The sequence below is a fragment of the Myxocyprinus asiaticus genome, chromosome 14, assembly GCF_019703515.2.
Source record: "Myxocyprinus asiaticus isolate MX2 ecotype Aquarium Trade chromosome 14, UBuf_Myxa_2, whole genome shotgun sequence".
NCBI classification, from domain to species: Eukaryota; Metazoa; Chordata; class Actinopteri; order Cypriniformes; family Catostomidae; genus Myxocyprinus; species Myxocyprinus asiaticus.
The window spans coordinates 27,195,211-27,248,098 of record NC_059357.1 but is presented as its reverse complement, the minus strand read 5'-3'; the positions used below and the strand labels follow the sequence as shown (position 1 = coordinate 27,248,098).

The window sequence follows — 52,888 nt, the reverse complement described above, 5'->3', positions numbered from 1 at the left end:
TAAGGGACATTTTGCAAAAAACTGCTAGGGGTGTTAATAACATCACAGAGGGGCAGATAGAGAGCAATGATGAGGGAGATTTTGCTTTCCTTGGAGAAGTGTACCCACAGGGAACTGATGGGTGGAATGAACTCATTGGGCTGAATGGGGAAAAGACTGTTTTCAAATTGGACACAGGGGCTGCTGTTACAGCAATTCCAAGCAGCAGCTTCTCCACAAAGAAACATGGGGTTCTGCAGCCATCAAGCAAAGTGCTGTTTGGACCAGGAAATCACAGACTGGACATTAAAGGACGATTTAAAGGTCAGTTAAGCATTAAGAACAAAACTACGGAACAGGACATATATGTAGTTGTTGGACTGTCTAAGCTCCTATTAGGTCTCCCCGCAATTGAAGCGCTCACATTAATACAGCATCTCCACACAGTACAAATACAACAGGAGGAGGTTATAGCCAAGTACCCTTCAGTTTTTTCTGGCTTGGGGAAATTAAAGGAGCCGTACAAAATTGAGTTAGCCAGGCGCTGTCCCGTATGCCCTGTTATCCCCACACTGGGTGCCCCTGCCAATGAGAGACAAGGTGCGGGCAGAGCTGAAACGCATGGAGGAAATGGGGGTGATTTCAAAGGTGACTCAACCCACCCCATGGTGTGCTGGCATGGTCGTTGTACACAAGGCCCAAGGGAAGATACGGCTGTGCATTGATTTGACTCACCTAAATAAGTGGGTGCGGAGAGAAAGACATATCCTCCCAGTGGTAGACCAGACACTCGCGATGCTTGCAGGAGCTAAAGTATTCACAAAGCTGGACGCTACGTCTGGCTTCTGGCAAATTCCATTGTATGAGGAAAGCTCACTCCTCACAATGTTTATCACCCCATTCGGGAGATATGCATTCAACCATCAACCATTCAGGATTTCGTCGGCCCCAGAACATTTTCAACATCGCATGTCGCAGATGTTGGAAGACTTGTGACGGAGTTGTGTGTCACGCTGACGACATATTAGTTTACGGAGAGGATATGCAGCAACAAAATTAGAGATTGCATCGGGTCCTTAAGAGACTGGAAAATGAAGGCGTGACACTGAACGAAAAATGTGTGTTTGCGTCAGATAACATAATGTTTGTGGGACACCGCATCACAGCAGACGGGGTCACACCAGATCCTGACAAAGTCAGAGCGATCATAGAGATGCCCGATCCAACTGGAGTGGAAGGAGTGAGGACAGTAATGGGAATGGCCAATTATCTAGGCATATTTTTTCCCCATCTTGCATCTTACACCCGCCCACTCAAAGATCTACTCAGTGAGAAAAACGAATGGCACTGGGGAACACCACAAAAGAGGCATTCCAGAAATTGAAAACAGAACTGAGCTCACCACGCATACTGGCCTCATACTCACCATCAGCTGAGACGTGTGTTTCAGCCGACGTCTCTTCCTTTAGCTTGGGGGGAGTCCTGAGTCAAAAGCAGCCAGATGGAACAAGTTGTATTCATCTCTAGGGGACTTACTGAGGCTGAAAAACATTATGCTCAAATTGAGAAGGAAACCCTAGCAGTCACATGGGCATGTGAACGTCTGTCATCCTACCTCCTCGGTCTGAAGTTTAAACTAGAGACGGATCACAAGCCGCTTTTGCCACTGCCGAGCATCAAAGCGCTAGATGAGCTCCCTCCACGAATACTGCGATTTCGACTGAGGCTGTTGAAGTTCCCTTTTGACATTGTGCATATGCCTGGTAAGCAATTGATAACCGCTGACACATTATCTAGAGCTCCAGTTAAACACATATTCACACAAGCTGAGAAAGAAAATGAGAGTGATGTCAAAGTGTTTGTGCATGTTGTAATTCAAAGCTTTCCAGCAACAGAAGCAAGGTTGAAAGAGATAGGTAAGAAACAGAAGGCGGACCCTATCTGTGCTAAAATAATCCAATACTGTGAGACTGAGTGGCCTGAGAAACATGTCCTATCACCAGAGCTGGGGCCATACTGGCCTGAAAGAGAAAACCTCACTGTGGCTGGAGAGCTGCTTCTCAGGGGGCAAATAATTGTGATACCCCACGGTATGAGACAAGAAATCCTCCACACTATACATCAAGGACATCAAGGGATTGTCAAATGCAGAGCGAGAGCTCGCTAGTCCGTTTGGTGGCCGGGACTGTCTGTGCATATCAGTCAGCTGGTGGAAGGCTGCAGTATATGTTCACAGTATAGAGCGGAACACAGAGAGCCTTTGATGACCACTCCTATGCCAGAGCGACCATGACAACGGGTGGGCACAGATTTATTTTTCTGGGAGACAAATACATATCTTCTTGTTGTGGATTACTTCTCACACTACATAGAAGTAGCACCTCTAAATGTCACCACAGCCAACACGGTCATTGCGGCTCTGAAGGAGGCGTTCAGCCGCCATGGAATCCCTGAGTACGTTATGTCTGACAATGGCACACAGCACAGCTGTGTATTCTTTAAGAACTTTGCCACGGAGTACGGGTTTACGCATATTACCAGCAGTCCAAGATACCCGCAGGCAAATGGCGAGGCAGAGCATGCTGTAGCCACAGAAAAAGGACTCTGGAAAGGGGCGAGAGAGAAAGGAAAAGCTTTTCTGACGTATCGGGCCACACCTCTGGAAAGTGTTTACTCCCCAGCACAACTCCTCACGGGAAGACAATTGCGCACTACAATACCACAGCTTCCAACATCATTATTCCCTTGATGGCCGAACATCAAAAGTCTCAGGAAGTCACAAAAGCGAGCAAAAGAAAATCAACAATGCCTGTATGATTTGTGTCACAGAGCACGTCCCTTATCAACACTGCAGCCCGGTCAAAAGGTGTGGCTACCAGGAGAGAAATCACAAGGAACAGTCATCGGTCAAGCAAAAACACCCAGGTCCTACATCATACACACTGATGAAGGACTGATCTGGAGAAATCACACACACATGCGTGCAGTTGACCTGCCACTTCATCCAAAAATGGCAGTTACAATTGACACAAACCCTGAGCCGAGTAACACTGACACACATACTCATAATTCTAGAGACACGGACATGAACAGAGCACCCTATATGACAAATTCAAGTCGAGTGTCATGACCTCCTGAATGGCTGGATTTGTAGTAGAGAGAAAAAAAAAAGGAGAGAAAAAAAGGAGAGAGAGAAAATAGGTTATGGGAAAAATAAATATGGTATTCAAGGTATGTGGTGTACATATATAGCATATTCTTGTAAATGTATAGATTTACACATAGTTGTCAAACTTCGCTGAGGGCTTACACATACCAACAAATCCTTCTGTAATAAATAAGGATCTCAAGAGCAAAGAAAATTGAAATGTGAATGAGAAAGTTTAATGGAGACTTTTTAGTGAAATGCAAAATGTCTTTATGTTTGTTGACAAGTAGAAATGGTGTAGTTTGGATTTATCGACATAAAGCTGTCTACACAGCCAAGTTAAGCCTGCTCTGTCTGTGTAAAGACGCAATGCTGCATAAAAGACAAACTAAATTAAGCCTGCTCTGACCCAACTCAGCCCCCAGTATCAAAGGCAGTTCTGATGATGCTTTGGATCTGTGTATAGGCACTTGACCTGCTTTAATATTATTATTATTATTATTATTTTCAGTAAAAAAATCTATATTAAATCTTTCGATCTAAAACTTAATTTCTTCACATTCCATCTCTACGCAATAATGTATTTCTTTTCCACAGCATTCTCATAAAAGTCTGAAATAGTTAATTACAAACAGTACACATTCTCTCATGGGAAGTGGTGGTTACCTTGATATTTTTTTTTTTTGTTTGTTTTTTTTTTTTTGTGATTAACATTTTATTGATTCCACAGAAGACACAAAAAACAAAAACATATATACATGGAATCAACATTTAACATTTAATCCCAACCACTACCCCTCCCAATCTCCAACCCCGACCCCCAACAAACACTCCCGTGGTCACAGGAACATATTCACACAGAAATAAATAAATAATAATAAAAAAATATATATATAAAGAAATGTAAAAAATATGATAATCACACACATCCACAGCTAATCCTCTCTCTCCACTACCTCTCCCCGAGAACCCTCCAAGAACGCCAACCACTAGCCCCACTTCCCAACAAACAAATCCAAATTGCCCAGTCTACTAAATAATATCTCCTCATACGCTGCCACCATCCACATCTCCGCGCATCACTCCTGAAATGGGGCGCTCCAGCTGACTTCCATCAAAACAGTCTGTCTGGCAACCATCACACTTGTCAGGATGCAGTTCTTTATGTTTTTGTTCCCCATATCGATGACCTCCCCACCGCCCAAAACACAGAGTCTGGGGCAAAACGAAATCTGAGTGCCCAACACGTCACACACAACACTCTGAACCTTCGTCCAAACCCTTGGATCTCAGCACACCACCAAAAAACATGGGCTGTATCTCCAGCCTCCGATTGGCATCGCCAGCAGGTGGGTGTGTCTTTAAGACCGAGCCTATACAATCTTGAGGGGGTCCAATAGAATCAATGTATAATCTTGAATTGCATAAGGCGTACCCTTGCATCTCTAGATGCAAACTTGATGTTTTTTAAAATCCTAGCCCACTCTCCTTCCTCCAATACCAAGTTTAAATCTTTCTCCCATAATCTCTTGATAGAAGTTAAAGCTCCGTCCCCCAGACTCTGAATTAGCAAGGAGTAATACACTGATGTCTCATGACCTTTTCCAAAAGCAGTAATCACCACTCCCAGAGCATCTGCCGCTTTGGGGGGGTGTATGCTATTCCCAAAAATAGTACAGAGCAGGTGGCGCAGCTGTAAATACCTAAAAAACTGAGATCTGGGAATCCCAAAATGTTGAACCAAATCTTCAAAAGATCTCAACACTCCGCTCTAATATAGGTCACCGAGTGTAGTAACCCCCCTCACAATCCACTCTGACCAGCAGAAAGGGGACTTATCAATATATCATTTAGGGTCCAGGCATATGCTTGATGCAATATTTAAATAAATGTCCGAATTAAACATTCTGGACACTTTTGATCATACTGAGTGCAAATGCGAAACAATGGGGTGTAACTTAACTTCTCCGGTTAGTTTGATAGAAAGGCTTTACAATGGTGAAATAGGGGCAAGAACTTCCTGTTCAATACAAAACCAGGGAGGAGCTCTCTCAGGTGGAAGCGACCAATGAACCAAATGTCTAAGACTGAATGCATAATAATAAAATAAAATCTTGGATAGGCCTAACCCACCTTTGTCAATCGGCCTATGTAACTTACTGAAATTTAACCTGGGACGTTTACCATTCCAAATGAAGGACTTCGCTATGCTATCAAATTGCTTGAAATAAGAGAGGGGGACATCTACAGGGAGAGATTGTAGCAGGTAGTTACATTTTGGAATACAATTCATTTTAATAACATTAACCTTCCCAATCATCGATAAGTGTAATGAAGCCCACCTGTCCACATCATTCGAAAACCTTTTTATTAAGGGATCAAAATTAACTCTGACTAAATCAGACAAATTTGCTGGAAATAAAATTCCCAAATACTTAATTCCCTGTTTGGGCCACTGGAAGGCACCCGGCTGGAAGGCCGTTACTGGACAGTACGCTGTCAAAGCCAAAGCTTCGGATTTAGACCAATTGACGTTGTATCCTGAGCATTTGGACAAGGAGTTAATAATTCTGTGGAGGCAAGGCATAGATCTAGTAGGGTCGGAGACGAATAATAAAATATCATCTGTGTAAAGCAGAAGCTTATGCGCCACACCTCCCGCCGTAACCTCCTTTCTTATCGCAGCTGCTAATGGTTCCAGGGCAAACAGAACAATAATGGGGAAAGAGGGCAACCCTGCCGGGTGCCCCTATCCAGAGTAAAACAATCTGAAATTAACCCATTTGTTTGCACCGCTGCTACAGGGTGTCTATAAAGTAACAATCCAACCAATAAATGTACTCCCGAACCCATACCTTTCCAAAATCTTAAAAAGATAATCCCATTCTACCATATCAAACGCCTTTTCAGCGTCAAGAGAGATGGCAGCAACCGGCGATTGATCATTCGCTACTGACCACATGATATTGATGAGATGCCTAATATTATCAGAAGAGCTACGGCCTCGAATAACCCCCACCTGATTTATATGTATAAGTGATGTCATAACTTTACTTAATCGATTAGCCAGAATTTTGGACAATATTTTTACATCTAACTGGATCAGGGAAATTGGGCGGTAACTTTTACACTCGCTTGGATCTTTGTCCTTTTTAAGAATCAGACTGATCTGGGCTTGTGTCATGGTTGGTGGAAGCTTTCCATTCTTTAAAGAATCAGTATAAACTTCTAACAAAAGTGGAGCCAGTTCTGTAGCATAAGATTTGAAGAACTCAGAGGAAAAGCCATCAGGCCCCGGAGCCTTGCCTGTAGGCAAGGCTTTAATTACCTCATCAAGCTCAAGGTTATCTCAGAATCAAGATTATGTTTTTGCACAGTCATCAGTTTAGGGAGATCTAATGGTTCCACAAAGTTCCTAATATCTTCATCAGTGGATGAAGACGTGGAACCATAGAGATCAAGATAGAACTCTTTAAAGGCATTATTAATATCAATAGCCGAGGTAAATATTTCACCACAAGCAGATTTCACTGAGGGAATGATAGAAAAAGACTCTCTCTGCTTTATATATCTAGCCAAAAGTTTTCCTGCTTTGTCACCCGACTCAAAGTATGACTATCTTGCCCTGAATAACCAAAACTCCCCTTTCCGCGACAAAATAGTATTATATCTATATTTCAATCGGGTCAATTCTCTGAGGCCATCAGATGACATACGGCGCTTCAGCTCTGCCTCGGCACTTTTAATATTTCCTTCCAACTCCACAAGTTCTTGTGCTTTGGATTTTTGAATGAATGAGGCACACTGTATGATCCGACCCCTAAGAACCGCCTTAAGTGCCTCCCAAGCCACGCCCACAGAGGATACTGAGTATAAACACTGATTTCAGTCTTTAACATTTGTTGGAAATCAGGATTTTGCTAAAGGGATACATTAAAGCGCCAACTATATGATTTTTTTTTCTCTGTATGTGGCAACATCTCTAAATTCACCAGGGCGTGATCTGAGACTAAGATGTTTCCAACTGAGCAACCAACAACAGATGAAATGAGGGACTTAGATATATATATATATATATATATATATATATATATATATATATATATATATATTCTAGAATAAATGGACTGATGAAGAAAATGTATAGTCCCTACCAGATGGGTTCAGAAGTCTCCAAATATCTGCAAGACCAAGATCTTTACACATCCTGTGAAGCGTCAGTGCTGCTAGGAGTCTTGCACACTTTTGCTTCACTATGATCAAGGACTGAATCCATCAATAGATTAAAGTCTCCTCCCAATATTATATCATGAGGGGTGCCAGCGGCTTGCAACATCCCTTCAGGATCTATAAAAAAGCCCTGATCATCAGCGTTAGGAACGTAAATATTAGTCAAAATCAACCTTTGCCCCTGAATTTCTGCTAAAACAATAATGACTCTTCCTAATTTATCTTTAATCTGTTTGAGACATTTGAATTGTAGGATTACTTATCAATGTAAAGACTCCTCTGCCCTTACTGGAGCCCGCACAAAAGAAAACATGTCTACCACATATCTTCCCAAATTTTTCAGCTTCCTGCATTTTCTTTACGTTTAAGAAAATAAATAATATTCCTTCTTTTTATGGGGTGCCCCAACCCATTCACATTACACGTGGAGAGAGATAATCCACTCATATTATTATCTGACATTTTGACATATAAGAAAAAATAGATTGTGTGGCAAAAATATAATTATAAAGACCACATTCTACATTGGTGCAAAAATCAACCCTCGAACTTTCCCCAGAACAAAAAAAAAAAAAAAAACAGAAAAAAGAAAAATGTGTGCATTAACCCCGTGTACGACAGTGCCAACCTGCGTCCATCCCTCTAAACTCAAACAGTCCATGCATGCCTACGAGAGCCCCCGTGACAACTTTGCCGTCAGATTGCTCAAGTCTGGTGTTTCTATACAAAAATTTGTAAGACAGAATTACACAGCCAGTAAGCGAAATAAACACAAAAACAAACAAACATGTAGATTCATCCACTTAACTGTCTCAAACGTGTGTGCCTCTACAAAACAAGCTCCAGCCGCTAGTGGAATCAGCACAAATGTTTTTTTTTTTTTTAAATGGGCCGTTCAGTTCTTTGGCTAGTCAAACTCATTCAAATGTCCTGCAAGAAATATTCCACAAAACCAACTCCAGCCAACAGGAGGCATAAGCACCCAAAACGAGCAGATGTATCCACAAGCTGTCCCGAAGAAATGATTCTACACAAAACAAACTCCAGCTGCTAGTTGGAACCCGTACATAAAGAAACGAAAAAGGCACCCAGCTTCCTTGGGCAGTCGAGAGTATGTTTAATGAGACAGGTCCACTAGGCGGCAACAGGAAAATCACCAAATGGCTTACTCACTCCAATGTTTTTATGAAGGACAATGCTTGCTGTGGGCATGTAAATATTTTGAGGCCATCCTTAGTATCTATTCTCAGTGCATCAATGCAAAAGCGATCTTCCGTTGATGTAAGAAATTCTTGCATTCCATGAATCAATCACGTTTCTCTCTTGTCGAATTCGCAAAGTCTGGGAACAAGAAAATGCTGTGTTTCTTCCAAGAAAGCTTTCCTTTGCTCCTCACCTGGCATAACACGAGATCTTTATCGGATGATCTCAGAAATTTGGCCAGAATTGATCGGGGCTTGTCTCCCTCCGCGGATCTGCAAGCCGGGTCTCTGTGAGCTCAATCAATTTCCAGCTTATGGCCTGTTATGCCGAACTGAATCGGGAAGAACTCATCTAGGAATTTCACCATATCTCGGCCTTCCTCATGCTCAGGATTTCCAAAAATTCGGACGTTGTTTCATTGATTACGATTCTCCAAATCCTCCAGTTTTTCCCAAACGCATTCCAGATCTATCTTGGTTGCTAGCGGATTAGCAGATAATTCCCTCTCCGATGACTCCAGATAATCGATCCGTCTCTCGACATCCGACAATCTTGTAACCAACTCAGAGAATTTCGTCTCCATGGAAGTAATCAATCAATGTATTACAGCAAGATCCTCCATGTCTGCAACGACTTTCGTCAGCATTGCCGACTCATTCATCAATTCACACCGGATTTCTTTCAGTTCACCGTCCGAACTGAGTCCGCAGCTTTCGGCCTGTTGCTCCAGGGAATCAGCCCGAGCACGTAAGGTTCTTTTAATATCTCCAGAGCCCGAGGATTTTGAATTTTTTGACATATTGTCTTCCTAGGACAGTTAAGAATCAGGGTGTATCGAATCTCACCGGTTTATGACACAAATAGTAATAAAATTAGCAAATTGTGCAGAGCTCACCGCTCACACGTCTGCTCCTCGCATGGCATCTCGTGACTCCGGTTCCCTTCATATTTTCTATTCTTATATTTGGCATACAATGAAACTGAAACCATAGATGTGGGAGCCAGGCAAAATTGGATTCATATCACTTATTGTTCAGGACAAACTGATATGTCACATATAACTAACTATTTTCTTTCTAGTACATTTATTCAGACATTTACTTTTAATAAAAAGAAAAACACAAATAGTTTTTCTACTGTCGGAATGACAAAATTGTCAGAAGTTATAGAATCGATAACCATGCAATCAGAAGGTGTCGTCAAGCTGGTGACATATTTTCGTCCAATCATTTGACGTCTAAATATATCAATCGCGGCAGAATCCGGAATACGGGTGGTGGGGTGGGGGATAACGCGGGGTTGGCATCATATGGCAGGCTCTTTTATCATTTAATATTCAGATCTGACTATATATAATTATGTTTTGATTAGTCAAAATTCCAATTTCAGATATCTGTTGTGCATTTTTGACTAGCAGTAATTCACATTTAAGATATCTGCAATGCATTTTTGACTAGTCATAATTTACATTTAAGATATCTGCAGTGCAACTTTGACCAGTCATTTGCTTCCAAATTGTTGGATTGCATTGAAAACTATTTTCAGATATCTACAATAGTAGATACCCTTCCCTAGTAGAAATTGTAATTACAGATATCTAAAATTGATTTATTACCAGTAAAAATTAGTCATAAGTCATAATTCAGTTACAGATATCGTCTCGGTTACATCCGTAACCTCAGTTCCCAGACGAAGGGAATGAGACATTGCGTAGCTACGCATATTGTGTAAGAAGGCACTTCCTCATATGCATAGCTACGCAATGTCAAGTGTACTGAGTCGTAAGGGAACTAAAATTCTGCATCTTTTAAGATATCCTAATTCAATTTATTGATATCTGAAACTATGATATGACTAGGCAAAATATAGTTGTAGATATCTTGAACTGGATTTATGACTAGTCAATGTTTAATAGGAGATATCTTTAAATTGAATTATTACTTGTCAATTTTCATTTAAATGTATCTATAATGTATTTATGGATATCTCAAATTGATTACAGACCAGGACGATCTTTATTTGGAGATATCTGCAATTATTAATTTGACTGGGAAGAATTTTAAAAGAGATATGTTAAATCAACATTCTTACTAGTGAAATATCCTTTACAGATATCTAGAATGCTAATGCAAATTGCCACTTTTTATATAAAAATAATTAGAATGTGTATTCATAGTAAGATTTTTCGGTTTATGGTTTGATAGCAGATTAACGTGGAGAGTACATATAGATAAGATGGTTGGGAAATGCAAGAGAATATTGAATGTAATGAGGTGTGTGTCAGGTCAAATATGGGGAGCAGACAGAATGGCATTAAAGACTATATACATCAATGATACAGTCTGTACTGGACTATGGTTGTATTGTATATGGATCAAGTAAAACTCAGTTAATTAAACTGGACAGAATTCAGTCCCAAGCTTTAAGAATCTGCTGTGGAGCATATTTAACATCTCCAGTTTCAAGTTGAAATGGATGAAATGCCTCTACAATTAAGAAGACAGCAGTTAATGGGGTTGTATTAGGCAAACTTAGGAGGCCAGAGTGAAAATCACCCTACAAAAAAGGTAGTGAGCCCTAGTTGGGAACATGGGAAAAGTAAATGCACCAGTATTGGTTGGGTTGTTGAAGATTTAGTTAAAGATATGGGATTAGAGGAGTATAGATATGCATCAGTATTAACTTTGCCGCCAGTACCGTTATGGGTCATGCCACAGCTGATCTAACTCTATTATAAATAAAACAAAATGAAGGACATAGTGAATCAGAAGTGTATAAGATTAGGGAGTATGTGGTGTTGAGATATGGGGATTTCACACACATTTTCACAGATGCTTCAAAAGATCCAAAAAATGGTCGCATAGGGGTTGCATCCACAATTCCAAAGTTGAAAGTGTCTAGGATAAGTAGGATATCAGATTATTTATCGTGTTTACTGGAGAAATTATTGCTATAATGATGGCAGTATAGTGGTTAAGTGAAGTTAGAGGTCATCGTGTAAACATATGCTCAGACTCTAGCTCAGCCCTCTTAAGTCTGAGTGTTCAGCAATCAGATACAAGACAGGATTTTGTTATAGAGATTCTTCAGGATTTATATTCATTATTGCAGAATAATATACATGTTTAGTTTTTGTTGGTTCTGGCGCATGTGGGGTTGAAAGGAAATGAAGAGGCGGATACATTGGCTAAGAAGGCATTAGAGAGGGAAACAGTGGATATACAAGTGTCTTTTAGTAGATCAGAGATAAAATCAATAACCAAAAAGAATATTAATAACATATGGCAACAGCAATGGGATAATGAAATAAAAGGCAGACATTTGAATGCAATTTAACCAGCAGTAGGAAAGAGTAGGTTATCAGGAGGGAGAAGGAGAGAAGAGAATATAATAACAAGACTAAGGCTGGGTCATACAGGGCTGAACAGTACATTATACTTAATAGGCAAACATCCACCATTATTTTGTGAAGTGTGTGGAGTCAGTGAGTCGGTGGAGCATGTAATTAATTGTTCAGTGTAGGAAATATAGAGTGGAAAGATAGAGTGTAATAGAAGAGTTAAGCAGAAAGGGAGAACAGCTTACATTAAATAATTTGTTAAATCCACAAAAAGGAAGTAATAAAAGATTTATAGTGATGAAATATCTGGAATGTTCTGGGCTAGGTAATCGAGTATAAAGTGATATATATATATATATATATATATATATATATATATATATATATATATATATATATATATATATATATATATATATATTTATTTTATTTTTTTTATTTTTTAAGGGCTGCATGTGGAAGCTGGAGGAGCTGGACCTGAAGCTGCAGTCCCGACGGGGTTAGGAAATTAGGTGTGAATGCACATAGGGTGGTGTAGGTATTTTATTTGTAAATAGAGTGTCGATGGTCACAATGGGAGATAGGTGGCGGTAATGCGAATAGGTTTGCGAACCGCCGTAAAACAGCACAAAGAAGAAGAAGAAGACGTCACAGTAGACGGAAGCATTCTCGCTTATTTTCATGCTAATATGGCAGCGCTGTCGGGTGAAGGCGATACGGGTGAGTACCGCTTTTTTCCCTTCTTTTTTTCAAATAAATATTTTTTCTTGTTTTTTTTTTTTTTCTTGTTTTTTTTTTCTTTAATATATATAGAGAGGATTTTTTTTATTCGTAACACAAATACCTAACAGAGTATGAAGTCGGGCGGTTTGGTGGATAGTCATTTATTGAAAAGTAATTTATCGAATAGTAATTTATCATGTAAACAAGGAGTTAGCTCACTGCCGACGACTGTCACAACACCGCTGTCTGAAACATGTCCGTACACATACCAATCACCGGACGAACAGCCGCACAGGACTGCTTATTTCTAACGATCATGACGGCCGTGGAGTAATGACGCAAAAACAAATAAACAAACACATCTCAATAGACTCTAGTGCGACTCAAATTCAAGTGAGTTGCCTACCTAGACAACATAGTGCGGCATCGAACGTTCGGAACGCGCCTATGATGCCCAAATAATTCTGTCTAGATAGACAGCTCACTTGTTTTTGTGTGTTACAGCCTGTGTGTGCGTGATGGCTGCCCTCACATGCCGATACCATCGTTTCAGTGATGATCAGTTAGGAGGGGGTAGTAAACACATCATAGCGATAGTTGTCTTCCGTGTTGCTTTAAATACTCATAAGAAATTAAATACATTTTGTGCTTTTGTTCTCTAGAATGGGAATTCACCATACCTCAGATCTAAACTGTACTTGTTTGGCGTGTGTGGCCGTCTATTCACGATCAGACCGAGATAGGAGCTGCCATAGACATCACCGTTTTTCTAATAATTTCATCTGTACAGTTTTTTTTCTTTTGTACAGACTTTTATTGAAATTTTTACATGATTTATTTGTACACTCTCTAATGACACTAAAAGGTCAGTGGCAGAACACAGTTCCACTATGGCTGGGGCTCAAAGCCTAGTGAATTTCAACTGCCTACCTACACAGCATATTAGGGCACTATAAAGTTTTGGACAACATAAATAGGTAGACAGTAGGGATGGCAGATGTGACCAAAATCTGTAATTTTGTATGATGATGATATATATCACTATATAGTTACATTTGTCTAAAAAGATCAATAAAAATGGGTTTATATCAGGGCCGTAAACACAATATACTTAATCAGATATGGCTTTGTGTTGTATGGACTACTTTTATGGTATTTTTATAATTATTTTTTTTTTACTCTTTGGACCTTGACAACAGTGGTCAATATTAACTGTTTTTTAATGGAAAAGAGCAGCGTTAGAATTCTTGAAGAAAAGATTGTGTTAAAATTCTACTGGGAGTTAAAAACAATGAGGGACAACTTGAGGGCAGTAAATAATTTTGTGTATTTTCTTTTTGCTAGCCAGCTGACACAGTCATGTAATTTTACAGATACATTTGTGATGAAAAGAAATTCAAATTATATTCATCTTTTCTTTGAGGCAGCACAAAAAAGAAATGATGACTGAAACAGGCAAATTGTTAGCAATGCAGACACAGTGTTTGTCTGGTACTGTGTGATAAATACATTTCTTTTAAAACCAAAAGTTATACAGTTTTGGGCCTCTATCGCATTTCAAGCCTTTATTCAGAAAATTATTGCATTCACGCATTTACTATATTAAAGGACCAAAGAGGACCATTATATTTGTGACCTCAACACCCAGGACCCCCCACCCCCAAAGTGGTTTGGTCCCCCTCAATGTTCAAGACATGGTTTTGGCCTTGGTTTATATATTTAAAAAAACATTTTTGAATAATACAGTCAGTGAATAACATTTTTTATAAATGAAAGCTACTTCCTCTTATAATTTTCTCTTTATTTGGAACTTGACAAACACAGACCAAGTTAAAAAAAAAAAAAAAAAAATCCATTTGGTTTTAAATAATGCTAAATTTCATATTATGCCAAATTTCAGTCTGATTTTGGTGACTTATTATAAACTTTCCTCAAGAAACTCAACATCTTCTCAAAGCAATACAACAAAAAATATAATACATAAGTAAAAAAATAAATAAACACTTCACAAGGCGCTTAGTAGCCGCGTTTCCACTATCGGGCCAAATGAGGGCGTGCTAGTGCGTGCCAGGGCCAGTTGCGTTCCCACTGTCACTTCCGGGGTTTCATCGTGCCGCCTTTGGGCTTTCTCGGGGCCAGTGGCCCTTGGCCCGTCGATTACCGTTGGGCCAAACAAGGCCAACTGGAAATAGAGACAGGGTCAATGTCAAAGGCGAAGTTTCGCCATACTTGCCAGTTTGTGTATCCAGCGCACAATGGTAGCAGTTTGGGAAAAATTGTGGATACAATGCAAATCTGTTAAAACTGACAATGGACATAGCGGTGCTTAAAGAAACAACTTTTCATGGTTCGAGATCATAGATGGTGTGCTGGGACATCGTCCTGCTGTTAGTGGAGAGACCACTCAGGACACCATGGCAGTTACAGTCGGTGAATTGTCAATGCTAACTTATCTTGTGTTTACAAACGATATAACTATTTTTTAGATAACATGATACTTCAGCTTGAGCTTCTATCTTGCTAGTGAAATGGCCGGGGTTTGTGACTCTGGCACCAGGGGGCAGTGTTAAGGATGAGTTTTAGGGCAGCTCTGCAGGGGCTATTGGCCCGATGGTGGTAACGCAGATACATTTTGGTCTTGTGGCTCGAGGTCCGAAGCTATTGGCCCTGGCTGGCCAGTTGATAACCCTGGCTCGCACTGGCCCGGTAGTGGAAAAGCGGCTAGTGATTTAAGTCATCTCTATAGAGAATATTTGAAGGCAAACATGGCCAGTTTGTTTATTAATATCTAATATTATTAAAACAACATTTTATTAAGGGTGGTGACGTAGTTTAAAAAAAACAAAACGAATGACACATAATTGTTGCCGCATGACACAGTGTTGTAGCCATTTTCCTCATCAGTGTTGGTTAGAATGTCAGGCTGTCTAGTCATTTGAGATGTTTGACTTCCTCCATAGTGTTTTTTGGTAAAAAACTTGCATGCTCCGTATCGCTTTTTCTAAAGCCAAACCAATTCCAAACAATGGAGGACGCACCTTTCTTCACAATATCCTCCTCATCTTCTTGTTCACAGTGATTGAGGAACTAGCAGCAGCTCCGCCTTGCTCCTCTATTTCTCCGACAGAATGTGTACCACGTAGGCTATGTGTAATGTGAATAAAATTCTGTGCACATTTCTTGCCACGCAGTGGTGACTTTGCGTAACCGCGATAGGGACGATAATCCAAAATGTATACCGGTTGTCAAATGAATACCGGTTTTTCATCATTTAGCTTGAGCATTTTCAGAACACGTGCATGTTCCACACACACACATACGCCACCTGTCAATCAAAAAGGGTGCAGCTGTTACTGGATTGCTAGCGAATAATAAAATTACATGCTCTGGATTATTTTCAACAGCAGAATAAGAATATGACAAGTTCTAATAAGTGACCACAGGCCTAGGCTATCACAAATATAGCCGGTTATTTTTTTCGTTATTGATGTTTTAATCAGTCTGCCGGTCGGGCAAGTAAAATTATTTTTCACTTGTCCCTTGAAAAATCCACTTGTCCCGGACAAGCGTTAATGTTGAGCCCTGATTAAATATTGTATTCAGCATTCTCCGATAAAAATTTTTTCTTCTGCAGTATTGCTCCTAAAGTAAATATACATTGTTTTAAAGGAGTTTTAGTTATTATTTTGGAAAACAAGCCAAAAAAGACTAATCAAAAACATATTTTGTTCCAGTGTATAATGGGCTAAGACTACACTCACCTTTGTTTACTTCGATCCATCTTTAATTCACAAAAAACAAACTTTTTCTTAATAGAGCTGCGTATTTTCTTCATGATAAGATACACACAGTGAACATGACGCATATATTATGATTCACTATGTCACGAGCCATCACGTTATAATCTACAGGTGCATCTCAATAAATTAGAATGTCGTGGTAAAGTTCATTTATTTCAGTAATTCAACTCAAATTGTGAAACTCGTGTATTAAATAAATTCATTGCACACAGACTGAAGTAGTTTAAGTCTTTGGTTCTTTTAATTGTGATGATTTTGGCTCACATTTAACAAAAACCCACCAATTCACTATCTCAAAAAATTAGAATACATCATAAGACCAATAAAAAAAACATTTTTAGTGAATTGTTGGCCTTCTGGAAAGTATGTTCATTTACTGTATATGTACTCAATACTTGGTAGGGGCACCTTTTGCTTTAATTACTGCCTCAATTCGGCGTGGCATGGAGGTGATCAGTTTGTGGCACTGCTGAGGTGGTATGGAAGCCCAGGTTTCTTTGACAGTGGCCTTCAGCTCATCTGCATTTTTTGGTCTCTTGTTTCTCATTTTCCTCTTGACAATACCCCATAGATTCTCTATGGGGTTCTGGTCTGGTGAGTTTGCTGGCCAGTCAAGCACACCAACACCATGGTCATTTAACCAACTTTTGGTGCTTTTGGCAGTGTGGGCAGGTGCCAAATCCTGCTGGAAAATGAAATCAGCATCTTTAAAATGATGGTCAGCAGAAGGAAGCATGAAGTGCTCCAAAAGTTCTTGGTAAACGGGTGCAGTGACTTTGGTTTTCAAAAAACACAATGGACCAACACCAGCAGATGACATTGCACCCCAAATCATCACAGACTGTGGAAACTTAACACTGGACTTCAAGCAACTTGGGCTATGAGCTTCTCCACCCTTCCTCCAGACTCTAGGACCTTGGTTTCCAAATGAAATACAAAACTTGCTCTCATCTGAAAAGAGGACTTTGGAACACTGGGCAACAGTCCAGTTCTTCTTCTCCTTAGCCCAGGTAAGACGCCTCTGATGTTGTCTGTGGTTCAGGAGTGGCTTAACAAGAGGAATATGACAACTGTAGCCAAATTCCTTGACATGTTTGTGTGTGGTGGCTCTTGATGCCTTGACCCCAGCCTCAGTCCATTCCTTGTGAATCGATTCTTGAATCGATTTTGCTTGACAATCATAAGGCTGTGGTTCTCTTGGTTGGTTGTGCATCTTTTTCTTCCACACTTTTTCCTTCCACTCAACTTTCTGTTAACATGCTTGGATACAGCACTCTGTGAACAGCCAGCTTCTTTGGCAATGAATGTTTGTGGCTTACCCTCCTTGTGAAGGGTGTCAATGATTGTCTTCTGGACAACTGTCAGATCAGCAGTCTTCCCCATGATTGTGTAGCCTAGTGAACCAAACTGAGAGACCATTTTGAAGGCTCAGGAAACCTTTGCAGGTGTTTTGAGTTGATTAGCTGATTGGCATGTCACCATATTCTAATTTTTTGAGATAGTGAATTGGTGGGTTTTTGTTAAATGTGGGCCAAAATCATCACAATTAAAAGAACCAAAGACTTAAACTACTTCAGTCTGTGTGCATTGAATTTATTTAATACACGAGTTTCACAATTTGAGTTGAATTACTGAAATAAATGAACTTTTCCACGACATTCTAATTTATTGAGATGCACCTGTAGCTGCAGCAAATATGCGTGAGTGACGAGCGTCCCCACGCCAGAGTGTGCATCAGCTGGGAGAAGATTCAATCTCTTCCCCGGTCACTTCACGCAACTCATAGATGCACCGCTGACTGCACAGAGAAATGCCAGCTTCTGAGTTTATTTTCATAACCCGCTTCATTATTATTTTATCTTTAATAAAGGATGCTTTAAAGATATAATGCTGGGGTGTTTCATTGCGAAACAGAATGCGGCACAATAATCGTTTTATCTAGATTATCTTGTTTTCATTATCGTTGGAAACCAAAATCGTAACTGAAAGTAAAATGTAATTAATCACCCAGCCCTACTGTATGTATTGTGTCAGGCTTTGTGTATCATGTGAAGGTTTAAGGTCAGGTATCTAGTTCTGAGTTATTTTACAGCTAAGTCCTCGTTTTATTTGTATATTCAAATATGTATAGCTAGAAAGTAGTAATGAGAGTTCAGATTTAGCTTGAACAAGTCTCTTTCTTCATGCATATTAGTTTCTTTGCATCAGCTTTACTCACTAGGAAACTGAAAACAAATGTGTTCTGAATTATACATAAACTGCTACGAAGTCATGCAACAAACAATATGGAACTATCTCACTGCCAGATGCATATCTGTTCTCTTTCAAAGTCAGTCCTGTGTTTTACAAATAAACTGTGACTGATTTAACTGTTTCAACAAAAACAAGTTTGATTTAATGGGTGCAACAAACATGGTCACACTCTTTAAGAATGTCTGCGGAAGTAAAATGTTCTTACTCATCCCTCTCTTTTACCATGAGTGTCTTTGCTTTCACATTGTGGTGTTCTTAATTTTTTATTTCCTATTTTTGAAGGCAATGGAAATGAACAGATTCTTGACTTGGGAGCTGCACTGCTGAATAAGTGAGGATCTACTTCAGTTTAGTTCTTATTATCCATGTTCTTTGCATTTGTTTTTTTCATTACTTCAGTCATCTTGCCCCTCTCTCTCAGCTTCATCTATGAACGGGTTCGGAGGCATGGCGATTGTGATGCTGAGGTAACCCGGAGTCAGTTGGGTAGGGTGGAATTGTGTGACCCCAGCCATAAACGCCTTGCAGAGTGTTTGCAGCAGATTGGAGACGAGCTGGATGGAAATATGCAGCTGCAAACGTAAGTTATATACCTTTGCAGTTGAGAATACATTTCCACTGTCTCAGGGTTTTTTATCAACATCTACTTCAAGTGCATTCAGATGATATAGTCTGACTATATAGTTTATATATCTATAAAGTATGTAGCCATAGCTATATACTACACATACTGCATGTACATTCAAACCATATTCAACTGTATGTATTAAATCTTCTGTGTACATTCAGACTATATGCTATATAATATATATAATCACACACAAACACACACACACACATATGTGTAGTTTCGGCTTGTTTATTGTTAAATGTCCAATGTTATGCACTAAATCTTTTTTTTTGGGGGGGGGACTCTTGTAGCCTCAATGTCTGTGCCTGTCATAGTAAGGAAAACTAACAAAAGTTTTATCATTCTGTAAATCAATAATAATAATTAAAAAAAAAAACTATCAGCAGATTAATCGTGTATCTGCATTATCTGCCTTTGTCACCACCTTGGTTATCGGTATTGGCAAAATCCACTATCGGTTGACCTCTAGTATATACATACTGCCTATATAGTGTATTTAGTCTGTGTATCTATATAGTAGCTATATATTACACCTACTGCATAATTCAAACTATATAATATTCTATATAGTATGACTATATATTTTATATATCTAAATAGTATTGACTATTATACTATAAATTGCATTTATGGTATGTACACACACACACACACTCTCTCTCATATATATATATATATATATATATATATATATATATATATATATATATATATATAATATATATAGACTGTATGGTGTATTTAGTCTATATTTAGTAGCTATATGCTACACTAATATAATAAATTTAATAATAAATATAATAAATTTAATAGCTATATATAAATATATATATTTATATTAATAAATATAATAAATATATATTTATATTAATATATATTATATATTTATTTATATAATAAATATATATATATATTTATATTAATAAATATAATAAATTTAATAGCTATATGCTACACTCACAGCATGTACATTTAGACACAGTTAGAGTATGCATATAGGCAGACTGTATACTGCTTTCTGTCACAATCATAAGAACTTATGTTTCACCATTTTTCACTGGCTGTACAGTCACTGTTCTGTGTAAAAGTGATGGTATATGGTAACCTAAACAGCCAAAAGCATAAAATCATTTCAGCACAGTTTGAATTACAGTTATTTGCCAATGATTTATTCTGATTATTATTATTATTATTATTATATTTTTGTGACTGTATAAGCAAATTCATCCAGTGAGGGTTTTTTAACATTTAAAGAGCATGTATCATTGCTAGTTTGGAACTGACTGTGTGGAACGGATAATGTCATATGAACCCTTCAGTATGAATATTACAGGAATAGTTTCTTTTCATGATCTCCTGCTATGCTCAGAAATGCTCACTGGATGGCAATGTGCTGCAACTCTATGTGCATCTCCATTGTTGTTTTGTGTTGTTAGCATGTTAAACGACTCCAAACTTCAACCTACTAAAGATGTCTTCATCAAAGTGGCCTGTGAGATCTTCTCTGATGGGAAGTTCAACTGGGGCAGGGTGGTGGCACTTTTCTACTTTGCATGTCGGCTTGTCATCAAGGTGAAGGCACATGCAAGCTCAGTCTCATATTGATGCAATGCATTGTTTTAATTTAAAGGATTAGTGAAAATGAAAATTCTCTCATCATTTACCCGCCCTCATGCCATACCAGATGTGTATGACTTTCTTCTGCTGAACACAAATGAAGATTTTTAGAAGAATGTTTCAGCTCTGTAGGTCCATACAGTGCAAGTGAATGGTGACCAAAACTTTGACGCTCCAGTAAGCACAAAGTCAGCATAAATGTAATCCATATGACTCCAGTGGTTTAATTCATGTCTTCTAAAGCAATCTAACCGATTTTGGGTGAGACCAGAACAAAATGTAACTCCTTTTTCACTGTACATCTTGGCATTGCAGTCTCTAGGCACAATAATGATTTAAAGCTTGATTACACTTCCTAGTGCTTGAAGCATCCGTAGAGCACTAGATGGTGCTAGTAGTGTAATGGAGCTTGAAATCATGATCACCAAGGAGACTGCTGATGTCGAGATTTATTGTGAAAATATAGGTATATTTTGTTCTGTTCTCACCCAGAAGATTTTAGTCTGCCTTTGTGTTTTTGCCAGAGTTCTGTTCACCATACAGAGCTGAGATATGTTTCTAAAAATCTATGTTTGTGTTCTGCATAAGAAAAAAGTTATACACAACTGGGATGGCATGAGGGTGAGTAAATAATGAGAGAATTTTCATTTTTGGGTGAACTATCCCTTTAATGTTTTTAACATTCTCTTTCTCACTCTTTTACTCACAGGCTATTTCGACAAAGGTTCCTGACATTATCAGAACCATCATCAGCTGGACTATGTCTTACATTCAGGAGCATATTATTAACTGGATTAGGGAACAGGGTGGCTGGGTAAGTAGCAAAAGGATGATTTACTCACCCTGTCAGTTTCTTAAAAATGTAAAATGTTGGGTGTTAAAATGAATGTGACATTTTAACACATGCTGCTAATGACCTTTATCAAACCCACTGATACTGCGATAAATTGCTTCAAAGAAGCACGCAGCCTTGGTTAAATTCACTCAGTAATTTCTTAAAAACATTTCACTTCCTTATTGTGACATTTTAAGATAAAGCGAATGTAGGCCAGGACTTGATATTATTCATTTGGGGCCGTATTACAGAAAGATCCTAACTCTATAGTGCTATCTTATCTGTTTAGTAAATTTTTAACCTTTCATATAGAATATGTCAGTAATACAGCCTCAAGATTTGACAGGAGGGAGGGAAACATGTTAGGCCAAGGGTTCATAAACTTTTTGATGTCAAGGACCACCAAAAATGATGAATGCCTTTTTTAGGGGCCCCCATTCCTAAAATTTAGAGGCAACTATATATTTTTATGTATAAAAATACTAATTTCTATTGATAAAGCAAAATATTCTTGGAAAATCATTGTACTGATGCCACAACTAATTAACTTAAAATGGAAAATATGTCATTTGTATATAATTGAAACCCACAATTAATGTTATATGTATAAACCTAAAGAAATATGTTTTCAAATGTATTTGTATAGCGCTCTTCATAATGGTTCTCTCATCTCATGAAATCTCATGATTTTCTAAGTCTTTAAAAAGCGGAATGTCTCCGTAATAATTTTTTTTTACTGTATTTAGGTAGAGCAGTGAATAGTGTTTACTGTACTGTAGTTAATTTGCCAAGCTAAGATATTAAATGTGATTTCCCCAAAAAATAAATTTTGTAAAATTATTTCTCTCTCTCTCGTGGACCCCCTAGTGCCCTCTTGCGGCCTGGGGGGGTCCCTGGACCACAGTTTAAAAAACCCTGTGTAAGGCTATAATATTATTTTGGGTTATTTTCATCTGTAATAACACTAGGGACATTTATTAAGAAATTACTAAGTCAAATTTAGATTTCATGTTGTCCTAATTGCTCCCACTCTTTCCCTCTTAACAATCACTTTTTGTCTTCTTCAGGAGGGAATTCGCTCTTACTTCGGGACCCCCACATGGCAGACGATCGGGGTCTTCCTGGCTGGAGTTCTCACCACTGTGCTGGTGATCCGCAAGATGTGAAGACAAGGACAGAGAGGAAGGTGGAGAGCAAGAGAAGGGAAAGTTAAGACAGAGAACAGAGGGTGAAACACCAGCAAAAGGAAACGGAAAGATGTGGGGGTTTGGAATAGAGAGACACAGAAGAATGAAGAAAGAGATGAATAGGAGAGTTGAAAACGATTTCAGCTCATAGAAAAAGAGATTGAGAGGGAAAGAGAGAAGAGGAAAGAGTGAGAGTCAAGGATGATATAGTTTTATCAAGCCACTCTTGTTACTCTTGAGCCTGTACCCTTTCTCATCTACAAGCTTAAATCTCTATAATATTTGCACTGAAAATGAGAGTTTAATGCGTTCAGGTTTAGGCATAATTTTAGGTATTTATTTTTCGTTTGGGGTTAAGGGTGTTTACGTCATATAGGTTCAGTGGCTGGATAGATTGGGTATTTGATTTAATTTATTGACATTGTTTCAATTCATACATTTCTCGTTTAGGATCAGTCTCATATTCTTTGTCAAACTGTGCATAATGGCAGTCAAAATATGATTTAATTAGATTTATAATTGCTCTGTAAGTGTTGAATTGCTGTTATTTCTAAATGTTTTTTTGGAATGTGCTGTCATCTGAAAGGATAGGAATGGGCTCAGGGTGTATTCTGTGGATATCTGAATTTCTCCTCTCTTCCTCAATCCTCCTCTCTTCTTTCTTTGTTCATAGTCTCCTTCAACTCATCACAATAGGGACTATGAAATATCTAATCCAAAGGCATGCAGTTGATTGTACTTCAGCGATGAAGGTACAAGTTTAGCCTCTTAAGTGTACGTCTAGTGTTTGCAACAGTGTTTGAGCATGGGAATGCGACAATGCAGCCAACCAGTCAGCACTCGGGTTGCACTATGTGGTTGTTTATAAGTTAATATGAGCAATGCGCCCTTCCTTTACCAGGGATGGATAAGACAAGTGACTGCATTAAACTTCTCTGAGCCATGACGATCGTGTTTTTTACATAACCAAATAATTTCCTTTTTGAACAGTGGATTTACCTACCTGACTATCCAAAAACATGACGAGTGTAGATGTGATTCTTTCCACATATGGAGATGTTATGAATATAAGTTTGTTTTGCTCGAGCTGGTGCAAACACTCGGTGATTGTGTGCGTTTGAAATACGCACAGACACTGACTTTCATCTCGGACTTACAGACAGATCAGTTTAGCTCTTCCCCTCTGTAAAGTCTTCTCAGTACTGTATTTTTACGATGTTAGCCACACCCAAAACCTAACTTTACTTGCAAATGATTTTTTTTAATTTTTTTTTATTTTTTTGACAGTGCCTTGGCCTTTTTACGATACTAGCCACCACTTTTTTCATCTTTTTCTATGTCTTTGTAAAATGGTATGAATTGTGCACCCTGTGGCAGTCTATGTGCTGTGAGCTCATGAATTTGTTTTGTAAGATGTAAAATGGAACAATAAATTGTTTTTATGAAGTGAGTGTTTTTTTGACAGAGACATTGAGTACCAGCTGAACATAGCTACTCATTCTTGATTATAATTTTCCACATTTTAGAATAATAGTAAAATCATCAGAACTATGGAATTATAGGAATTCTGTAGTTACTAAAATGTTAAACTAATCAAAACAGTCATTTTGCTGTAGATTTTATGAGGTATCCTCCTAAGAGGCTTTATAAACGGTATTAAAGGAACAGTTCACCCAAAAAAGCAAATTCTCTAATTGTTTACTTAACTTCATGCCATCCCAGATGTGTATGACTTTTTCTTCTTCAGAACACAAATGAAGATTTTTAGAAGAATATTTCAGCTGTAGGTCCATGCAATGCAAGTGAATGGGGTCCAAAACTTTGAAGCTCCAAAAAGCACATAAAGGCAGCGTAAAATTAATCCATATAACTCCAGTTGTTTAATCCATGTCTTCTGAAATTATCCAGTCGGTTTTAGGTGAGAACAGACCAAAATGTAACAAAAGTTTCCAATAAATATTGACATCAGGGGTGCTTCTCATTTCCTAAATTGTGCATCCTTGTTTTCCTCGCTCCTCCGTCCTCGAGCCCGTGACCTGGAAACCGATCGAAATCCACCATGATAAAGGGTGTATCAATTCTCTAAATGCACCACGAGGAGGCAAGGACAGAGGATGGAGGAAGCCTACAGAGGATGCTTGAATGAGGAAACACAGCAGCATCCTATGTGGAAGACTTGCTGGACTCACGTATTAATTCTCCTCCCCCTTTACATCTGACACAATAGTTTTCATTCATGTATCACCTTTGCAGTTTAAATAAACCATAAGTGACACATACTTCAACATTGCATCTTGAATTATTTTGATTTATTATTAATTTATTAATAAATAAAGTTGTCAATAACAACAGCAAGCAGGCCGATGTACTGCAGCTGTGCTAAAACGTGCTCTGAATTGACGCGCGAGTGAGCAGGACGTTTCATTTTACAAATCCGTCTTGCTTTGATTCCTTGTCCTCGTTTCCTTTTTTTGCATCCTTTCCTCATTTCCTAAGAGGGTGGAGCTAGGAAGCGAGGAAAATAATCAAGGAAAGGAAACGAGGATGCACAACTTTACAAATGAGAAGCACCCCAGCAGTATCCTTGGCGATCATGATTTCAAGCTGGAGCACACTTCCTAGTGCCATCTGTTGCTCTGCGCATGCGTCAAGCACTAGGAAGCGTAACTGAGCTTGAAATCATGATCGTGCCTAGAGACTGCAATGGCAAGATGTGCAGTCAGAAATTTGATTACATTTTGGTCTGTTTTCACCCAAAATTTATTAGATCACTTCAGAAGACTGGAGTCTTTTGAATTACTTTTATGCTAACCTTGTTTTTTTTTTTTTTGTTTTTTTTTTGGAGCTTCAAAGTGACCCTATTCACTTGCATTGTATTGACCTACAGAGCTGAGAAATTCTTCTAAAAATCTTTGTTCAATGAGATTATATTTGTAATTACAGTTGTGCTCAAAAGTTTGCATACCCTTGGAGAATTGGTAATATATGTATCATTTTTAAAGAAAACATGAGTGATCAGGCAAAACACATTTCTTTTATTTCTTATGGGAGTCATATTCAACTGTATGTTATAACAGAATGGCACAATCATAAAACAAAACATGGCAACAAAGAAAAAAATAAAATGACCCCTGTTCAAAAGTCTGCATACCCTTAGTTCTTAATACTGTGTATTGCCCCATTTAGCATCAATGACAGCGTGCAGTCTTTAGTAATAGTTGTCTAGGAGGCCCCAAATTCTTGCAGGTGGTATAGCTACCCATTCGTCTTAGCAAAATGCTTCCAGTCTTTGGTCGTCTTGCATGAACCGCACGTTTGAGATCTCCCCAGAGTGGCTCAATGATATTAATGTCAGGAGACTGTGATGGCCACTCCAGAACCTTCACCTTTTTCTGCTGTAACCACTGGAGAGTCAACTTGGCCTTGTGCTTAGGGACATTGTCGTGCTGGAAAGTCCAAGAGCGTCCCATGCGCAGCTTTCGTGCAGAAGAATGCAAATTGTCTGCCAGTATTTTCTGATAACATGCTGCATTCAGCATGCCATCAATTTTCACAAGATTCCCCGTGCCTTTAGAGCTCACACACCCCCAAAACATCAGTGAGCCACCTCCATGCTTCACAGTGGGGATGATATTCTTTTCACTATAGGCCTTGTTGACCCCTCTCCAAACATAGCGCTTATGGTTGTGACCATAAAGCTCTATTTTGGTCTCGTCACTCTAAATTACAGTGTGCCAGAAGCTGTGAGGTGTGTCAAGGTGTTGTCAGGCATATTGTAACTGGGCTTTTTTGTGGCATTGGCGCAGTAAAGGCTTCTTTCTGGCAACTCGACCATGCAGCTAATTTTTGTTCAAGTATTGTCGTATTGTGCTCCTTGAAACAACCACACCGTCTTTTTCCAGAGCAGCCTGTATTTCTCCTGAGGTTACCTGTGGGTTTTTCTTTGTATCCCGAACAATTCTTCGGAAGTTCTGGCTGAAATCTTTCTTGGTCTACCTGACCTTGGCTTGGTATCAAGAGATCCCCGAATTTTCCACTTCTTAATAAGTGATTGAACAGTACTGACTGGTATTTTCAAGGCTTTGGATATCTTTTTATATCCTTTTCCATATTTATAAACTTCTATTACCTTGTTACGCAGGTCTTTTGACAGTTCTTTTCTGCTCCCCATGGCTCAGTATCTAGCCTGCTCAGTGCATTCACGTGAGAGCTAACAAACTCATTGACTGTTTATACACAGACACTAATTGCAATTTAAAAAGCCACATGTATGGGAAATTAACCTTTAATTGCCATTTAAACCTGTGTGTGTCACCTTGTGTGTCTGTAACAAGGTCAAACATTCAAGGGTGTGTAAACTTTTGATCAGGGCCATTTGGGTGATTTCTGTTATCATTATGATTTAAAAAGGAGCCAAACAACTATGTGATAATAAATGGCTTCATATGATCACTATCATTAAATAAAAGACAGTTTTTTTTGCATGATCAATCATATTTTCAAAATCAATGCCAAAATTTCACAATTTCTGCCAGGGTATGCAAACTTTTCAGCACAACTGTAGATTTTTTACAAACATAGTTAGGAAACATTCTTCAGTAATAGATAATTGAGACAACTGGTAAAATGTAAAGAATATGTTTCCTTTTATTAACACAAAAATGTAAAACATTCCTTCACAATCACAATCAAAAAAAAAAAAAAAAACAAATCTTCTAAAAACAATTTCAGGCAGCTGGATATGCATCTACACATGTTACACAGGTAGATCATTCTGACATTGTAAACTAATTAATAAGTGCTTTGGGGTAAGGCACTAGATTGACAAAAGTCTTTAAATGTATCTTGCTATGAATCAAAAAGACTTGAAGGCTTACAATAATTTTAACAACACAGGGAGGCAAGAACTGCATAGTTCTTTTAAACAATTTTAAAACAGTAAGAATGTAAACCAATAATATGACAATGGCTCAAGAAAGTCCGACAGATGGCTACAGACATAGACGGCACACAGTTAAACTGCAATAAGCATACTATGTTTAAAAAAATTAAATGTATTGTTTTAATTCCAAGTCATCTTAGACAGGACGTTTTATAGAAACTCATCTGGGACTGAAGAGATCAGTCTCTGGTCTCCAGCACTCCCTCTCTGATCCTCCAACTCCATGGCATTTTGCAGCAAGAGGCGTGTCCACAGTCTGGGGCAAGTGTGCAGCAGGGGTTGTGCCTATGCTGATGATGATGGTTGCAGTTCAGAGCAGGGACACAACGCAAGAAGAGGCTTTTTTCCTGAACCTCTTTGTCATGGGCTACCAGGCAACCATCCTCTGTTTGCAGGCTGAATACGCTCTCTGAGATCTGCCCGAGAGAGAAAAGTATTATACACTTGCAAACACAAAGCAGTAATGTAGATAATATGTTTTTGCATTGAAATAAGACAGCAATATTGACAATACACATTTCTTACCTGATCACTGATTCCTCTTGCAATGTGGCCTACTTTCACCCTGGGCGTCTCCCGAATATGAAAGCATTTCCCATCAAAGTCCCTGATATAAACATCCACTCCTGAAGAAACAAAGTACAGACATGAGCGTGGTACAAATAACCTTGCCCACTTGTCTGAGAAATGTCCTATAAAAATATCTTCGATTTCTTCTCATATGTGTTTAGTTGTAACTTTTAAAATAATGGTTAATCTTGACTGGGAGGTCTTTGATATTTAATTAGGACTTGTTTACACACCCTCAAAGCACCGAGGAGGAGGTTGATGCACGGGGACAAGCCAGTCCCTGCTGAAGCTCTGGCCATCTTGTTGGCTGTTGTAAGAAAACACACCCGAACTGAGGTCATCTCCAGGACCGACTGACCAACGTCCCGAATCCTGGAGAAAAAAAAACAAAAAACAAAACGAAAGAGACCCTTTGAATTTCACAGGCATTTTAGGATAAGAATGCAAACTAAGATTCTCCAATTGTGCTATTCACTAGCAGCCAACAGGTGTGGAATTGAAGATGAAATTATACTACAATAATCAGTTGTCACTCTTAATAACTTTACAGTGTATGTATTAGACATGTATCAGGTTAAGAGGAATTACAGGCTGCATCATATTCAGCGTTCCGAACATGCCTGGGTTTGTTTACCTTCTTGTCCCAGTATTCTCTAGTGGAGAGGCAGTCACTACCAAGGCAAGAGAGCAGCTGCTCCTGTAGCTCAGCAGAATGAGGCTGGGAAAGGCTGCTCAGAAAGAAATCTACAGATAAATTGAGAGTGAACAAAACAAAGTGTTACTATTAGTAACTATTAGTAATTAGGTCTGATTGCAAAAATAATAACTGATTTCAAACAGGTTTCCCCAAACACTTCCCCCGTCTGCCATTAATCAAAATCAGATAGTGCCGCCCCAAACACACACCATTATTTGAGCCAATGTTGCTGCCTGGATGCTCAAACAAACTTAATAGAAAATCAGCCTACAAATGGATTCATTGTTGTTTTTTCTGCATATTAAGATGGGATCGAAGTATTCACACTTAAGCTTTATTGGACCAGAGGAAAGACGCAAAGTTCATTGGGCACTACGATCATCATGTGATCAGATGGTGACTCACCTCTCTCTAGTTTCCATAGCTCTTGCTCAGGCACTGTGGGTTCTGGCTCAGTCTTGTTGATTATTGGTGGTTCGGGTGAAGTGGCTTGAATGTGGAGCAGTGACTTTGGAGGAGAGTGGCCCTCATCTCTTCTCTCTTCTTCTGTCTGTTTCCACTGTTTTTCCACTGGTTTCTCATAATCTTCCTCACCACCATCTTTCCTCTTCTGCTCCGAGTGCATCCGCTGCAGCTGAGAGCTATGGGAGGAGGTGGTGTAGTGGGATGTGGTGGGTGTGGTTGAATGGGCGGGGTCAGGTTTCTCTGGCTTCCCCAGTGGCTTCTGATAGGTTCCTCCTCTTGCAGGGCTGCGGAGTCCCCCAACTGCAAATAAATTGATGACAAACATTTTAATTGTATTATATTGAATACAATTACATTCGATTTATGTATATAAATATAGATATGTTTATTCTTAATTTATACAACAGTTAGCTCTGATCCTCGAATCTGATTTGACGTGTGGTGTTCCAAGAGTACTGATAAAGCAGCACTGGGACGCTTTACTTTTTGTATCACTCTGCTTCTAAATGTTTGCGGTTTTCTAAATAGCGGTGGGGATTTTGATTCTTCATTAATTTTGACTTCATTCACTGATTCATTCAGTGACTATTTCAGGAGATTGCATATTTACACCAGTAGGTGGCGACAAATGAGCATCTTTTATCTTACGGTGAATTATTGAATCATCAAAAAATATCACTGAAACAACTGAATAAGCACAATTTGTTCACTTACGTTACAAACGAAACACTGCTATTCTTTTTAGAGCGGAGCAGAGAACAGGGTTGTGCTTGACGCTTTGTTTGTTTTTTAGCTATTTTCACTGGTGGAAAAGAAATGCAAAAATGGGCTAATTTTTTTCATAAATGTGAGATATTTCATATAATTTACTTGTTTGTTTAACTGTTGTATATAAGCAATATCACATTCATAATTGTGCTGTTGTGCCGAATCACAGTCGTGCAACACTGTAAGCTTATGAGTCACAGATACTATGAAACGTGAATTACTTTCATCTACATAAAAACAGATGTAAGACCAACAATATTCCCCCAAATGTCCCAACTAGCCTAACAGAGTTGTCTGAACGAACAATTTTATGTTAAACAATTTTGCTGATTTGTGAATTCCAAGCATGCATTGCAACATTGATACAGTATGTGGTTAATGTTATAGTCACGTAGTTCTCTCAACAAGAATTTTTGCATTAAGTGAACATACATATTCACATTGCCTAAACAAATCAATGTTACTGAGGACAATTATTATGACAGGTTTTGAGAGAACTCAAAAATTTTACTGCATCATGTTCCCTTGATTTTTTAAATTTGCTCTACAATTCTTTTTTTTTTTTTTTTTTTTTTAACAGCACTCGTGCTTATGTGATATTGTTGAAATATACAAATACACACAATACTCCAGAGTGTGTTGCATTGCATTTTATCTGTACCTCCTTCAAGTGCTTTCGCTGTTTTTAAGATGAGATCTTTGGCAGAGGCTCGTTTGATTGGATCTTTATGAAGTCCAGCTTTTATGACATCAGCAGTATGGGAGCTGCAGTCACTTGGAATTTCCCTTAGTGGCGGTGGCTCTTTAGCTATCTATTATCATGCACAACACAAAAAATATATGTACACTTTTTAATGATCCAACAATATTCTGAAACCTACATGATTTGCAATGCCCACAAAAAATAAATTTGCATAAAAAAAAGTGGAAAGGGCTTACTTAAATGGTCAAATAATATCCAATCATGCCATACCTTGAGGCAGAGTGGGCGGGAATAATAGCGGGTCCATGGATGACAGCCGTTGAGCATGTGCAGAAGCATACAGCAGCTACTCCATATGTCTGCTTTTGAAGAACGGGGTTTATTGAGCACCACCTCAGGTGCCATATGAGTCTCTGTACCTTTAAGCTCTAAACACACATATAATTAGTTATTAACAACTCATGCATATGTCTCTGTTCACTTGAAATATGTGTTTGCTGCTGTAATGATATCACCACTGTACTTACCTTGACAAAAAATAAGTCCTTGCTTATCTAATCTCTCTGACTGTCCAAAGTCACACAGAAATGCATCTTTTCCATCCTCTGACAATAAAACATTATCAGCTGAAAAAGAGCACAAACACAAGAACATAAAGTGAGCTTCTAAGCCAAAAACAACCCAGAGCTTCAGCAGTTTCTGTTTGTTTTTAGGGCACAGCCCACATTAGAGCATCCACTGGTCATTAAAGTCAATACGTAACATCATTCACAATCCATTTTATTTCGGTTATGAAGCAATGGCGTATTTCCGAGTGAAACTGGATATTCAAATCACTCTTCTCTTAAAAAAGCACCAGCAACCACTTCTAAAGAGACTTTTTTCATGTGATTTGAAGGCTGAAGGTCAAGTTTACCTTTGAGAGCATTTCGATGTATGCCATTCTTTTTCAAATTGTTCATTACTTGCTTTTATTGACATAACCTTTATTACATTAACATTAACCAGCATTAAATTACTGCGCTAACTATTAGCAAGATTTTAGAAAGGCTGCATTATGTACAACAGCAGCCTAAAACAATGTCAAAACAGCTATTTGGCTACTGGTTAACATTAACCAATAGCCTGCGCAGCCTACTGTAGGTACCATGAATCAAAAAGGAAAGTTGTTTCAGAGGCTGAGCATCACGTTTTGGAGATGTAATACTGATTATGTGTGCACAGTAAGACCATGAACATGTATTAAGAAAATAAATAGGATCAATTTTGATTTCATGCTGCCTATAAATTCTAGATGTGTGAGATTATTTTTCAGCATTGACACATCTCTTCCCAGAAGTCTCTAGTCTAGCACTGGCCAATTCCAAGAAAAGTTCAAATTGGACTGTGAAAGACTTTCGGTTTCAAATCTGCAACTCACAACATGTCAACTGTCGAAAAAAGAAAAGATTAAAACTGTGATTATCAAAGAGGCTAAATATCTAAACACCAGATGGCGCTGTAGATGACAGAGTAGAAATGTTTGTTTTGCTGCTAAAATTGAACTCTCCTTTATCAGTTTAAATGGATTAAAAAGACATAATGATTCCCATTTAATATCTTATGTCCTTCTGCATTATGGATGGTCATTTCATCCAGTCTCTTGTTTCTTTCTCTTGATCTCTTTCTGTCCCCCCTCCCCTCATCTGTACCTCATGAGTCACGCTGTGGGAAATTCCCAGCCCAGGGTGAGGACAATGTTCTGTGATCTCTCTTTTTTTCTCTCTCTCTCACACACACACACACACTCTCACCGCTTCACCGCAGGTGCTGTTTGCCTCACCCTATTCCTCTGAAAAATTAAACCCAACCACTAAACAGAACATTAGAGTTCATTTCAATTCTTATCAAAAGCAAATGCAATTCTTCATATTGTTTATGCCATTAGTTAACATGCTCAATAAAAACCATGTGTCAATGTTCTCTGTGTGTTAACTTTGAAAATAACAGAGTTTCCAAAGAACTGTTGCAGATCTGAGAAAACAGACTCCACTGGGGGAAGTGAAATCAAGAATGATGGGACACTGATGTCAATTTTCCACATAAATTCAATTGAGACACCCTGGATTAGTCAAGAGAGGAGAGAACAAATGCTCCCAAGCATTTAGACTTGTTTATAAGAGTCTGCTTTCAAGGCTCCTTTCAAATCCCACTCTTCTCAACCACTCAAATCTTCCAGAAATGTACACTGTCTGGTCTGCATTTTGGAATTACCTTTGATGTCCAGATGAAGAACACGCTTCTTATGCAGGTGGTCTAGCGCTCCCAGTACCTTCTGAAGGTAGTGCAGGGAAAGATCCTCTGGAAGACGGCCTCTCTCTTCCACCAGCTGCCCCAGAGAACCTGAAGAGAGTGCAAACAGAGCAGATCAAAACATGGAATCAGCTTTCCATTTCTCCACAACATCCTTTGCGCAGAACATTGGATACCTCAAGTAATGAAAAGAAATGAATTGTGTCACGGATGAGGCAATCAGGGTCCAAAATGAACTTTTTGCCACACCTGCCAATAGTTGGTAAATTAAGAAAATCTACTGGCCATAAATAGTTTGTACGGCCATGAAAAATCATAAAAAATATAATTCCTTTCCTTATTATAATGAGACTATTTAGCTGTTGTTTTCTTGCATTTTGTGGCAAAAAGCACAATCACTTTAGTAGAGTGGTTGGATATCTTTGATTTGATTTGATTTGATGTCACTTCACCAGGTATAAAACAGTGAGGTTCAGACAATCTTTTCTTGCAATTTGAACAACGCATTGTGTTGAAGTTTGTAATAAAATGTACCAGCCAAATGAAATCTAACTTTAGTGTAACCGGTATTAAAAATAACCAGTAATTTTATTTACTCGCTATAGCCAAATTTACTTGCATTTGGCACCTTGCGAGTGTTAATTTTGGACCCTGCATGTAAGCGTCTATGAATGAGCTTTTGTGTTCTTACTGGATTTGAGTTCCATAAAGAGGATGATGGATGGACCTTCACGCACCACTCCAAAGAGTTCCACCACCCGAGGAGACTGCAGGGCACTCCACGAGCCCACCTCCTCACTGCTGAAACTTACTAACGGCACCTGAAAACACATCCACACACATTTACAGATCAAACATACACAGACTCAGCAATGGCAACAAAACATTGTGTAACATTAGGGTTGATATCAAGGTGGTCACAAATACCTTTTTGGCAGCACAGATAAAGCCGGTGCCTTTGTCTTTGATGCTGTAGACCTCTCCGAAGGAGCCCTGCTTTAGAAATTTACAGCATTCATACTCCCGTCCCTCTCTGTACTCGTAATTCACCGGTTGTAGCCCCTACAACAGGGAATTTGAGATGTTAGGAAACCATAATAGTTTATTCCATGAAAGCACATCTAATTGCATGTTAAAGGAAAAGTTCACCAAAAAATAAAAATTCTCTCATCATTTACTCACCCTCATGCCATCCCAGAGGTGAATGACTTTCTTTCTTCTGCTGAACACAAATTAAGATTTTTAGAAGATTATCTCAGCTCTAAAGGTCCATACAATGCAAGTGAATGGTGACCAACATTTTGAAGCTCCAAAAAGCACATAAAGGCAAAATAAAAGTAATCCATACGACACCAGTGCTTAAATCCATGTCTTTGGAATAGATATGGTAGGTGTGGGTGAGAAACAGATCAATATTTAAGTCCTTTTTTATTATTAATTCTCCTCCCTGCCCAGTAGGTGGCGATATGCATGAAGAAAGCAAATCGGCAAATAGAAAAGAAGCATGAGGAAGTGAAAGTGAAAATGGAGATTTCAAGTAAATAAAAAGTTTATATTTATCTATTTCTCACCGAAACATATCATATTGCTTCAGAAAACATGGATCAAACCACTGGAGTCTTATGGATTACTTTTATGCTGCCTTTATATGCTTTTTGAACCTTCAAAGTTCTGGCCACCATTCACTTGCATTGTATGCACGATTAACAGAGCTGAGAAATTCTAAAAATCTTCATTTGTGTTCAGCAGAAGAAAGAAAGTCATACACATCTGGGATGGCATGAGGGTGAGTAAATGATGAGAGAATTGTACATTTTTGGTGAACTATCCTTTTAAACATGCAAGGGGTCTGCATGTATAGTGCTGCGTTGTTAACTGTTACCACAGACCTATTCAAAGTGTGAATCTTATGAAAACTGTCAAAAGATGTCATATTTTAAACCAAAATCAAAAGAAAAAAAAATAAGCATTTTAATTTGTATTAAGATCATGAAGCCTATTTTAGGACCATTAGCATATAAAAATTATTTTAAATATTTTATTTAAATGAGATATTATTTAAAAAAATATCCAAATTGCAATGTACATCTGTAAAGAATAATTGTAACAATACATGATGGTAGTATTTGCTGCACTGAATTTAGGTGATGCTGATTTTATAAAAATAAAACAATGGTGTCCAGACAGGATGATTTTCATTACTGTATTACATTTATTAGAATGAGATTTTTTCACATTGAAGTGAAACGAATTTGCTTAATTGCAATAAAATAATTTCACAATGCAAAAAATCTTAAAAGGCTTAAATAAAAATATATTCATCAAATCTAATTTCTTATATTTTCTTTTGATTTGGGGGTGAAGTCATGAAATTTTCACCCGAAAATGTGAGATATTAGCACATATGACCTCCTGTACAGTGAGTGCGTGAAGAAGTTTTTCATTGTTTGCTTATTTCTCTTTGTGAGGAAACTCCCTTAGCAGAACTAGGCTGGTGAGGTAAACACGAAACCCTCCTAAACGCAGCAAAACAGGAAATCGACAACCACAAGTCATTTTTTGGCTATGTGTACACATGCAGGCATGTGTGCTTGTGTTTCTCACTCTCTCTCTCTCTCTCTCTTCCTCTCTGTATTAGTATGCTTATGTTGTCTTTATCTTTATTGTCTTTCCAGAGGTGTTGGGTTGTGTGTGCTTGTATGACTGTGAACTCATACGTAAATTTGCGTCTTAGCATGCAAGACAACTGATCTATGTGTCATACTATTTCGGTATGAGTTCAGCCGTGTGTCAATTTCAACATGCCTTGTATGTGTACTGTATATGTTTGCAGTGGTTTTAAAGCACCTCTTTAAACAGGATCCCTTCATTCTTGTCACTCTCCTCTCTCTCGTCCTCAGCCCTCTCTCTCTCCTCCCTCACCACGTCTTTGATAAAGCTGTATACAAAGCAGCGATCTTCTGTTGTTACGTAGTCCCTCAGGGCCGTAACAGCCAGGGGACATTCAGTCTCACTTCTCAGTAGAGACTTCAGCTCTTTGCTCTCATGGTCGTAGCTCTGGCAGGAGGAAATTCTCGTTAAGGAGGTCCGTCGGGACTCCCAATGATAAGAGTACGATGGGCCCTCTGTTTCCTGCACGGACACCCTCTCAGTGCTTAGGGTACTGCTGCTGTATGTATTGCTACTGCTGATGCACACTGGGTCTCTAACCTAAACCAAAAGGACACAACAAATGTTATTGGACAATTAGAGAGAAAGACACAGAGCAAAGCACTGTATAAACAAAGACAAAAAGAAGTTGCCTAAAATACATAATGAATATACGTATATGTGTATATATCAGTGTGCCCCATAGGCTTTTTGCTTCAGGCCTCCTGGGAGAGCAAAAGACAAGCTTTGTTTAACCTGTCTGACTCAGTAGTTAGCTAAGTGTTACTTTTCCTTTGGGACATAAACTACTCACTGCTGAGACAACAGTATAAAAATACCAAAAGCCCAAGTCTTTGATTTATAGCAACAGATATATGGTATATCTAAATATCTAAATATATATATATATATATATATATATACACACACACACACACACACGCGTGTATACTGTATATATGTATATACATTTCCACCCCTCAAATCTATGATAATAATAGTTATTATAGATTAATTAAGTCTAACCTGATTAAGAGATGAAAGGCACTCTCCGCTGTCCTGTTCTTGCACTCCAGTGAGCGTTCGGTCTCTTTGTCGGTTTTCCTTCTCTCGCTGTATCTGCCGCCTCTGTCTCTTACGCCGCTTCTTTCTGGCCCGACTGCGGGAGACGGAGCCAAGAAGGGACGAGGAGGACATGCTAATATGTGGGCCATTTTTGTGGCTGAAAAAGATTTGGTTGAATTGCTTTAGGAACAGAGGCACGTCTAACTAAGTTGTGGTGATACTTGTATTCCTTATTAAAGATAGAAAAAGTGTGTTTGTGCGGGAGTCATGTAGGTCTTTACCTGCCATTGGGGCAGAACTCCTGTGAATCCTGGGACTCACCTATAAAAAGAAGGGGGAAAATCAGCAGTTTACTCTTAATTCAATTAAGAGCCGTTATTTCCTTAGGATGCAGGGTATTTGTGTACATTTTATATGCTAATTCTACATACATTATCAACACAATTGTCAACCCAGCCCTTGCTGTCTCCCAAAGTGAGTACTTACACTCTGCCTGGGCAATAATGGATGGTTTCTCCATCCCATGTGTCCAGAATGTGTCCACTTGTTTGGCAGTTCCATGACAGATGACCTTCCATAGGAAGGAACTGGTCAACTGATCCATTTTGTCAACCTCTCCTCCTTTACTCTCCGTAAGGGAGGCTTGGCTGGAGCTGAGACAGCTGAGACCTTTGATTTCACTTTGGGCCAAATGAGAGAATGGGACGGTGGAGTTCAATATTCTCTGCATCTTTGAAAATCTACAAAACAACAAAGAAACAGGAGTGAGCGAGTAAATCAATTAATCAATCAAAACTGCATGCAATTCTGATTGCTCACATGAATATAGGAGAAGTTAAATTAGATGTCTAATATTAAACTTCATGGTGCTTTAAAGTGAAGTATGTCATTTCTGTGCCTCTACACACAAAATGGAATTGCAAAAATTATGATTGTTTTCAGACAGATTTCCAGAACACTCCCCCCAATCTTCCACTGGTCGGGCAAACAGATAGTCCCACCCCAAATTTACGGCATTAGTTGAGCTAATTTTGCTAATGTTGGGCTGCTCAGACAGCTCAAACAAACAATGTTTTAAAAGCACCACAGAGCTACAGTATTTACAGTTTTTTGGAAAATTTACTTACGAATGGCTTAGTAAAGTTGTCTCTGCATATTAAACTGAGACTAGTCTCGTGTAACCAGACTGTGGCATAGGTCTGGGCTATATAGTAGCTTCAATTGGCCAAGAACCGCCCATTTAGACAGAAAAAGCCTTCTAACTGACATGTTAAGCAACCAATCACAGTTGGTATTGTCATTATGGGGTGTTAAGGGTTATTGGAGATGTATAATACTATAATAAACTGAAAAAAAATATTTATATAATGGTGCACGAGTCTCCACAAGCGATTGCACAGAAAACACGGAAGAGTCACAGAAAATGTGTAGAGAGTCTAAGTACAGCCCAGAAAAACTATTTATAGAGAATTTCACAGACATAACTAAGTAAACACAGCAAAAAATGCAGCTTTGCTCATGGATGTCTGCTTCACTCACTCAAATGAAACTCTGAATATCTTTAAAAGATTTGCTGTCACTAACCTGGCAAACTTGGGCAAATTCTGTGATTATTTCATCCTCAAAAGCGCTCATTCTATCAATGTGGAACCTTGTGAACACAACTCGTTTTCCAGGCGGACTGATAAAACGTCATGTGTGCATCTACTCGTGGAAGATCCATCGGACCAGCCAATCAGATTTGCATTAAGTTGATCGAGAAACCGTTTTCAAGTTTTGTGTGCTATGTGCATCAGATGGTTAGAGAATGGACTGTAGGCTCTCTCTCACGCACACACATAGCCTGAACATAACCGCTCTGTTACAACACACCTGGCCTTCTCAAACCGGTGCTGGTTGTGCTAACTGGCAGGGGTCGGTATTGTCTTTCAGACACGACGAGGTGATACAAATTCATTAAGCCGTCACACAACAGTGATTTGCTCACCAAGCCTGGACTTTGTACCTGCTAAAAGTAACAGAGGACACTGCTCTCAGTGTTTGCTGTCAAGACAAAGACTCTATTCTTCACTTTAACACTTCCTTCTTTCAAAGGTTGATCTCTGGGAGCCGGTCACATCCCCCATCTGCCAAGGAAGAAACCTGAACCTCTTGCTTCAATCGCTTAACAAGATGAGGGCGGTATCTAAAACACGCCACTTCGGCTGTGTTTTCACACCGTTTGACAGTATGATGTCATTTACCCACCCCTCCTCCTTAAAAAGCTGTGGCACCCAAGACACACAAGCAAACCAGTTTAAAGTTAAATCTGATCATGGACTCATTTTGGTAATGACAAAGACCAAATTTAGAGACATTGTATCAGAGCTGTATCTCTGATTCATAACGAAACTAAGTTTGCTTGTTATCATAAGCCTAACATTAGTGACTATTTCACACTAGGCTACTTCATTATGGGTAACTGTGGGAGGTTAACATATCAAGATCTTTTTCCTTATTTGAATGATCCATGATACACTTTCAAACCAAATTCAGCAGAAGTGCACAAGGTGTGGTTCACATTTTTTTCCCAACTTCCTCAGTTTGCAAAAATAGAAATGTTTTCTTTATGATGCTTCTTAGGACAATTATCTCTATGACTATTGCTCATACTTACACATAAGTATAAAGGAACAGTTCACCCAAAAATTATCATTCTCTCATCATTAAAGCTACTCACAATTATGCTGTCTCTAACACGGATGACTTTCTTTCTATTGTGGAAAACAGACAAAAATATTTTGATGGAAATATGATGCGAATATACAATATACAAATAAGTCAGTGGGGACCAGCACCAAAAAGGACCTAAAGACAGCATATAAAGGTAATCCATTAGACTCAAGTGGTTTAATCCATGTCTTCTGAAGCAATACTATCAGTTTTGGGTAAGAACAGACCAAAATGCAGACGCAAAATGCAGAGCACGTGTACAGCTTCAAATCATAATCGTGCGTAGGAAACTGCAGAAGGCAAGATTTATAGTGAAAAAGGAGTTACATTTTGGCCAGTTCTCACACAGAATCAGTCGTTTTAACTTCAGAAAACATGGATTAGACCACTTGAGTCATATGGATTACTGTTGTGCTGCCTTTATGTCCTTTTTGGAGCTTAAAATTGTTGGATCCCATGACTTGCATTATACATATATATATATATATATATATATATATATATATATATATATATATATATATACAGGTGCATCTCAATAAATTAGAATGTCGTGGAAAAGTTCATTTATTTCAGTAATTCAACTCAAATTGTGAAACTCGTGTATTAAATAAATTCAATGCACACAGACTGAAGTAGTTTAAGTCTTTGGTTCTTTTAATTGTGATGATTTTGGCTCACATTTAACAAAAACCCACCAATTCACTATCTCAAAAAATTAGAATATGGTGACATGCCAATCAGCTAATCAACTCAAAACACCTGCAAAGGTTTCCTGAGCCTTCAAAATGGTCTCTCAGTTTGGTTCACTAGGCTACACAATCATGGGGAAGACTGCTGATCTGACAGTTGTCCAGAAGACAATCACTGACACCCTTCACAAGGAGGGTAAGCCACAAACATTCATTGCCAAAGAAGCTGGCTGTTCACAGAGTGCTGTATCCAAGCATGTAAACAGAAAGTTGAGTGGAAGGAAAAAGTGTGGAAGAAAAAGATGCACAACCAACCGAGAGAACCGCAGCCTTATGAGGATTGTCAAGCAAAATCGATTCAAGATTTTGGGTGAACTTCACAAGGAATGGACTGAGGCTGGGGTCAAGGCATCAACCACACACAGACATGTCAAGAAATTTGGCTACAGTTGTCGTATTCCTCTTGTTAAGCCACTCCTGAACCACAGACAACATCAGAGGCGTCTTACCTGGGCTAAGGAGAAGAAAAACTGGACTGTTGCCCAGTGGTCCAAAGTCCTCTTTTCAGATGAGAGCAAGTTTTGTATTTCATTTGGAAACCAAGGTCCTAGAGTCTGGAGGAAGGGTGGAGAAGCTCATAGCCCAAGTTGCTTGAAGTCCAGTGTTAAATTTCCACAGTCTGTGATGATTTGGGGTGCAATGTCATCTGCTGGTGTTGGTCCATTGTGTTTTTTGAAAACCAAAGTCACTGCACCCGATTACCAAGAAATTTTGGAGCACTTCATGCTTCCTTCTGCTGACCAGCTTTTTAAAGATGCTGATTTCATTTTCCAGCAGGATTTGGCACCTGCCCACACTGCCAAAAGCACCAAAAGTTGGTTAAATGACCATGGTGTTGGTGTGCTTGACTGGCCAGCAAACTCCCCAGACCTGAACCCCATAGAGAATCTATGGGGTATTGTCAAGAGGAAAATGAGAAACAAGAGACCAAAAAATGCAGATGAGCTGAAGGCCACTGTCAAAGAAACCTGGGCTTCCATACCACCTCAGCAGTGCCACAAACTGATCACCTCCATGCCACACCGAATTGAGGCAGTAATTAAAGCAAAAGGAGCCCCTACCAAGTATTGAGTACATATACAGTAAATGAACATACTTTCCAGAAGGCCAACAATTCACTAAAAATGTTTTTTTTATTGGGCTTATGATGTATTCTAATTTTTTGAGATAGTGAATTGGTGGGTTTTTGTTAAATGTGAGCAAAATCATCACAATTAAAAGAACCAAAGACTTAAACTACTTCAGTCTGTGTGCACTGAATTTATTTAATACACGAGTTTCACAATTTGTGTTGAATTACTGAAATAAATGAACTTTTCCATGACATTCTAATTTATTGAGATGCACCTGTATATATATTAACATTATATCTCCATCAAAATATCTTCATCTGTATTCCACAGAAAGTTTGAGATGGCATAAGGGTGAGAGAATTATAATTTTTCGGTGAACTATTCTTTTAAACTTTGTTGCATAGCACACCCCGCATCATGTGCTAATCATGTGGTTTTGCATGGGCAGGCACCACTCACATTTTCTTCAGTAAATTTATAAATTACTGTGCAATCATTTAATGTACGCTAAAATGTATAAAATAAGTCAAAACATGATAATTAATTGCTTTATGCATGGTGTCATCATTATAACAGAAAGTCATGATATGGATCCACTAAAAAATTGGAACAAGAACTTGTAAGAACTAGAATAAGAAAGTGTCTTCTTAGCCTGGAGAAAACTCTGCAAAATCTCATGCAGTTACAGGCTGTTGCATCAGTGAGTTTTAATATGACCCCAGTTAATCTGTCCCACTCTCTCTCTCTCTCTCTCCTGCTGTCCCTCTGCAGCTTGCATACCTCTAAACTAAGAGAAAACAGGCTTCCATCTAAAACTGATCACGTCATCTGTGTAAATCCTGCCAACTGCTCATTGGCTGCAAGGAGCTGAATCGTCCATTTTGATTCCTAATAGAGAGGCTGTTACATCATCAAAATGACTCCTGATAGGCCCCACAGCACTGTGGGAACATAAAATTAATTTTCTAACTGTATTTTAGACAATTTATACATGAGCAATGGAACAATATAGTAGGGCTGAATGATTAATAAAAAAAAAAAAAAAAAAGAAAAGAAATAGAAACTGCAATATGACGTAATGTGATTATCAAACAGCAAAGGCTGTGATTTCATTAGGCTGAATAAATAAACAGTCTGCACGTGGCTGCTTGTTGTATATGCACAGCTCTTTCCTCTCTACAATATTTGCACTAGGGGTGGGAATCACAAGGTAACTGACGATACGATATAATATCGATATATAGGTCACAATAAGATTTTATTGCGATTCTTTATTTTTTGTGCATTGCGATTCAAAACTACGATATATTGCGATATTTCACTCAATGTTTCTCATTTGTCTTCATCGGACTTAAGAGAACAGTTTACAAAACAAGGCCAGTTTATTTCCTAAAATCTCTGTACAATGCAAAGCCATAAGCATATAAGACCATAATGGCTCCTATTTCTGTGGTTAGGTCAATGTAGCTAGTCTTTCTAAAAATAAATGATAGTATTTATTAATACAATAGTAGCCTAAACACTATAAAAACATTATTTATTACAACAAAGTTCCAATAGACAAAAGTACAGTATATTTGATTTCACCTAAAAGGTTAGCCTATTTTATATGATACTAACATTTTTGACAAAATACCTCAATGTTACTACTGTAAAATCATGATAGGGAGGGTGATTATTTGTAAAGCATGATAACTGCACCTTCTAAGGGACTGTTGTTAAATTCCTATATCCAAAATATTTTCCCATCACCACAATATTAATGTGGAAAAATGTATATAATAATATCACAAGGAAAAATGTTACGATACTTTAATATGTCGATATTTTTTTTCCCACCTCTAATTTGCACATACTCAAATTTTGCGTGAGGCTAATGAGCAGAGCGCTTTATATTTACAGCACTCTAGATTCACTAACTGCACTTTTGCGTAATTCCAAAGCTTGGCTGCTAAAAGTTACTGTTCAAATCTAAAGTAACCTCATAACACTGGGTTTTTGTGAACAGAAGACTGAATGAGAGCATTTTTCTGCATTAAAAAGGCATTGTCAAATCTCCTAAAAAGGAAACTTCTTCCTTTAGTATTCCACCAAAATAAAGGCTTATGGGTTTAACTGGACCGCATAGCTATGCCACATGCAGGTTAAGCAAATATTACATAAATATGGAATTGTTTTATAATATTGTGGTACTGTATTATAATAACAATAATTATTAATATTTTTATCATCAACATTACTGTTGTTGTGATTATTATTACTGTTAATATTATACAAAAATATATAAAAATAACTTATTATTTGGTTCCAAAAAATAATGATGAAAAATGGTTTGAAACCCTAACACAAGTCAGCAAAAACACATAAACACTGAATAGATACAATGTAAATATTTTTTCCCCTACATGTTTCACTGTGTTTTTTTTTTTTATTTATTTAGTCTGATTTTAGAGGACCAAATGTGAACAAACTTTCTTGAACACAATTTTTTTGGCAGTAGAGCATGCTTGCCGATGACTTAATTTTGGTAATAAAACACTTATAAATTTTTTTTCTTTTTTTTTTGTTGTAATGTTAGCTAATCATATTAGGGTTGCCAGGTGTGCGTAAAAAGACCAAAAAAATAAATAAATAATCAATAAAAACAAAACCATTCCAATACCAAAACTCACAATGTGCCACTCCCACACATAAAATACTAATTTTACATTACCTATTATGCATTACACACCATTTCAACTGTAAATTCTAGCTAGGGTGTGTAATCCACAGATGCTAGCAGTTAGCAAGCTAGCTTTGAAAGCATAGAGCCCGCCCTTGCTTCAGAGGTGTCTCCATAGCCACGCCTCCTCTACCACATATGAACACACACAGATGCTGTTTCGTTTGGAAGGATGCGTCCTCCAGAGGTCGCATTTGTCGGCCGCATACGTCATCGCTGTCTCGTTTCATTTTTTTAATTTTTTTTATTGGGAATGCAAAAAAGGTTAACAATTGTATAAATGTAAGTGCATATACATAAAAGGCATTGACAACAGATAAAAATAAGAAAAAGAAAGATGAATATGAAATGAAACGAGACGAAACAGCCTCGATGACGTATGCGGCTGACAAATGCGGTCGACAAATGCGACCTCCGGAGGACGCAGCCTTCCAAACGAGACACAGCCAGAGATGTTTTTTCGTTGGAGAAGTTTCTAACATGGTCTTTCTTTTCTTGTTTCCTTTTACTGGTGGTTCAGGAGGAACATAAGGTAGCTGCGGTTCGCCTTCCATTCTCGTGCTCGCTCTGCACAGCGTCAAGGAACCCACGCTGATGACGTGTGATTGTCTGCGTGAACAAGTTGCACGGCGGTATGCAAATATAGATTGACAGACAGGAAGGACATCCAATCATTACATTCGGACTAAATGCAATATATATATATATATATATATATATATATATATATATATATATATATATATATATATAGTTTTTACATTTAGACCACTTAAATTATTGATTGCTATCAGGATGTGAAGAGACTTTCAACCAGTATAACAAAAAATGTTTCTGGAAAAAACTGCACACCCTAGCTTTCACTGTATAGTCTGTTTCCATTAAAAAAAAAAAAAAAAAAAAAAATAAATATATATATATATATATATATATATATATATATATATATATATATATATATATATATTTAATCTTACCTGAATACTGACTGCAGGGGAATGGGTGTATTCCTTTAAAATGGTCTAATTACAGTTTCAGGGTCTTATTCAAATGCTTTGAAATGCCTCTTCTTCTTGGTCCTTGTCATACATTTTCCCTACCAGAGCTCCTCCCTACACTGTCAATCATCTTGGCAGACAGTCCAACCATTGGTCGAAAATAAACTGGGTACAGCAAAGTATTTTGTGCACATTTTTTATTTAAATATAATTTTTAATCAACCTTCAAACCGCAGAAAAAAACAAGTCCCAGAAACAAATTCTGCTGTAAAACCATGGACTTGGCAACCCTGCTGTACTGTATAGTTCCTACAATTTTAAACCGAGACCTGTTTCACACAGCATTATCATGCTGACTGTCCTTTCATTTAAAATTATTTTTTAGCCAGGCTTCCTAAAGAAAATTGCATTTATCTTAACAAAGAAACAAAAAGTAACAAATTTCATCTAGCAAACACACAAATGTGACTCAAACTTACTGGACTGAGAGACAGAGAGAGACAGAGAGAGAGAGAGAGAGAGAGAGAGAGAGATAACATACCAGTTAAGTGTTATTTATGCAGGCTTCTGTTTTTCAAATGCATAAAGCAAGAGAATGTATAGCTCCTCTGAACTTCGCATCTAATGCTCGTATACTAACACAATAATGCATTCAGTCCCTTCTCTCACTCTCCTTTAGTCACTGTGTACCTCTAATGATTGATCCCGCTGGCTCTCAGCCATGTCGAGTGCGGCTGTGCTTTGATTGGATAGGGCTGATTTACGGGAAATCCATCTCCACTTCCCCTCCCTGCTCTCTGCTCCTCCTCTTCTCTGAGGCCTTTAAATAACTTTACCTGCCTGAAAGCCTCTCATTCTTTTACATAAATGTCTTTTGAACAATAGACAACATGGACAATCTGTTCAATAAGATCTTCCTAATATCTTTTAGTTTGAGTTTGGCATTTATATCTTAATAAAGCTCTCTTTCCTCTTGAAAAAGGTGAAAAACCTTTTTCTTTCATGCAAGAGAGTGCGAACATCATTCAAAACCAAGGGCTGGTTGCATAAACATTGCCATTAACTTAAGACTGCATCTAACAATTAGTCTGATTAACTTAAGACGATAGAGAAAGCCTGTTGCATAAAACAAGCTCACAGTCTTATTCGTATTGCATTTTGGAAAAAGTAAGACACTGACCAACAGTCAAAAGTTCTTTATTCAAAAGTCAAAATGAAGTGTGGAATTTTGGACACTTCATGCACTCAGCACCGGGGGCTAGCCGACTTAGCGGAACGGGCGGAGATGCGTTGCCTGTCTGACAAAACAATTGTAAATAATGGAGAATGTAGCAACTAGTGAAACTTCAGTGAAGACAGCAACTTACAAATATGAGTTGAATGCTTTACCATCACCCCACGCTGTGTGTATAAGTACATTATTTTAGGTTTTAGTGTTAAACTGAGTGGCAACACATCATGTGCGCTTGAAACGTCACTTCCATTAGCTGTTAAATGGCGAATGCTTCCATGTAGTAAAATTTTTTTAAATGTTCCATTTGGGACGATACTACACTTTGAACATTTTCACACTACATGGCTGAGTGCATAGTATTTTCTCCAAGTGCATAGTGTATAGTGTGTTATTTGGGACATAGCTAAAGTCTTCAATAAAGTCTCAACTTAAACCCACTAGCTCAGCTGAAAGTTATTTTCCATGGCAGCATAGAATGTAAACAAAAGTAAGCCATGGGTTATGCAATCTTACTCCCTGTCTACACCGGACACGAGTGTCGCGTCAAAAGCAATCCACAGTTTTCCTGAGCAACCACTGGACTGCGATATGATGATTCTTATTGCTTGTTTTCCGTTTATGGTCTTGAGATGCAATGTAAAACTAACCGAAATGAGCGATTTAGATGGAGAACAACAATTTAAGCGTTATTTAGAGTAAAAATTAATTTCACGCTCAACTTGTGCAGTTGTTGGCTGTCATAAAAACTCAAAGTAGTTAATGATATCAACGTAACAAACCTCAGACCATCGCTTCATGTCATCTACATAGTCAGGTGAGACACTGTAAAAAAAATGGTCAATTCGACTCTGTGAAGTATCGGCACTATAGAGCCACATGTTTTTTTGACAATTTCTACAAATTTATTACTTAACCCGCTAAGAATAAATGACGATGTGGGTGAAAACACTGGAGATCGGAAATTGAAAACAGGCAAATAGTGGGACACTGCCACGTTCAGGAAAAAAGTGGATAGAACTCATTATAATCAATGACACTTCTACACCGGAAGCATCGCACTTACAGTAAACGAATGTCCCGTTCCATTTTGCACAGTACACGCTGGCGCTACTACTGCTACGAACACAAATAAACGGTTTAGAACGTTCATGTCAATGAGTCCGGTGTAGACAACCTCAAGTAATTGCGTTTCGTCAACGGACGCACACGGTGTAGATAGGGTGTTACATTTTAGTCTTAAATTAGATGGATCTTGACCAAGTTTTTATACAACTGATTGAAAAAGTTAAGAATTTTTAGACAAAAACTTGAAAGACTAGTCTAAAACAGATTTATGAAACAGGCCCCAAGTGTTAAAAGCTTTTCCTGGTAAACAGTGGTGAAGTTCAAAATGCCCACTTTCTATTTATTGTTGAAGATCTGAATATGATGCATTAATTAAAACTGAGAAAGGCTTTTTTCTTCCTGCTGCTCCCTTACAATTCAATCACTGTCAGGCCAATCACCTGACTTTCTTAAAATGTCCATTTATGACCTTACAACCAAAGTTGTATTTAGAAGACTACCTAGCAGGCTGTCCAATAGTACATGTTGCTGTTGATCTTGGTGGTTGCAAAACAGAATAAAAACAAAGATGAAAAGAATTGTAAGGGCCAAAATTCTTGTGTAAAATAAATGTTAGTGTTAGTAGCTAAATTACTTTTGTTTACATAAAATTTATACTCCTTACCGGTTATAACATTTTTATAAAACTGGTTCGACTGCTTCATGATTTCTAAGTTAAATAGGTTTGTCCTGAGAGAGGTATGTAAACACAGTAATGTATATTTAGACAACCTTGTTCAATTATGGATCACTGGATCTGACTGCCAGCTACTGTTTTCTTTTTGAAGGAAATGAAGCTGAGACATTTTTATGACATGGAAAACATTCTTTAAAAGACACAACACATGTTCATATGTCCAAAGATCTGCCAGAGAAATAGAGAAAACACAACTAGCAAAGCCAATTTCACATTTCAAACTTTTCTAGACATGTTTGTCACAGTTATAATGATTACTACAAAACTGGGAGTTACACAGCACATCATATCTGTCACTTCTAATTAACAGTTCAGGGAAATCATGTGGTTTTCCTTGTAACGGCCAGACAAAAATTCGTTATTGGGTGTTAACTTTTCTACACTACTTACAGCATTAAAACTCTGGCCTGTAATTTTCAACACGTTAAAAGTAAACAGTTCAGTTTTTGCAGAAGTGAGAACATGGAGCCAGAGGGTGATGAGGAAGAAAACACACAATGTCAGACAGTGGATTCAGCGAACCATGTACTCTAGCATACGGAACTATGGATGTTTTGGACAACTCAAACAGGAACAGTGTGGTATTGGGGCCAGAGGCGGGGCCAAGAAGAAAGAAAACACACATTCTAAGAGCTATTATGACAGCTTTTACCACTGAAGTGTGTCAAAACAAATCAGTTAAGCAACGAGAATATCCACTTCACAGTGACTATATGGCCCCATTTACACCTTAAATTAACATAGGTTTTTGGTGATCGGATCATTATCGGATTTCACTTGACCACATTAAATGACAGGTGTAAAAGAACCCAAGATGCATTGTGATCAGACCGTGATTGGATCACTGAAACCAAATTCAGAGTAGAGGGTGTAAATCGCAAGTTTTATCACAATACGATCTTATATCGATCCGATGTTTGCCGATACCTCAAAGTCTGTTGCAATGCGTTTCCGATTCGATTCGATTCAGGGGCCTGCAATTGATATTACAATATTATGTGCCTATTTTACACAATCAATTACATTTATTATCTCACAAATGCAATCAAAATATAATATCAATATTTTATTGAGCTCTCTGAAAAGTGCAAATCCAGTATACAGATTGGGATATCCACAACAAAATAACGTACTTTAGTTATTGAAAAAAATATAATACAGAAAAATAAATAATATAAAAAAAGAAAGTCACATACATGTGATCATAAATCGTTTGATGACTACTCATTGCCTTGTGGAATGAGGTAAACACTACAATGACAATTTGTCAATTTGAGAGTATATGCTATCCGTGTTTTTTTCTTGGCAAAAACTTCCACAGTTGCGTTGAAAAATTCTGTCCTAGTTTATTCTGATAACTGTTAGTAAGTGTGTTGATGTGAAGTTGTGAAAAGTCTAGTAATTGATGTTGGTGCAGGGCAGTTGTTTTCTCTTTCCCTCATCAGTTCTGTTCAGAATGTTGGGCTGTCTAGCCGTTTGACATGGTTAAATTGCTCCATATTTCTTTAAAATAGAAAATTAAAATGGGTCGCACGCGCCACGATATCAAGGGAAGCCTTGATTTAATCGTGCAGGTGAGCCGCTCTGTGCTATACTGTCACCGGAGCTCACATTTTGAGGGAAGCCCGGTTGACGCCCGCGCACAGATAGAGCAGAGCGCAACTTTAGACTTCGTTCAGGCTTCAATCACTCCACGCACATCCGTGTCCCACGTGAGAAGCCTGACGGAAATGCGTTTACGCTACAGTCATTACACAGTTATTAAAGCATTGTGTTGCAGGTCCTTGCCTTTTTCTGTTTATCCTGCCATTGCAATGTGAAGAATACAACATACATGGTCATCTTGCAATCTTGTCACATGAACAATGAACAGTATCCCATGAATTATTCAATTGGAATACACTGTTCCTGTTTTCGATTCACTATGTGGATCGCACAACACTTACGTGAAACCAGTCTTCACTCGCGCTTTTCAGATGAGAAGCATGTTTAGCACTAACAAAGTGCCAAACGTGAGATGAATTTCATTAAATTTAGCTTTGGTGGCTGCCAAAAAAAAATTCAATTAAGGAATTAATTATCCATCAGTGTTTTTAAAATTCTCTAAGAGAATTTTCAGTTACCACAGCCTCTGATGTAATATGTAAGTAGCATTTTCCATTTTGCGCATGTATCTTTGATCAGATCTCTTTCCGATCACAGTGGGGATGCATTTGACTGCAAAGTGTAAATACAGTCCAGCTAAAGAATATCCAGATACTATCCGGATATGAAACACGTTAATGCAATGTGTAAATTGGGCCTGTCTATGTTTCTGTGTGTTTGGGCTGAACATGAACTATAGTGTGCTTGTTTTACTCCCAAGTTAATAACAGTGCCTTTATAACTATATAGATAAAGCAAAGTGTGGATAAACAGCAAACCAGAAATAGTTAAATATCTATGCTTGTTTGTTACTCTCTTTATGGGGGGGGGGGGGGGGGAGAGAGAGAGAGAGAGAGAGAGAGAGAGAGAGAGAGAGAGAGAGAGAGAGTGGAAAAGATGAGACTACTAAAAGTATTTGGATGTTTGTGTATGACTGCTCAACACTGTAATGAATGCAAGGAATGAGAGACCTCTGGTTTTATTAGGCACTGAACTACTGTACTCAACTTTAGACATTCAAAACTAAGATGGATGAATGAGCAAACTGGTTGAAGAATGAAGGTTTTCCAATTGGTGGACTTCAAAAAAATAGACTGAAGCACATACATTCATTAGGCAGTGACTCATCCACGCCCCCACAGATGCTTCTGCCCTGAGTAAATCCTGTTCTAAAGTCTAAACTCAGTTACAGCAGCCCTGCAAGATCTGTGACCAGCCCACTAAACACTGACCCCTGCCTGAATACCTGCCAGGGGCCCCTGTCCAGCTATGCCACCAAGACACACAGAATAAACACATAAAAACCTTTGTTATGAGACACTGTTCCCATAAAAATGCAAGAATGCTTATGTAGATGAACATTAAATACATTATAAGAGACTTGTGCACATGTTAGTGTATTAAATATTACTGTGGATGGATTCACACACACACACACACACACACACACACACACACACACACACACAGGACAACCGTTAGAGCCAAGGGACTAAATATAAAATGTAAACATAATGCAAATGTATTTGTCTTATAAATTGCATCCATAAACGACTGAGCATAGTGTAAGTGTGCGAAAATAATATCGTCTTTTTCTAGGCCTATCTAAAATGCTGATTTAAAATAATAATAATAATAATAATAATAATAATAATAATAATAATAATATATATATATATATATATATATATATATATATATATATATATATATATATATATATATATATATATTAAGCATTTATGAGCGTTTTTCACAAGGCAAAGCGTTTAAAAAAAAACTTTATAAAAGGATGAAGGAGAAGCGTTTTAACTTCCTCCTTTGCGTCTCCGCCATTTCGTACAATTCAGAGCGAAAATTATCTGACACAGAACTCGGTGAATTCAACTGGTGTGTGTATGAAAGACATCCAGTTGTGTTGGTCACTATAAGGGTAATTAAGAAGAGTTGAGGGGACTTACCGTAATTGTTGTAATCAGACAGAGGAGAACGGTCTTCTGTCGGAGTGTGTGTCGGTCTCTTCTGATCGCCAGAGACGGGAAGACTAAAGCTCTGTCTCAAAATCTAGTGAGCTGCCTGCCGAGACAGCATTTAGAGGCATCATAGGCGCGTTCGTGCGGTTGTCTAGATAGGCAGTTCACTAGATTTTGAACTACGGAATATGACATCACAGCTGGAGAGTCATATCTAAAGTAGTTGTCAATGAAAGCAAAGTTTAATATTGAAGGTTTATTGGACAAGTAAGATTGCTTTGTTTGTTTCAAAACATTGCTGTGGTTAACTGCTATCAAAATTAAACAGCGCAATGCAATCAAATATAAAATATTACACAGTACAATATATAAAATAATAATACACAGTGCAGTAAAGTATGGAAAATAAAAATTTTTGGAGCACACTTCATAGTGATAAACATGGTTTCCTCCAAATTACAGTTACTGCACAACCTTAATAAATATAGGCAAGGGTCTATCTTTTTCTATTTACAGTGTAGGCCTAGATATCTAGTAGCTTAACCTAGAAAGGTTTGGGCTTCAATATTGCTCGTGTAAGAAAAAAAAAAAAAATAATAATAATAATAATAATAATATATATATATATATATATATATATATATATATATATATATATATATATATATATTATAAAGTTGTTGTTTATAATGGGGGAAAAGGCCTGTAATGTGGCAGTCATACTTGTTGAAAAGTTTAGGCCAAATTACTGGAATATACTATTGCATGTCTCGCAACATTTGAACTGTGGTGAGGATGATGACGCTTATTTTATATTATTTTAAACGGAAAAGCTAGGACTCAATGTCTGTATTCAGTTCTGCATGAATCTTCCGTTTTTAA

The 52,888-nt window shown here is 38.1% G+C and overlaps 2 protein-coding genes across 4 annotated transcripts; one reads left to right on the top strand and one right to left on the bottom strand.

Moving 5' to 3' along the window:
- Positions 1-12,478: 12,478 nt before the first annotated feature.
- LOC127451841 (apoptosis regulator BAX-like) lies at positions 12,479-24,391 on the top strand. 2 transcript variants are annotated; one of them, XM_051716816.1, is made up of 6 exons: positions 12,479-12,620; positions 18,959-19,007; positions 19,098-19,256; positions 20,744-20,879; positions 21,634-21,738; positions 22,827-24,391. In XM_051716816.1, exons 1-6 carry the CDS (start codon positions 12,494-12,496, stop codon positions 22,923-22,925), a joined length of 675 nt encoding a protein of 224 aa, XP_051572776.1. In that variant the 5' UTR covers positions 12,479-12,493; the 3' UTR covers positions 22,926-24,391. The 2 variants fall into 2 exon arrangements, with proteins under 2 accessions (XP_051572776.1, XP_051572777.1); XM_051716817.1 differs by lacking the exon at positions 12,479-12,620 and adding an exon at positions 13,461-13,488.
- Positions 24,392-27,568: 3,177 nt separating this feature from the next.
- Positions 27,569-52,145, bottom strand: LOC127451830 (mitogen-activated protein kinase kinase kinase 14-like). 2 transcript variants are annotated; one of them, XM_051716799.1, is made up of 16 exons: positions 51,995-52,145; positions 37,584-37,837; positions 37,379-37,418; positions 37,059-37,254; positions 36,231-36,593; positions 34,311-34,445; positions 34,075-34,204; positions 33,345-33,473; positions 31,619-31,717; positions 31,362-31,519; positions 31,050-31,200; positions 29,561-29,920; positions 29,093-29,202; positions 28,692-28,830; positions 28,414-28,514; positions 27,569-28,304 (listed from the first exon to the last, which is right to left on the bottom strand). In XM_051716799.1, the coding sequence occupies exons 2-16, from the start codon at positions 37,825-37,827 to the stop codon at positions 28,068-28,070; spliced, it is 2,592 nt and encodes an 863-aa protein (XP_051572759.1). In that variant the 5' UTR covers positions 37,828-37,837; positions 51,995-52,145; the 3' UTR covers positions 27,569-28,067. The 2 variants fall into 2 exon arrangements, with proteins under 2 accessions (XP_051572759.1, XP_051572760.1); XM_051716800.1 differs by lacking the exon at positions 51,995-52,145 and adding an exon at positions 45,896-46,033.
- Between the last annotated feature and the right edge of the window lie 743 nt (positions 52,146-52,888).

What these genes read in the sequence shown, in the direction of transcription:
- LOC127451841 (XM_051716816.1), top strand. Translation starts at nt 12,494, where the DNA reads ATGCGAATAGGTTTGCGAACCGCCGTAAAACAGCACAAAGAAGAAGAA. An exon ending in GGAGCTGCACTGCTGAATAA is followed by an intron (nt 19,008 to 19,097) that starts GTGAGGATCTAC and finishes CCTCTCTCTCAG; the next exon opens with CTTCATCTATGAACGGGTTC. An exon ending in GGAAATATGCAGCTGCAAAC is followed by an intron (nt 19,257 to 20,743) that starts GTAAGTTATATA and finishes TTGTGTTGTTAG; the next exon opens with CATGTTAAACGACTCCAAAC.
- LOC127451830 (XM_051716799.1), bottom strand. Translation starts at nt 37,827, where the DNA reads ATGCAGAGAATATTGAACTCCACCGTCCCATTCTCTCATTTGGCCCAA. An exon ending in GCCTTTCATCTCTTAATCAG is followed by an intron (nt 36,594 to 37,058) that starts GTTAGACTTAAT and finishes CTTTTGGTTTAG; the next exon opens with GTTAGAGACCCAGTGTGCAT. An exon ending in AGCGAAAGCACTTGAAGGAG is followed by an intron (nt 29,921 to 31,049) that starts GTACAGATAAAA and finishes ATTTATTTGCAG; the next exon opens with TTGGGGGACTCCGCAGCCCT.